Source organism: Mesoplodon bidens (assembly GCF_964165515.1).
Source record: "Mesoplodon bidens genome assembly, chromosome: 6".
NCBI lineage: Eukaryota > Metazoa > Chordata > Mammalia > Artiodactyla > Ziphiidae > Mesoplodon > Mesoplodon bidens.
The window spans coordinates 91,206,985-91,279,073 of record NC_138162.1 but is presented as its reverse complement, the minus strand read 5'-3'; the positions used below and the strand labels follow the sequence as shown (position 1 = coordinate 91,279,073).

General features: G+C 41.3%; 1 long non-coding RNA gene across 1 annotated transcript; it reads left to right on the top strand.

Moving 5' to 3' along the window:
* Positions 1-26,977: 26,977 nt before the first annotated feature.
* Positions 26,978-50,726, top strand: LOC308619426. The gene is made up of 3 exons (XR_014016179.1): positions 26,978-27,088; positions 42,117-45,106; positions 49,031-50,726. It is a non-coding gene; the product is annotated as an uncharacterized lncRNA (long non-coding RNA).
* The last annotated feature ends 21,363 nt before the right edge of the window (positions 50,727-72,089 follow it).

The window sequence follows — 72,089 nt, the reverse complement described above, 5'->3', positions numbered from 1 at the left end:
CATTAAGCAGCCAGTATTAAGGAAACAACAGCACTGTTGAAATTAAGATCAAAGGGTAACATACATCTGCACATATAATTTCCATAAGATTTGTTTAAAAGCTACCTCAGTCCTTGTTTAAATATTGCTGCCTGTCAAGGATTTTGGTTATTAATTTTCTCAGGTTTTGGAGAAAAGAACTGTGAAAAATTATTTGGATTTGAGGATCTGGAAGATCTATGTGATTCCTAATGTGCATTAACTAGTTGGATCTTAATGTTGGACGGACATGCATTAAAGAAAGCCAGTAAAATCAGAGAATGGGGGTCTTCTGGTAAATCTTGTATATACAGAAGTTTACCAATTTTCCGGAATCGGAAAAGAATAAAATACACATAACGTTAACCAATTTGGAATCCTACCCCTACTTTCCTTTCCCCTTTCTGTCCAGTTAGTTAGCTCCCTACGCTCCTGCCAGCTCTTGATTGACCCGAGTAAACACTGTTTACGCCGAAGAGCCTACTGCCTCACTCCCAGCTCCGGCCGGGCCCCCCAACTCCAAGAGCACCAAACCCAGGCTCCAGAGCTCTGCACGGGAAGCACAGCCGGGATCCCGGAGGCGTGGGAACCGGAACTGGGCGCTCCTTCTCCCAGGCTGGGCAGAGCCAGGCCCCGCCGGGAAGGCGCGTGCGGCCGTGCCGGGGTCTCAGTCGCGGGCGGGCATTTTTGCGCGGGGTCAGGGGCGCGCTGGCACCGCTCCAGGGCTGGCAGAACGCGAAGCCGCGTCGGAGCGCGCCATTACGACCCACCCAGGCGCCTCGCCCCGCCCGGAGGTTCCCGCCAGTGGCCAAACCAGCCCGAGTCGCCGAACTTGCCGCGGCTCCCGGGGGCAGCAGGTGGCTCCGGACTCCCCGCTGTCGCCACAGCCGGGGCGGACCGCGTGCCCCGTCGCGCCGCGGAGCCATTTCGGTTGGCCCCACCAGGCGGGACGGAGGCGGACGGGGACCTGGAGGAGCTGACCGGACTGCGCTCCGTCTTCGTCGCCTGCGAACCGCTCAGGGCAGCTGGAGCGCAAGAAGTTCAGCACGCTGTGGGCGGAGCTGCGCGTGCTCTCGGCCGACGCCGAGGCCGGCTCCGGAGGCTGGAAGCCGACCGCGACTGCGCCTCACCTTCCAGGAGTTTGCTCTCGGCTTCCGCTGGGCCGGCCGCGGGGGACGGCGCCTTGGCTGGGGCCGCAAGAACCAGGCGGGGTCCGACCCCGGGGACAGCGAGGAGGACGAGGGCGACAAGGACGCGGCGGCGGCTCTGGCCGCCTCCTGGGACGTGGCGAGCCCTGGCTAGGCTTGGCAGGACTTCCAGGCCCGACTCTGGGACGAGGCCAAGTTCATCCCCAGGTGCGTGTGTAGTTTGGAGGGCGGGAGGTGGTGGTGGTGTTTCCTGTCCTCCCAGGGGCGCTGACATCTCTCCTCCTTACACTGCGGAGTGTGCAGCCCGCCTAGTCTCTCTCCTTTTTCTCCCTTCACCGACTCGCTTTAACTTCCCCAAGACGAGATGCCCTAGCGTTAAGGAAAGGGAATGCGTTCAGAGTCAGAGTTTGGGGAGAAAGTTTTACTTGCTCATATCTGAGCCCTGCAAAGGGCACTTTGTTAGTTATACAGGCCAAAGTGAAATCCGCAGCGTCCGGAGAATCTTCCCAGACACTGATTTAGGAGCGCTCCCACTTCTCAACGACTTGATTACGGCACCTTGTACTCCAGGCCTCCTGGATGCACCTGAGCGGCACCTGAGCCGCGACCCGGGCTGTTAGCCAGTTTGGCTTTCGCTATAGCAGTTTTTGTACTCCCTGTTTTCCTGCTACTACATAGAAAACAAGACATTGTTGTGCATTTATATTGCACACAAATATTCATTGATGCCTACTACTTTACAAGCTCATTTGTTTGATTTTCAGAATTAAACAGGGTCGTAGACTTTCTTATCTCTGGTTGCTGGAGAAATTGATGGAGAAATGTATGCGCAAGCACACGTTGAGCATTTGACTAAGGCAAGGGCATAACAGGAATTCATCTCTCTCCTCTAATCAGAGCTGAAGCTTTTCAGAGTTTTCTCAGTTCCATTTGTAGTGATAGCGAGTGTCATTTGTGGACTGATTCACGTTGATAAATTAACTTAGAACCCCGCATTCTTAGAAACAGAAACACAAGGGTCCAGCTGGCACTGGAACCACAATGGGTTTGTGCATGGGCACTGGTTGTGCCACAATAGCCAGACCAGGGACAGACCCAGGATGGGTGCATCTAGTGTAGCAGGGGTTAGTGTGATTGGTGACCTGCCAGACAGCGGTAGGGTGGGATTCGTTCAGGTGCCAAAATTGGACCCATGCTGTCAGCTGTTTCATGTGATTTGCACCTTTTCTACACACACAATGTTGAAGAGGACTCTTTTGTTGAATAATTTAGAAGCAAGAAATTTAATGGAGAAGGAACCAAAACTACCCATGTGTGACCTGTATATGGGTTGTCAAAATGGTTTACTTCAGCATGTCTGTACAACTATAAAGATGATGGCTAAAATAGAGAGGAAAAGAGCAACAGTTGAACACCAATCCCACTTCACTAGATTTTTTAAAACACATAGCTACAAGTACACAGAGGCATGGTTTCAGCATTGGTCGGCGTTTCCTTTACATTTCCCTTTCTTGGGTTCCACTTTAGGGCTTTTCCCTCTGATCATCTTCTTTTGTAATAGTGCAGTTGCTTCATAAACCCACTTTACCTACATGATGTGGTGCTTTGCAAGATGAGAACGGAAGAGAGGAGAGGTGGACGCAAAGAGAGAAATAAACACAGAGAGTGATCTGGAGACACAGAGGGAGAGGGACAGGGTGAGAGGGGGCAGAAGACGAGCAGACGGATGGAGAGACACTGACTGATTGATTAGATAGTACCTCAGTTTCCCTTCTCTTCCCACTCAATGAGAACGGCCCTGAGGCAGCTTGAGATGCGAGAGTTAAATCAGCTCTTCTCTGGTTGATCTCAGCTCTTGAGTATCTTCCAAATGTGAGCATCTGGGTGCTTTGGACTGTGTTTGTAGTGTTTGAAGATAAATATATTTTTTTCACTTATATGGCCAGTAATATCTTCTGCTCTCCAAGGAGATAAAGATTTGTTTCAGCCTTGAGGCATGATGGTGGGTTGAGCCTCGGTCCTGGAAGAGTGTTTTGTTTTTTTTTTAATACAGTATTTATTTATTTATTTTAAAAATGTATTTATTTTTATCTATTTATTTTTGACTGCATTGCATCTTCGTTGCTGCTCTCGGTCTTTCTCTAGTCGCGGCAAGAGGGAGCTAATCTTCGTTGTGATGCACGGGCTTCTCCTTGTGGTGGCTTCTCATTGTCATGGCTTCTGTTGTTGCGGAGCACAGGCTCTAGAGCACAGGCTCAGTAGCTGTGGCATGCGGGCTCAGTAGTTGTGGCTCGTGGGCTCTAGAGCGCAGGCTCAGTAGTTGTGGTGCTTCGTGGCATGTGGGATCTTCCCGGACCAGGGCTTGAACCCCTGTTCCCTGCATTGGCAGGCGGATTCTTAACCACTGCGCCACCGAGTGTTTTTGACTGAGTGTAATACTTTCCTTTGGCACTGGCTTTGGGGCCTATCAGTGTGCTAGCCACAGCCTTTCCAGAGATTCTCTGCCTTTTATGCATTCAGAACTGGAGATATACAGAGACAGATGCATAAAGATCTATCTATCCATCTATCTATCTATATCTTTATCTGTATCTCTCTATATATGTCTTTATTTTCTAATTGTTGCTGGCTTGTTGCTTTTTGTTTTTTCCCTTCAGTATATCCTCTGTCACAATTATGTGTGTCATTACTGCTGAGTGGGAGAAGCCTACCTGTCTGTGAAAACTACAGCCTACCTTGGACCTTCCAACCTTGTGCCTGGCCCTGGCAGGAATCTGTGTGTGGCTTAGTTTTTCTGAGCTCTGCTTGCTGGTGGTGACCCCTTCTGGTTCTGATATTTGAGTTTTATCTCAAGATAGTAATTTCTTTTTGGCCTCGTGGCCCCAGAAAGGTATTCTGGCTTTCCCATCCTTAGAGGACTACCAGTGTTGGCCACTGGGACAGTGGCCTGCTCTGACCCTCAGATCTCACTGTTTGTTACGAGCTTTGCTGTCAGATTTTGATGAGAGCTTGTTTACTCTGCCTTATGGTGTGGACAAAAAGAGAAAGGCTTAGGGGCTTCCCTGGTGGTGCAGTGGTTGAGAGTCTGCCTGCCGATGCAGGGGACACGGCTTCGTGCCCCTGTCCGGGAAGATCCCACATGCTGCGGAGCGGCTGGGCCCGTGAGCCATGGCCACTGAGCCTGCGGATCCGGAGCCTGTGCTCCGCAATGGGAGAGGCCTCAACGGTGAGAGGCCCGCATACCGAAAAAAAAAAAAAAAACCTAGGAGTTTCTAACACCTGAAGGACCTGGGATGCAGTATAATAAATGGAAAAATACCTCTGGTCACATCCTCGGACTATGGACATTTCATGTCAAGAATGTTTCTCCAATCAGGGGCCCTTTGGGTCTTGTATGCTTGCGAGTCTTAGAAGACTAAACATTTTTGTTTTCATTTTATGTTATCATTATATGATAATATAAAACAAATTATTTGGAGCACATTTGCAATCACCTGGATGACCCTTGCATGACAGATTTGGCTACAGCATTTCAAAACCTGCCTCTGTTTCAGACTGGTTATGTGGCACCCACAGCACCACTTGTCATGGGCTGATGAGGAAGGCACAGCAGTGGGCTTAGTGTAAGTGATGTGTCTGTGTAAAATGAAACTGATTGACAACATAGAGTGTTGGAGTCTCTGTGTTCTCAGTGGAAAAGTGATGGGGAATGGGATTTTGATCTTGTAAATGTAACTCAAAAGTGAAGCACACAAGCTGCCAGTGCCTACTGACATTAGCTGTGGGGATGTAGTTTCAGTGGAAGTGCATCCCTTGTTGGATTAAATGAATGTTGTTAATTATCATTCCATTGATTTTCAAACGTGTGTTGGACACATTAATGTTTTGGAAATATAAGTATAATTAGTTTATATCTGTTTATGTTTGTTCATAGTTCGTAACATGATATAGACAATATTTACGTCAACTCTGCAATCCATAGGAGATATTTTCTTTAATAAGGTCTACATGTTAGTCAAGTGTGAGAAATACTGTTCTAAAGGGACTTGAACTCCTCAAGAACTCTAAAAGATTGAAAACATTAGTTTCTCCATTTTTCATTACTTATTGATCTTGTCCATCATTTAAATTGAAGGCAAAAATATTGTGGAAGAAGTTCATCTTAAATTGGTCCCAGTCTTAAGGATCATGTTTGCCATTTGCCCACAGAAGAAACTCTTCTTGCTTTTTTCCTATGTCATTCATTTTAATTACTTCATTTAAAAAAGATTTTTTTTGTATCCACATGTGCCTGGGACTGTGCTAAGAACTGGGTGCTTAAAAATCATATCCAGTCAAAAATCCAAGTTTCTTGGCCAGCTGCTCTCTCTCCAGAGGCACCAGTGAGTGTAATGAATGGGAAAAATCATGAGGTGGATGGTCTGGGTCCAGGTCTCACTGGGGGTCGGAAATCAAGCACACCTACTAAATTCAGGCAGTTTTTTCCTCTCTTCAGTAGAGACTTTATCTCCACTTATCTTGTGTGGTGATGATACACTTTCAACAAGAGAGATTCTAGGTCCTGGTCAGATTATCTTCAGGTTCCCATCCTCACCATCCCGTGGGCTGTGACTGATGTCACAGAGAGGGGCTCACAAACTCAGAGGCCTCCGCAGCCAGGCAGGTAACACTGACCTGATAGAATGGAGTTGGGGTCCAGTAGCAGCCTCTGCTTTATCTGCTGGGGGGATGGACAGATGCTGACAGGCAGGATGTAGGCCCAGTGTTGCCAGCGATGCCAGCTTATAAAGGATGGTGAAACATCGGCTTTTAAGTAGAAATTTCTAATTTTGCATACTCCATGAGGTGGGAAAGATACCATTTCCAGTTTGCAACCCCTGTTTCCTACCTGTGAATATGCCCTGGTAAATTCAAGTGTCAGTTGTGATCCTGCTTTGAAGATCCGTGAACATGTGGTTCCATGGTGCCCTTAGACCTTTAATCATGTTACTTCTTCCCCTTTCAAGTTTGTGGGATCATATTTTGACCCAAAGCTAGTCTATCTTTACTCTCTTTTTTGCTCTTGGATATTCTTGTCATTTCAGAGTTACCTTGTTCAGGCTCAACAGGTAGTGCTGTACAATATTTTCTACCTCCAGGTTATGCTGCCCTGATAGGTGTGTCCTTGGGGGAGGAAGGCTGAGCTCTGAAAACACTGAGATATCCAGAACACCTTTTCCCCTGATGTCTTTCCTTCTCTTCATTTGAAGCTGGAAGTACCTGTCTGTCACAGTTTTAAGACAGGTAAAAAATCAATTGGAATGGAATGATTTCTGATCAAAAATAAGGGAATTTAGTGATGAGAGGTCATATTTTCTGGTACCACAATGGTGTTTCCTTTCATTGCTGGAATATTTTGTCCTTCAGGCAAAAAATTTTTGAGGAGATACAAAGATGCTCAACATCACTAATCATCAGAGGAATGTAGATCAAAACCACAGTGAAATATTGCCTCATACCTGTTATGATGGCTGTTATTAAAAACAGAGAAGGTAATAAGTGCTAGTTAGAATGTGGAGAAATTGGGAACCTGTACACTGTTGGTGGGAATGTAAAGTGGTGCAGCCACTAGGGAAAACAGTGTGCAGTTTCCTCCAACAAATTGAAGATAGAACTACCATATGATCCAGCCATCCCACTTCTGCATGTATATCCAAAAGGATTGAAATCAGGATCTTGAAGAGATATCTGCACTCCCATGATCATTGCAACACTATTCACAATAGCTAAGAGTTGGAAACAGCTGAAGTGTCCATTGACAGATGAATGAATAAAGAAAATGGGGTGTATACATACAGTGGAATATCACTCAGCTTTAAAAAAAAGAAGGAACTTCTGCAGTATGTGACAACATGGGTGAACCTTGAGGACATTATGCTAAGTGAAATAAACCAGTCACAGAAGGACCAATAATGTATAATTCCACTTCCATGAGGTATCAGAAATAGCCAACCCTTAGAAAGTAGAATGGTGGTTGGCAGGGGTTGGGGGATTGGGAAATGAAGAGTCGCTGTTCCGTGGGTTAGAGAGTTTCAGTCGTTCAACGTGAACAAGCTCTAGAGATCTGCTCTGCCACAGTGTGCATGTAGGTGACAGTACTGCACACTTATAAGTTTGTCAAGAAGGTAGATTTCACGTTATATGTTTCTTAACCACAAGAAAAGAAAAACTATGGAAATATGAAATTTGTTTTTTATAGAGATAAGAAATTTGGATAGCTACAAAAGCTCTGTGTCTTGTAATTTTTGTCAGTCCCAAATACAGGCTCCATCAAGAGTTTCCCCTTAAATGTACTCATACCTGTTCTTTTCAGGTGACCAGGCAGAAACACTCCAGATAAAGAGATTCTGAGAGCTCCATCCGCACCCCCTGCCACCACCCCACACTGATGGCAACCACTCTCTTCAATTTCTTTTTTTATTTCAATTTTTAAAAATTTTTGGGGGACATTCTGGGGAATGTTCAGCCATGATACCCACTTGCGATCATTTACAACTACACAGTTATGGAGCATGCTCAAGTGGCCATGTTGTCATAATGGTATCTCTGACCTAGAGTGTTTTTGTTTGTTTGTTTGTTTTAATGTCTGGCTAGAAAACAAAAAAGTGCAAGTGAGTTATTCATTTTGAAACCTGAATGCAGTGGTGGAAGTCTCCCCTGCTGTGAGCCACCTGTGGCTGCCTGGTCCCGAGGTGGAGGGTCAGGGGTGTTGAGGCAGCATGTGCTGGCTTGTTGCCCATCTCCTTAGACGTGGAGGCCGCACAGTTCATCCCCTGGTGTGACACAGTCACGCTGTAATTCTTGCTCCTATAGAGCAGAGTTACAGTCTGCTCTGGCTGAGGCAGAAGAATTTCTGAGGAGTCAACTGACATTTGCTTAGAAAATCCGTGTTTTAGGACATTTGTATGTCGTTTTCTGACAGACGTGCCGTAAACTAGTGTTAGTGTTGGTGATGCAAATACTTTTTCTTTTCCTCCTTGGGGATCTGTCGGCATAGCCTATACTTCAGTCTGGCAGATATGAGTAGCTTGGGGATGTTAATGAATGAATTATAGCGCATGCATTTCTGCTCTAATATAGTATGTGCATTCCAGAAAAACCTAATATTCTGCAAACACACACAAGACATATTAAAAAAAAAGTAGGAATGGGGCTGACCTCTCCATATCTGTACAGCTTTGCAGCCAGAATACTCAAAAACAGTAACAATCCTAATAAGATATTAGCCCCCCCCAAAAAAACCCACGTTACGTTCTTAATAGAGACATGCAGCAGTCCAGAATATCAGTCCAGGATAAACTGTAGATGTTTTAAACAGTGAAAATATAGGATTTTGCAGTTTATTTATTTATTTTTTTATGGTGAAGGTAACTTGATGGATGGAGGTATATGGGTTGTGGCTACCAAGTTACGGGAGCAAGGACAAAATGAACAAACACAAAGCATGTGGAATGTCTGTGCCAGCAGGAAGTCCCCGGGGAGTGGGCACTGTGCCTAGTACTGGGTTCACTTGCAGCTGGCTGCCTTCAGTGGCGGTAATAGGCTTGCGTTTGGTGGCTGTTACTTGGGCACAGAGCACTGACATGCTGGGAAATGCAGCTTCCACTTCTGCATCTCTCACCTATTGACCGAGGGGACGAGCTAATTGAGGCTCTAGGAACATGCACTCTGTCTGAGCAGTCCTAGTCTTGAGTACAAATTCATGGGAGGCTAAAGGAAGGCACTGAGCCAGAAATGAGCGTTAGATTGATTCCATGTGTATAGATCTGGAGGTTTTATATTGGTCTAAAAAGATAATGTATTGCCTCTCTCCTAAAAGATTACAGTGAATAAGCTGTCTTTGGACTAATAAAATCTGTCCACAGGAGTCCTCTGATCTATTAGACAGGCTGTTACAATCCTAATGAGCCCTGTGAGATTTAAAATGTTATATTATGTGAGCATCTGGGCCCTTAAAAAGTGACCTATTCTGCTGAATGATATTCAAAATTAAAGTTCTCATTCAGCAGCTGAATAAGAATTCAGTTCTTGAGTTCAACTTATTCAACCAAGTAAGCTGAATAATCTTACTCAACTCTTTTAAGCAGTGCTAACATTTATTCACTGTGAAGCTGGTGTATTTGTTTATGTGATTAACTCCAATGAAAGTACAATGACATAACCCATTATGTTAGTTGGGATTCTCCAGAGAAACAGAACCAGTAAGATGTGAGTGTGTGTGTGTGTGTGTGTGTGTGTGTGTGTGTGTGTGTGTGTGTGAGTGAGTGTATAGAGGCTGGGGGTGGATTTATTTTAAGGAATTAGCTCACACAATTGTGGAGGCTAGCAAGTCTGAAATCTGCAGGCTGGGCGGGTAGGCTGGAGACTCAGGGAAGGCAGTGGGCTGGCAAAATTCCCTCTTTCTTGGGGATGATAAGTTTTCATTTAAAGGTCTTCAACTCACTGGAAGAGGCCTGCCCACATTATGGAGGGTAATCTGCTTTATTAATCTCATGTACAAAAGACCTTCACAGCACCGTCCAGACACGTACAACCAAATACGTAAGCACTGCAGCCTAGCCAAGTTGACACATAAAATTAACCATTGCAGCTACTAAATAAAATGTTTTTCAGATACTCTGTTTTCGAGATTCCCTATGTTACGAGAATGTTTTGGAGAGATCAGAGAGCATTTCTTTCTTTCTTTTTTTTTTATTGCTTCCATCTTATAAAATACACACCAGAAAATTTTCAAATATTTATTTGAATCTGGGAAAAATCCCTATACATATGTTATATTCCCCTTGTACCCCTTCCAAATGCCGAAACACTTCAAAACCACATACCAAGTTTCTGGGGAGGCTTTAAAGTTATTAACATTTTTCTATCTGCCAGGAAAAGGCTTTCCCTATCTGTGTTCATGGCTCTGAGATGCCCTGGGAGAAGAGGGCTTACTCACCCTGGTGTCTACCCCTCCATTCTCACCCTACAACCTCACTCTTCATGAAAATATTCGTAACTGCAAACTGAGCCCCTCATGGAAGAGACATCTTGGATTTAAGCAGCCTCTCAGCCATCTGGCAAGTCACACCAGCACTTTACATTGCTGCACTTTCCCAGGCAAACTAACTGCTTGCTTGCTCACTTCCTTTCTTTCTTTCCCTTCTTCTCCCTCCCTCCCTCCTTCCCTCCCTCCCTCCCTCCCTCCTGTAAGTGCTATGGGAAAGGCACTATGCTAACAAGTCCAAAGGTGAAGTTTTAATGAGAAACAGAGCAAAACTACCTAGAGTAGGAGCAGGTTTTTACTTTACTGTCCCCAACTACTAGTTTTTGTCCCTGAGTTGGTAGAGCTAATAGGGATGCAATTTGAGAGGCATTGGGAAGCCAAGAATGTTCCACCAGATATGGGTCCTAAAACTTCCATGCTCATATTCCCGGGATGAGGCATTCCTCAGCTTGGCAGGCACTGGTTTTAAATCACGTCTTTTTTCAGGCTCTGCAGCTCAAGGCCTCAGTCAAGCAGCATTGGCCACACCTGGGAGTTTTTCTAGAAATGCAGGCTCTAGGTCCCACCACAGACCTACTGAGGCATCTGCATTTTAACGGGATCCCTGGGAGATTTGTGTGTGTATTAAACTCTGCTGAGGAAATGAGAAACGGGGAGGGTGTGGTGTGTGACCACGCTTGGTCGGGGGGAGTTGCTTTTCAAAAGATAGAAAAGCCCCAGAAAGAGAATGTGGAACTGAGGGAGGAAAGATAAACATCACGTGCTTCAAATTTTGCCTGGAGTTGCCTCTGGTTACTTGAAATCTGAATTGTGAAGTGTTGATGATTGGATTTACCACGAAGATAAGAAATTCATACTTCATCAAGTATATTGTGTAATATTTTGTGAATGTGTTCTTCAGAGACAAATACACATACAGAAAAGGGCACAGAGCTTGGTGTACAGCTTGCTGAATCTTTCCAGATGGAATGCTCGCATATTCAGCATCCAGATCAGGAAACAGCATGTTCCTTAGAAGCTCCCGTGCTCCCTTCCAACCAATTCCTACAGCCCCTCCCTGACCCCCAGGCATGATCTCTTGCCTGTTCTTTTCCTTACTATACACGGGTTTGGCTTCTTGCACTCACCATTATGCTTGTGAGCTTGTTGTTGTAGATCTGTCATTTCCACTGCTGTAGAGTATTCACTGTGTGAAGATATCACAATTCATTTATCTGTTTTACTGTTAATGGCCATTTGGGTACTTTCTACTTTGTGGCTGTCGCGTAGAGTGCCGCCATGGGCAGTCTGTCACATGTCTTTTGGTAAGCATATGGAGTCACCCAATGCCTTGCTTTTAATAACTGTTTGCAAAATACCTTCAGCTTTCCTTGCTAACTCAGGGTCATCATTATGAAGCCGAGTTTCATCCTGGACTGTAGTATAGTGATATCCTCAGGATTTGGGGGATGGTAGTTCAGCCTGGCTTTTTGAGTTCCTGTGTGCATTTTCTGTTTTTGCTGTCTGGCTGCCAGGTTACAATTTACTATTGTTGGTTCTTCCTTCCTTCCTTCCTGAGTACCTTCGTTTGCTGAAGACTCAGAAAGCAAAATGATCAGATATACTAGAATTGAGTTTTAAACCCCCTTGAATGTAGTCCTGTGCCAAGGAGGGGTGTCTCACAAGGTGCTGTTCATCCTTTCCTGACTTTCCATCTTCTTTTGGATTCTTCATGGTGCCAGATATGTGAGTTTCAGATGACTGGAGTGCTGCCATCATTTTGAAATTGGTATTTTTTGCAGTTTTATTCCTTTTCTGTTTTTATGTATATTTTAACCCCTTTCCCCCTTTTGTTCATTTTGAACATTCCCCAAAGCAGACACTGTAGTTCTAAATTATCTTTGTAGAAATTATGTCATTTAGAAAGGTAAACATAAAACATGGATTTATAATATTATGAATACATGTGAGAAGTAGGCGTCTAGCCAAAAGTGGGCATAGTCTTATGCTGATATGAAGCCATAAGCAATATATGGGCTTGCACCTGTGTCTTGGGCCCCCAGCCCAATCATTGGTCATTGAGATTATCTTTAATGCTCTTTTTTTTTGTCTTGGAAAAATGCTACAAAAACTGTATATGGAGGTAAACAGATACTACTGCTTTGTGGGTTCTCCTTGTCCACTCAAGCAGATTATTGTAATAACTTTATTATGGCTCCTTCTTTAGTACCACTTGCATTTAAAGAAACCATTCAGCATTTATTTCGTTTTGTTTAGTAGCTTTTAAGCCAGTTGTACTGCCCAAAAGGGATGTTATCCACACAGGTGAGAGAGGGTAGCTCATACCTCAGGGAACCAGAACTGGAAACCAGCGAAGTTTGGGGATGAAAAATGTAAATTGAGATAACTGTAAATACACAGCTGACTGAAATTGCTTTTTCCTTATCTGATGAACCAGTGAGTTAAGTGGTGACTCAATTAAGAGAAGACTGACTTTTTTTGTTATTAATTAATTAATTTATGTATTTGGTTGCACAGGGTCTTGGTTGTGGCATGCAAACTCTTAGTTGCGGCATGCATATGGGATCTAGTTCCCTGACCAGGGATCAAACCTGGGCCCTCTGTGTTGGAAGCGTGGAGTCTTAACCACTGCGCAACCAGGGAAGTCCCAAAGACTGACTTTTCTTTTCTTGGATCTCCTGAGGGGTTGAGGTCAGATTCCTTCAGGAGATAGTGTTTGCAGATCTGAAGGTTGTTTGCTGTTTTAGCGGCTGTAGCTCTGGGAGCACAAAAGTGGACTAGCTTTCAGGGCAAATGATCCTAGTATAGTGTGAAAAAGATTTTAATAGGATTTTTGGCTACCTTCTTTTTTTTTTTTTTTTTTTTTGCGGTACGCGGACCCCTCACTGCTGCAGCCTCTCCCGTTGCGGAGCACAGGCTCTGGACGCGCAGGCCCAGCGGCCATGGCTCACGGGCCCAGCCGCTCCGCGGCATGTGGGATCTTCCTGGACCGGGGCATGAACCCGTGTCCCCTGCATCGGCAGGTGGACTCTCAACCACTGTGCCACCAGGGAAGCCCTGGCTACCTTCTTTTTAAAATCACATTCCAGAAAATCACCCTTCAGTTCTTTAGAAAATCAAATGAAAAAGTAATTAAAATTTCCTGCAGGTTTCTGGGGAAGCAATGAAGTGGAGAGTATCTCAGGAAACTTCTACCTTGTGGAAAATACACCCCAGGCATCACTGAATGAGATGATGTCTCAAAGGGTTTTAACTGTTGAAATGTTGAAATTGAAGATGTCAACAACATTTTGTTTTAAAGGGGAAATGTGTTGAAGAAAATCTCTATAATTTTGCTTTAGTTTGATATTTTTTGGTCTATCTGCATAAAACAGAGAGACTGGAAAATGATGATTGGTTTATCTTTGTGTTTGAAGGTTAGGTAGCAGGGTAGGTAGGTAAAAATCAATGATTTTTAAATTAAAAGTAGATTAAAGACTTCTTTTTGTGATATGTTTTTTGTATAGTAACTAAACAAACTCTACATGTGTACAGATAGTTTTAAGATAGTTCAAAGACATCATAGAAAAGAAATTCTCATTTAATTACATGATTTTTCAGAGCAAACTCTTGTAACCTTTGAGAAAGACTTTTAAGGAGGCCAGAGCGGGTTGTACACAATCTCCAACAGATTTTCTTGCCAGTACCATATATACTCAAGTGTAAGGTCAAGATTTAACTGTTGAAGAAAATTCGGCTATAGCTTATGCACCCAACAGTTATTCTTCCACAATATCAATAATAATATAGCTAAATGCCAATCATTCAATAGTTAGTAGTAGGTGTTCAATATATATTAAATATGAATTCAGGAAATCCATTTGCTGCTGAGTGAACAGATAGAATGCACTTATATCCCAGAATATGCTAATTTTAGGAAAGGAAATGAGCTCTTTACTGGTACTCATGGTTCTATAGTACATTAAGAAGTCATTGGGAGATGTAGAAAGACAAGCAAGTCCTCACCTTCTGTAGAAGCTGGTGGTGGGTAATCTATGTTACGCAGGATTTTAAGTGCGTTTTCATCTACATAATCATGTGACTTGATTTGTGGGGACTTACATACATATAATAATGCTTATAAACTTAAACATAAATATCCTTTTATTAAAAATGCATCCTAGTTTGTTATTGAAATATATTTAGGATTCACAACATTGTTTTAGCCATTCAGCCAGAGTTCCGATTTCAGTAACCTCGATCCATAAAAACACAAATCTGAGGTGGAAGAAAATGAAGGGATCTCTGCATATCAGAAATATTAGTTACAGATCCCTGCAGGACAGACAGTTTCTCCAGCTGATAATTTTTGAGTCTTTTCGGCGTTCTTAGCGTAGGTTATATAGGAAATATTGGGCACCTCCCCCATTCGAAACAATGTAAAAGGAGAAGAAGGAAAAATAAAGGAAGGAGAAGGCAACCAGCAGGTGGAAATGGAGCGTATGCTCTTGCCTGTAGATTTCAGATGCAATCTGTTGTGCTTTCTAGAATCTCTCCTTTCTCACTGTGTTCAGAAGGGGATTGACCCTTTTCAGCTTGTCAATCAGATTTCCCATCGTTTGTCTCCTTCCTGACCCTGTGCCTGGCAAGGGTCCCCTGCTCCTTCCTCACCACTGTGTTCTTTACCCTCCCTGCAGCAGAGTCCTTCACCTGCCTCAGATCCAGTACAAAACGCCGCCTTCTTCACTTCACCTCCCACTGTGTCCTTCTTCCCTGGGCTCCAACCTCATTTATTCATTAATGCAGGATCTGTTGCCAGTCAGATCTCTGGGTGCTGCAGGGGGTATGGAGACTGATAGGGTAACTGGGAAGATAAACATCCACAGAAAACTCAGTACACAGAGCTTCAGATAAAATGTAGCAGGGGAAGGGATTTCTTGTGGTTGAATCAGTCAGGGCAGGCAGGCAGGCCTCATGGAACAAGTGACTTTGGGGAGAGCCTTGATTGATGTGCAGTGTTTGATTTCTAGATAGGAAATGCAAAGAGTTTTGGTTTTGATCAGAGACTGATATTAAAATATACTTTGACTAGGGAGGGATAAAGCTATTTCCCAACTCTTCAGTCTCAAAAATTGAAAAAAAAAATAGTTAAGGGATGGGATGATGTGAAGTCAACCAAGATAACATATTTGTCTCCTCTGTTGAAAATTTATGTATTATGTGTTGGGTGCTATGCAAAATATTTGAGGACAGTGAGCACCTAAGAGTGTTTAGAAGATGGGAAGTTTGAAGGAAATGAGATAGGAGAGTAGAGTGGCCATAGAAATGGTTCTCCAAACCAAAATTTTCTTGTGAATAAAATGAGCGGAACTAATTTGACAGTGTCTTTGAAGAGTAGAAATGTTTTATTTTAATGAAGTCCAGTTTGTCAATTTTTTCTTTCACAGATCATGCTTTTGGTGTTTAAGAAATCTTTGCCTACCCCAAGTTTGCAAAGATTTTCTCCTATGTTTCTTCTATAAGTTTTTTTGTTTTAGGTTTCACATTTAGGATCCATTTTGCAAGGTATGGATCAAAGTTCATTTTTTTGCACATGCATGTCTAATTGTTTCAGCCCATTTGTTGAAAAGACTATCTCTGCTGGATTGCTTTTGCACTTTGTCCAAAATCAGTTTTCTGTGTTCGTGTTGGGTTTATTTCTGAGCTCTCTGCTCTGTTACATTGATTGAGTTGTCTATCTTTATGCCAGTGTTACATTGTCTTGATGACCATTGCTTTATGATAAGTCTTAAAATCAGATGGTATTAGTTCTTCAACTTTTTTATTTCTCAAAGTTGTCCTGGCTATTTTAAGTCCTCTAATTTCCATAGAATAACATTGTCAGTTTCTTAAAAAAAACCCAAAAACAACAACTAAAAAACTAAAAAACAAAACCTGCTGTTTTTTAAAATATTTATTTATTTATTATTTACTTATTTAGGCTGTGCCAGGTCTTAGTTGCAGCATGCATGTGGAATCTAGTTCCCTGGCCAGGGATCGAACCTGGGCCCCCTGCATTGGGAGCTTGGAGTCCTACCCACTGGACCACCAGGGAAGTCCCCTGCTGGGGGGTTTGCTTGGACTTCAGTTGCATCTAAAGATCAATTGGGGAAGAATTGGCATCTTAATAATAATAAATAATGAACAAACCTGGTATATTCTCCATTTATTTAGGCCTTGTTACACTCAAATTCCAGTAGTTATAAACTTAAAGCTTTATTTGAATACTGAACATAGGATATAAATTTCCATAATGTGTTAAGAGAAAAACATTCCAAGGTATCTGGACTCATGAGAGCTTCAGCCCCTGACCTCCTGGGGTGCCCTTCTGCCATTCTCTGCACCAGGGGTGACACATATGAGAAATACCAGCCTAAGGGGCAGCACTTGCATAGAAATTTGCATGTGATGTGATTTGAATTTAGATAAGGTGTAAGCTCTTGGAAAAACAGTAAACCCACCAGGACTTCCTGAGTCCTGATGACATGATAGGATTCAGGCAAGCACTGGGGCCCTTGGCTGTGCCAGTAGCTTTTAATTAAACACAGCAGCAATTAATTAGCTAGTTAATTGATGTGTTACAGCCCTCTATCACAATTGAGTAGTGGTCATAGAGGTGTCACCCCAGGTGATGTGTATAAGTAGGTTGTGAGATTCCTCAATTCTTTCACTCTTGTAGGTTTCCATTATGGAAGTGCTGGGCATCTAAAGTTTGGTTACTTCCCTTATCCCTTCTCACCATCTCTGTAGGAGACTTGGGATCAGCCTTTTTGACACAGAATGTTTCTCACCCACAGGGTTTTGAAGAACCTATTTAAGTGAACAAAATCTTTCTTTTTTTTTTTTTTCTTTCAGGAAAAATGCAAAGCTGAGGAAGCCCTCAGTGACCTCAGACTTCAGCGTGAAACAGAAGTGGGAGATCTACAGTGACAGTAAAGAAACTCAGAAAGGTAGGTATGTGGCAGCTGGACTTTGAGGGATACCTTCAGTATCTCAGTGTGTCTGAATTATTAGCAACTAAAAATATATGGAATCATATTGAAGCAGCAAATGGATCAGATTTCAGAATCAAATTGGACTCCTTGACAAAAAAAAATTCTTTAAGGCCCCTAATTTCTTCTTCTGTTTCTAAGGGCAACTTATCTTTTGCATAGATGTAATAAATATTTCTGATGCCCTGAACACTTGTCCATCAAACCTCAGTTTTCTTTCCTTGGTCTTTACCAACCAAGGGCCCTCAAGTCCCGGGTCTGCTTATGACAGTAGGGAAATGGTCTTTCCTTGTCGTGCAGCCCTACACCCAGCTTACTACAAGGAACATGTATTCAGTGAATGTTTATTAAGTGAAATGCATATTTCTCTTCTCTGTGGAAAGTTCCAGATCTAGAGGATCCCTGATGAGCAAGAAGTAGGAGAGAACGGTTGAAGTGAAAGCAAAGGTGTAATTGGTTTTGGCCTTTGCTCTATTTGGTTTCTAATGAGTAGGGTCTGTTTCACTCTGCTGTGCTGGTAGATGTTTAATAACAACAGGCTCTGGAGAGGGGAGGAAGGGAAGACGGGATTTGTAGCATTTGACGATTTCCATGGTATAAATACTCCTGCCGTTACCGATTTCAAGCTCCCAAGTCAACATCAATGAATACAGAGTTTGGGAAGAGATGCTTAAAATAAATAGCCTCTCACCTGCTGGTACACATTGTCTCCAGCACAGTACTGGATTCACTTCCTGCATGTGGATGATCTCCATAACTAATGGAATTATCTTAGCTAAAATGAAAATGGGTGCTTAAAAAATAATCATCCATGAAAGTGGCATTGTGCAATTTGGGCACGTCACTTTGCTTTTCTGATTGTTCATATGATAATCTTTAATGCTCCTTCCAGTATTTATACTGAATGAGATTGACAATTAACTGCATTTTGTGGGTTATTGCTATTGAAACCTCTGGAATTATTAAGAATTCTCCCCATATCCTTCTTGGAAAATTATTATCAATGTCAACCTTATATCTGATTTCCACAGGTCATTAGACCATACATACTAAGCTTTTATTACAGAATTTGAATGGACCAATCCTTTGCTTTATGCTAGAGTCACAGATTCTCCTAGCCACTGTCTTTACTTATTTCCATGTCATCCCAAATCTTTAGACTAAGAGGATGTTTGCAAAAGGAGACAGAGTTTCTTGCCCTGATAACAGCATATGATGAAGACCAAACAGGCCCTGAACAGTGAGAGTCAGTAGTGACGAGGCCTGAGTCCTTATCAAGACCTGCCAATTTCTGCCTGTAATACATGGGACAATTGACTTCCTCATTTTGATCATTAGCTTCTCATCTGTAAATGGGGATTAATAATAAACTGTCCTGTCTAACCCTAATAACTAACATTTTATTGACTTTGTAGTTTATGAAGCTCTTTTTCATAATTAAAAAAATTCAATTCTCAAACTTTCTCTGAGGAAAGTACAAATTCCCCACTTTTATGGATGGGAACAATGAGTTCCAGGTTTAATAACTTGTTCAAAGTCACTCAGCTAATAAGCAATGGGTTGTCTTTCTGTCTTTACACAGGTGGTGCTTTCTGGTATAAACATACCAGACTTCCTGCCTGCCTCTTAGGGTTGTCCTGTAAGAGAGTAGGAGATGATTTATGGGAGAGCATGTTAAAGGCTGTAAAGAACTATACAGAAGTTTACCAATTTAGTATAATTGTCAACACCTTATGCCACTGGTTCTGAGAAACTCATTTCTTTCTCTCCAGTCATTATTCCTATGCCACTCAAAAGAGAAGGTTCCTAGCTTTGTGGTCAGATGAATCCCCTTTATGTACTGCGAGTTCCAAGTTTTGCTACCTCTTAATTGGTTTTGTGTTTGGTTCATGACTTTCTTGTAAAGTTGCTTATTTCTCTTGGATTCTCTGGTTGAGTTTTTGGTTTCTTGTAAAAAGAAACTCTGCCATCTTCATGATATCACTGATACCTTGCAACTTACTTATTCTTTGCAGTGCATGGAATTTGTTTTTTTCTCCTTGAAAGTACTAATTTTGGAGTCCAGGAAATTTCTATTCTTATTGGACTGATTGCTTTTTAAACTTGCTACCCAGATGTCATCTTGGAATTTCAGATCATTTTAGGTAGCTGATGTAGCGAGTAGATCTGTTTACCTCAAGGCATCTCCTCTGAAAGATGGTCTTCCTTGGAGTTCTGTGTGTGAAGCTGGCTGTCAGACAGGGGACCCCGATTACTAGGTGCACGGGGTATGGATGTTTAGAGAGAAGTCTTAGCTTTCCTTTTGGGAATCATTCAGTTATTTTTAAAAAGACAGACCCTGTCTTGTTGCATTTGGAATGAGCTGTGGCTTATCTGCTCTTCTTTCCTAGAGTAAGAGCAGCTATGGGCTTGAGAGGCAGTGTGCCTTAGTATACAATTTTAATCTCTATTTTCAGCTCCCCCTTCTCACTCTCTGGGGTTCTGCATGACCAGTTGTCTCTTCTTTGTGTACAGTAGGACCTTCAACACACATCTTCTGGACCTCCTTTTCCCAAACTCTCTTCCCTTTGTCAGTACATTACCATCCAGTTTCCTTTTTCCAGCAATGTGTTTAAATCACTTTACTGCTGATGGGCCCCTCTTCCATTCTTTTAATTTTTTTAATAGATCTTTATTGGAGTATAATTGCTACACAATACTGTGTTAGTTTCTGTTGTACACCAAAATGAATCAGCCATATGCGTACATATGTCCCCATATCCCCTCCCTTTTGAGCCTCCATCCCATCCTCCCTAACCCACCCCTCTAGGTGGTCACAAAGCACCGAGCTGATCTCCCTGTGCTATGTGGCTGCTTCCCACTAGCTATCTATTTTACATTTGGTAGTGTATATATGTCCATGCCACTCTCTCTCGTCATCCCAGCTTACCCTTCCCACTCCCCATGTCCTCAAGTCCATTCTCTACGTCTGCGTCTTTATTCCTGTCCTGCCCCTAGGTTCTTCAGAACATTTTTTTTTTTTTAGATTCCATATATATGTGTTAGCATACGGTATTTGTTTTTCCTCTTTCTGCCTTACTTCACTCTGTATGACAGACCCTGGGTCAATCCACCTCACTACAAATAACTCAATTTCGTTTCTTTTTATGGCTGAGTAATATTCCATCCTATATATGTGCCACATCTTCTTTATCCATTCATCTGTTGATGACACTTAGGTTACTTCCATATCCTGGCTATTGTAAATAGAGCTGCAATGAACATTGTGGTACATGACTCTTTTTGAATTATGGATTTCTCATGGTGTATGCCCAGTAGTGGAATTGTTGGGTCGTATGGTAGTTCTACTTTTAGTTTTTTAAGGAACCTCCATACAGTTCTCCATAGTGGCTGTATCAATTTACATTCCCACCAACAGTGCAAGAGGGTTCCCTTTTCTCTACACCCTCTCCAGCATTTATTGTTTCTAGATTTTTTGATGATGGCCATTCTGACCGGTGTGAGGTGATACCTCATTGTAGTTTTGATCTGCATTTCTCTAATGATTAGTGATGTTGAGCATCCTTTCATGTGTTTATTGGCAATCTGTATATCTTCTTTGGAGAAATGTCTAGGTCTTCTGCCCATTTTTGGATTGGGTTGTCTGTTTTTTTCATATTGATCTGCATGAGCTGCTTGTAAATTTTGGAGATGAATCCTTTGTCAGTTGCTTTATTTGCAAATCTTTTCTCCCATTCTGAGGGTTGTCTTTTTGTCTTGTTTGTGGTTTCCTTTGCTGTGCAAAAGCTTTTAAGTTTCGTTAGGTCCCATTTGTTTATTTTTGTTTTTATTTCCATTTCTCTAGGAGGTGGGTCAAAAAGGATCTTGCTGTGATTTATGTCATTGAGTGTTCTGCCTTGTTTTCTTCTAAGAGTTTTATAGTGTCTGGCCTTACATTTAGGTCTTTAATCCATTTTGAGGTTTTTTTTGTGTATGGTGTTAGGGAGTGTTCTAGTTTCATTCTTTTACATGTAGCTGTCCAGTTTTCCCAGCACCACTTATTGAAGAGGCTGCCTTTTCTCCATTGTATATTCTTGCCTCCTTTATAAAATTAAGGCGACCATATGTGTGTGGGTTTATCTCTGGGCTTTCTATCCTGCTCCATTGATCTATATTTCTGTTTTTGTGCCAGTACCATACTGTCTTGATTACTGTAGCTTTATATTATAGTCTGAAGTCCAGGAGCCTGATTCCTCCGGCTCTGTTTTTCTTTCTCAAGATTGCTTTGGCTATTTGGGGTCTTTTGTGTTTCCATACAGATTGTAAAATTTTTTCTAGTTCTGTGAAATATGCCATTGGTAGTTTGATAGAGATTGCATTGCATCTGTAGGTTGCTTTGGGTGGTATAGTCATTTTCACAATGTTGATTCTTCCAATCCAAGAGTATGGTATATCTCTCCATCTGTTGGTATCATCTTTAATTTCTTTCATCAGTGTCTTACAGTTTTCTGCATACAGGTCTTTTGTCTCCTTACGTAGGTTTATTCCTAGGTATTTTATTCTTTTTGTTGCAGTGGTAAATGGGAGTGTTCCTTAATTTCTCTTTCAGATTTTTCATCATTAGTGTATAGGAATGCAAGAGATTTCTGTGCATTAATTTTGTATCCTGCTACTTTACCAAATTCATTGATTAGCTCTAGTAGTTTTCTGGTATAACATCTTTAGGATTCTCTATGTGTTGTATCATGTCATCTGCAAACAATGGCAGCTTTACTCTTCTTTTCCAATTTGGATTCGTTTTATTTGTTTTTCTTCTCTGATTGCTGTGGCTAAAACCTCCAAAACTATGTTGAATAATAGTGGTGAGAGTGGGCAACCTTGTCTTGTTCCTGATCTTAGAGGAAATGGTTTCAGTTTTTCACCATTGAGAACGATGTTGGCTGTGGGTTTGTCATATATGGCCTTTATTATGTTGAGGTAGGTTCCCTCTATGCCTACTTTCTGGAGAGTTTTTATCATAAATGGGTGTTGAATTTTGTCGAAAGCTTTTTCTGCATCTATTGAGATGATCATATGGTTTTTCTCCTTCAATTTGTTAATATGGTGTATCACATTGATTGATTTGCATGTATTGAAGAATCCTTGCGTTCCTGGGATAAACCCCACTTGATCATGGTGTATGATCCTTTTATTGTGCTGTTGGATTCTGTTTGCTAGTATTTTGTTGAGGATTTTTGCATCTATGTTCATCAGTGATATTGGCCTGTAGTTTTCTTTCTTTGTGACATCTTTGTCTGGTTTTGGTATCAGGGCGACGGTGGCCTCATAGAATGAGTTTGGAGTGTTCCTCCCTCTACTATATTTTGGGAGAGTTTGAGAAGGATAGGTGTTAGCTCTTCTCTAAATTTTTGATAGACTTCACCTGTGAAGCCATCTGGTCCTGGGCTTTTGTTTGTTGGAAGATTTTAAATCTCAGTTTCCATTTCAGTGCTTGTGATTGGTCTGTTCTTATTCTCTATTTCCTCCTGGTTCAGTCTCAGAAGGTTGTGCTTTTCTAAGGATTTTTCCATTTCTTCCAGGTTGTCCATTTTATTGGCATAAAGTTGCTTGTAGTAATCTCTCATGATCCTTTGTATTTCTGCAGTGTGACTTGTTACTTCTCCTTTTTCATTTCTAATTTTTTTTGAATTTTATTTTATTTATTTTTTTATATAGCAGGTTCTTATTAGTTATCCATTTTTTACATATTAGTGTATATATGTCAATCCCAATCTCCCAGTTCACCATTTATGATTTCTTTCCTTCTGATAACTTTGGGGATTTTTTGTTCTTCTTTCTCTAATTGCTTTAGATGTAAGGTTAGGTTGTTTATTTGAGTTGTTTCTTGTTTCTTGCGGTAAGATTTTATCACTGTAAACTTCCCTTTAGAACTGCTTTTGCTGCATTCCATAGTTTTTGGGTCGTTGTGTTACATTGTCATTTGTTTCTAGGTATTTTTTGATTTCCTCTTGATTTCTTCAGTGATCTCTTGGTTATTTAGTAATGTATTGTTTAGCCTCCATGTGTTTGTATTTTTTACAGATTTTTGCCTGTAATTGATATCTAGTCTCATAGTGTTGTGGTTGAAAGAGATACTTGATAAAATTTCAATTTTCTTAAATTTACCAGGGCTTGATTTGTGACCCAAGATATGATCTGTCCTGGAGCGTGTTCTATGAGCGCTTGAGAAGAAAGTGTATTCTGTTGTTTTTGGATGGAATGTCCTATAAATATCAATTAAGTCCATCTTGTTTAATGTATCATTTAAAGCTTGTGTTTCCTTATTTATTTTCATTTTGGATGATCTGTCCATTGGTGAAAGTGGGATGTTAAAGTCCCCTACTATGAATGTGTTACTGTTGATTTCCCCTTTTATGGCTGTTAGCATTTGCCTTATGTATTGAGGTGCTCCTATGTTGGGTGCATAAATATTTACAATTGTTATATCTTCTTCTTGTACTGATCCCTTGATCATTATGTAGTGTCCTTCTCTGTCTCTTGTAACAGTCTTTATTTTAAAGTCTCTTTTGTCTGATATGAGAATTGCTACTCCAGCTTTCTTTTGATTTCCATTTGCATGGACTATCTTTTCCATCCCCTCACTTTCAGTGTGTATGTGTCTGTAGGTCTGAAGTGGGTCTCTTGTAGACAGCATATATATGGGTCTTGTTTTTGTATCCATTCAGCCAGTCTATATCTTTTGGTTGGAGCATTTAATCCATTTACATTTAAGGTAGTTATCGATATGTAGTTCCTATTACCGTTTTCTTAATTGTTTTCAGTTTCTTATTGTAAGTCTTTTCCTTCTCTTGTGTTTTCTGCCTAGAAAAGTTCCTTTAGCATTTGTTGTAAAGCTGGTTTGGTGGTGCTGAATTCTCTTTGCTTGTCTGTAAAGTTTTTAATTTCTCCGTCAAATCTGAATGAGATCCGTGCCAGGTAGAGTAATCTTCGTTGTAGGTTTTCCCCTTTCATCACTTTAAATATGTCCTGCCAGTCCCTTCTGGCTTGCAGAGTTTCTGCTGAAAGATCAGCTGTTAACCTTATGGGAATTCCCTTGTATGTTACTTGTTGCTTTTCCCTTGATGCTTTTAGTATTTTTTTTTTCCTTAAATTTTGATAGTTTGATTGATATGTGTCTTGGAGTGTTTCTCCTTGGATTTATCCTGTATGGAACTTTCTGTGCTTCCTGGACTTGATTGACTATTTCCTTTCCTGTATTAGGGAAGTTTTCAACTATAATCTCTTCAAATATTTTCTCATTCCCTTTCTTTTTCTCTTCTTCTTCTGGGACCCCTATAATTCGAATGTTGGTGCATTTAATGTTGTCCCAGATGTCTCTGAGACTATCCTGAATTCTTTTCATTCTTTTTTCTTCTTTCTGCTCTCTGGTAGTTATTTCCACTATCTTCCAGGTCACTTATCCATTCTTCTGCCTCAGTTATTCTGCTATTGATTCCTTCTAGAGAGTTTTTAATTTATTTATTGTGTTGTTCATCATTGTTTGTTTGCTCTTTAGTTCTTCTAGGTCTTTGTTCGATGTTTCTTGTCTTTTTTCCATGCTATTTCCAAGATTTTGGATCATCTTTACTATCAGTGCTCTGAATTCTTTTTCAGGTAGACAGCCTATTTCCTCTTCATTTGTTTGGTCTGGTGGGTGTTTACCTTGCTCCTTCATCTGGTGTGTGTTTCTCTGTCTTCTCAGTTTGCTTAACTTACTGTGTTTGGGGTCCCCTTTTCGCAGACTGCAGGTTTGCAGTTCCCATTGTTTTTGGTGTCTGCCCCCAGTGGCTAAGGTTGTTTCAATGGGTTGTGTAGGCCTTCTTGTGGAGGAGACTAGTGTCTGTGTTCTGGTGGATGAGGCTGGATCTTGTCTTTCCAGTGGGCAGGACTGCATCCGGTGTTGTGTTTTGGGGTGTCTGTGACCTTATTATGATTTTATGGAGCCTCTCTGCTAATCGGTGGGGTTGTGTTTCTGTCTTGCTAGTTGTTTGGCATAGGGTGTCCAGCACTGTAGCTTGCTGGTCTTTGAGTGGACCTGGGTCTTAGCTTTGAGATGGACATCTCTGGGAGAGCTTTTGCCATTTGATATTATGCGGAGCCAGGAGGTCCCTGGTGGACCAGTGTCCTGAACTCGGCTGTCCCACCTCAGAGGCACAGCCCTGACACCCGGCCGGAACACCAAGATCCTGTCAGCCACACGGCTCGGTCAGCCATCCTGTCACGGAGTTGCCTGAAGCCCAGGCATCCTGTCGGGGGATCCTCTCCTCAGGTTCTGGAGATACCTGAGGGGCGGCCTCCTGTCAGGGGCTTCCAGATTAGTTGCAGTTGCCTGAGGTCCAGGCTCGGGTGTGAGTCATGTGGGGCATTGGGCGCTCGCCTTCTCTGCTCCTGCGTGCAGCATTGGGGGGTTCGGCTGACGTCTGAGCAGGTTATGGCTTCCACCCAGGTTTACATCTGGGCCCCATGTTTATGACTGGGGGGGTTTACATCTGAGGGTTTACTTCTGGAACCCAGTTTTACATCTGGGCCCGCTTGGGGGGTTTACACAGTGGGTGTCTTTGTAAATTTGTGGTCCTCTGTTATACCCTTCAAGATAACAAATTTGAAATTTCACTTCAGTTTGATTCATAAAAATACCACAGTATTTGGTTCGGTTGCTAGAGAGCGTACCATATGTACATATACAGAGTATACCTGCATATATACATATATACATAGGCATATTTATGTGCATGCACACACACAGATATAACTGAGTCCATCTAATTACATGGGCAAATAGAACATAGATTTTCCTTTTGTCCATAGATCAAATCCTTCCCCAGTCAGCCAACCTGCGGATGTGCATCTGTGCACATGTCTGTGGTCTGACTTAGTTTGTGAAGGTTACTCTTCTTGAAGGCCAGGTTCATTTCTCTCTACCTCGCTGAACTTTGGCTTACTGGCCCTTGTCTCATCCAGATAGGGCTTGAAAGTAAAAACCATTGGAATTATTTACATTGTGTTCTCCATGTCCTCTTATTTTTTTTTCAGAAGTTGATTTTCAAATGAAAACTCTCATCGTAGATGGAGAGCTAACAGCCCTGCAGCACTGGGATACGGCTGGGCAGGAGAGGCAAGTGCTTTCCATAATGCTTTGAATTCTGCTGAGGTTTGCACAGACAAGCCATTTAAAAAATATGTGTGGTTGACATGGCCCAATTTAAGGTCCTGTAAAGTGCTGCACCTGCTTTAGAGTTAGGACATGTGGGTGGAGGTGTGCTCTTCCTCTGGTGAGCACCCCGTACCCTGTGTGTGTGCCCTGTGGTGTTGCACATGGGTAGTTCTCCCACCCACCCACAGTATTCCCTACCCACCACCCCCAAAATAATTTTTCTCTGATGTGCCTCTTCTTCCATCCTTCTCTGTACGTCCACACGGGATCTGGTAGCTTGCTGCTGAGGCTGGAATTTTTAGAACTTATGCTCTCAAGCTATGCTCTGAGGCTTGTAGACATTCTTGGGATTGTTTGGTGGAGAAAATGATCTGCTTTTCTAAATCAGCAGCCCAGATTCTTATGCTGTTACTGTTCACCAAGTCATTCTAGGCCTCGGGGATGGCTATTTCACAGTAATAGGCTGCTATTAGATTCTTCTCAATTGGGGGTTATTTTAGAAGATGAGAAGAAAGTGAGCATCAAAGAGATGAAGAATGAGGCAGCCCCAAACTGACTGACTGATTAGAACCGTCACTTACCTGCTTTTCTCTCTTCCAGATTCAGAAGTATTGCTAAGTCTTACTTCAGAAGAGCAGATGGTGTTTTGCTGCTGTATGATGTTACATGTCAGAAAAGCTTTCTCAATGTATGAGAATGGGAAGATACGGTTGAGGTAAGAAGTGAAAACAGAGAAACAAAGAAGTTACACAGGAGAGTCACAGGCTGTCTTGGAAAATGCACTTCCTCCTCTTTGTCAAAACGAACTTGATTAGAAGCCACTGATCCAGGCCATCAGGAAGAACTAGATGTGAGATGTGGGGTTCCCAGTGGCATCTGGCAATACTGGTCTCTTCCTTAGTAGCTGGGCAAGTTCCCACAGAGCCAAGGACACTACTAAAGTGAGCTTCTGGGGAAAAAAGATAACTTCTGTGTTTTCTTATAGATAAAATCAGAACCCCATGGGCAGCGAATGAAAATTCAGGCAGCCCAAGAAGGGGCAGCAACTCTCACAAACAAGGGGGTGATGGGGCTGGGTGTGTAGTGTGATTGGAGGTATAATAGGGCCGCCATGTGTGCTAGAGGCATAGGTGAGATACCACCTGGGTGTGAGCTTGTGCCAGGTCCAAATTCTATAGCATAGAGAACTGTGTTCTTGACCTTATTCTTTCTGGTAGTGATTTGGGTGATTTACACATCTCAAAGTACCACTGAGATAACCAGTTGGTATTTTAAACATGTGTGGTAACTATCTGTGCTTTGTTTTGCTCCAGTAAGATGGTGTCTTTCATCTGAGGAGCTTTCATATCCTTTGGGTTCATGGTAAATACTTTTTTTTTTTTAAAGAAGATGTTGGGGATAGGAGTTTATTTATTTATTTATTTATTTATTTTTGCTGTGTTGGGTCTTCATTTCTGTGCGAGGGCTTTCTCTAGTTGTGGCAAGTGGGGGCCACTCTTCATTGCAGTGCGTGGGCCTCTCACTATCACGGCCTCTCTTGTTGCGGAGCACAGGCTCCAGACGCGCAGGCTCAGTAATTGTGGCTCACGAGCCTAGTTGCTCCGTGGCATGTGGGATCCTCCCAGCCCAGGGCTTGAACCCATGTCCGCTGCATTAGCAGGCAGATTCTCAACCACTGTGCCACCAGGGAAGCCCCATGGTAAATACTTTTTAAAGTAGGAAATGATTTTGACCACAGTTAGTGTGCTACCAACAGTCATTAATAAGCATTTCACTCCAGTTCAAGCCATGGTTTAGCACTCTCTCCTGGAGAAAAACAAAACAAAACTGGTGGCTAATACAATTTTTCAAGTAAGTCTATTATCTATCATTTTTAACAGGCTTTAAGTGCAGTGGTTGCTGAACAGAGAACTGATTGCTGTCTGATCTCAAGTTAGCCTCTAGATTCTTCAGTTGGGCCTATTTCATACCCTGTAAATCACCAGAATGAGTGTTTTCTTTCTAACTAGAGAAGTGATTTAAGAAATGACTGGTTGAAATTGCAGTAAGACTTAGACAATGATAAATATACATGCCTTTTGTTCACCTGAAATATCACAACTTAAAATTATTATGAACACAATGAAAGCGTGTTGACATTTATATAGTATTTTATTTCACAAAATTTCCCACATGTTATATTCACCTCTGTAACATATCTGAGAAAGGAGGTAAGAAATGTAATGTTATTCTCACTTTTTATGAGAAACCTAAGGCATAGAAAGTGTATGACACTGGTTTTTGGTTATTTAGGGGTTAGGAGTAGAAGGGGAAATGGGACCTCCTGATTCAACACTGGTTGCTCCTTTGATTAAGCACCAGAGTGTGCAGCAAATTAAGAAAAAAAAAATCTTTTGATGTCAAAAAAGGATCTCCAAGGTAGTTAGTGCATAGAGGAGAGGCATCTACTCAAGGGAACAGATGACCTCCCTGGGATAGACCAGTGAGTTCGGAGAATCTGGTGAGAATGGATAACCCCAGCTCACTCATACCTACAGATATTTAAGATCTATAGCAAAACATTGTTGGAACTGTTGGATTTGGTCTTCATTTTAAGACTTCGGATTATATTCAAGAAAAGGAGGCACAAAAGGCAGTGTTGAAATAGCCCTTAGTGACCAGCTGTGGCCTGTGCCAGGGGCCCCATGGCCATAATTTGCTAAATAAGCACCTACATATGATAAGTGACCTTTTTAGCTATTCGTATTACCTTTCATGTGGTCTAAAAAGGAAGAAAACTGTATTCAAGACGAATTCTTGAATTTGTTATGTAGAAGAAATTAGATGCCACTTGGCATTTGACTTTTCACTTATCACAGTGAATCTTTGCCATGGCTTACCTTTTCTAATTTGAGGAAATTGTATTGGGATGATTTATATGGCCACTATAAATATGGGTAGAAACTAATGGTGAGATTGTTGGGGTAAGCCAGAGGGTTGAGAAGCAGTAGAATGTCAGTGGTGAATGGACCCTCTGAATGAATAATTAATACACTTCGATTAAAAACCACTGGGTTACAAAATCTTCTAATAAAATGAAGACCATTTACTTACCTGTCTTAAATCATTTATTGTTTGAATATTTACAATATTCAAACAATATTGATCTCTTTTACACATTCAAAAATATTTTTGAAATACCTGCTTTGTGTGTGTACTGGGCTAGTGCTTGTGATATATCCATTAATAAAACACAGAGCCCTACCCTTATGGAGCTTGTGCTCCAGTGGGAGAGGCATAACACACAACAAACTTAAATAAAATAAGTAGAATGATAGGAAGTGATAAATGTTATGAAAACAAAAAGAGGGCTGGGTAACGGGCCTTACGGTGAGGCAGGGGGCTGCAGGTAGTGTGGTCAGGGTAGCCACACCAGAAGGTGATATTTGAGTCAGGACTTGAAGGAGGTGCCAGTATGTTCCTGTATGACTTTGGGACGTCATTTAGATGGTCAGACCCTTGGCTAACTTAGCGAATATATATATATATTTTTTTAAGTACTTTTTTTTAATTTTAAAAATGTATTTATGTATTTATTTATGGCTGCGTTGGGTCTTCGTTTCTGTGCGAGGGTTTCTCTAGTTGTGGCAAGCAGGGGCCACTCCCCATTGCGGCACGCGGGCCTCTCACTATCGCGGCCTCTCTTGTTGTGGTGCACAGGCTCCAGACACGCAGGCTCAGTAGTCGTGGCTCACGGGCCTAGTTGCTCCGCGGCATGTGGGATCCTCCCAGACCAGGGCTCGAACCCGTGTCCCCTGCACTAGCAGGCAGATTCTCAACCACTGTGCCACCAGGGAAACACTTAAGCGAATATTTTATTCATGGCTTCCACGTGATGCCCCCTTGGATCCTTAGCAATTCCCCACTGAACTCAAATACTTAGCACCTTAATGGGTGGGGTGTCCAGTTTTAGGGAAGGCCTTTCATTTCCTTCTCCCCTTCTCCCCTTCGCTTTTACTTCACTCTGGTACGTTCAGTTGGAGGAAAATGGTCTGAAGAGAAAGGAAGTCGAATACAGTTTCCTTGTTGCTGAGGCTCATTTCTTGATTCTGTATCAGGTGTGGCACCGAAGCGGATGAGCACCTGGATGTCTTTAGGCACCGCAAAGGGTCATTCCCCACATCTCAGTCAGGGCTGCTGTCTCTCTTGTTCAGGATCCAGAGCAAGGGGTGTCTGCTTGTCCTCCCTTCTCATCCCGCCTGCTGAAGGGGGATGTGCCCTTGCTGATCCCTTCATTTTACAGGTAGGGAAGGTGAGGCAGAACCAGGAACAGACTTGCCTGACTTCATGCAGCCAGCGAGCAGCCACGTGGTGGGCTTTGTGGGGTCTCAAGCTTAATCCTGCCTCTCACCGCTTCCGCTGCACTCGCCAGCTCCCCTGTGAGTGTCGGGGCTGTGTGACAGCGTGCTGTGCTGATTTGGGGGCATTAATCCTAAGAGTCTGTTACTTTGAGTGATCACTCAGTGACTCCTTGCAAGAAAACTGTTGACCTTTAGGGCCCTTGTATTTTGCTTTTGTTATAAACCATAGAGCAGTGAGTGTGGAACTTTCAGACTCCATTTTTGTCCCATTGTAGCTGAGGGAATTCTTGTGTGTTTTATACCTGGGGTAATGAAGTTGATTTGTAATCACCACTGTTTGGAGTGAAAGTGGTGGAAAATTATGTGGGCACCACAGCCGAGTAGAGTTTTGTGGTCACACCTCTTGAGTTTTATTGGTTTGTAGAGTGGCGAGGGTGATGGAATCAGTTTGGACCACCCTGGCCCTGGTCCTTACAAGGTCTTATTTAACTTCTCTGAATTTCAATTTTCTCACCTGACAATGGGAGAAAGTTTGGCTCCTTTTAGAGATAGTTTGAGGTTTGAAGATATTGTGTACACATCCCGTGGCACATAAGGGGCGTTTGGAAATGGTAGCTGTTGTCATCATCATCCTCATAACTTGTCCAATGTGTGATGTGTGCACAGTTTTTTCCTTTTCTTCATGGTAGGCTGCAGCCCATGAGAGCATTCCTATCGTGTTGGTAGGAAACAAGGCTGATCTTCATGACGCTGCCGAAGCAGAGGGACAAAAACATGTCCCAGGGTACCTTGGAGAAAAACTGGCCATGGTAAGAGTGAGAGTGGGTCCAAGCTGGAAGGGGTCTTCCAGTTTTGTCAACCTTAGCTGAAGAGGTTGTTTGACGGACCTCCACTCAGTTTGATGGGTCTTCTGTCCTTATACAGGCAGAACTCCCAGGGCCCCCCATGTCTGTCTGCCCCATAACTGTTAGTAATTGCACCAATAATTAAATCCCTTAGAGAGGTAAAAGCATCACGTGATCGTTTCCCCCCACTGAGTGTCAGGGACAAAGAGGAGGCAAAATCACCCAGTCTTCCTCCTCACTCTTCCCCAGCTCCTGGAACCCTTCTCTAGTCCCGGAATTTGGGTAAAGGGAAAAGAATGGGTGTCCTATTTTGAAAACATGGGTTTGGTTCCAGAGGGTCCCTGTGCCAAGGGGCAGCAGGTGGTGCTGTGTGTCACCTGGGTGAAGGGAATTGGAAGACTTGTTCTTTTCTGTAAGGTTTGTATTCAGTTGGAATAGTGTAAAATTCTTTTTGGTTATGCATTTGTATAGTGGTTGGACCCTATTTCTGTCCGGATTGTTATTGTGGGTAATGTTTTTTCTCTCGTTATTATCATTGTATCAGAAGGCTGCATGGCCCTCTTGTGACTTGTTTTACCCAAACAAGGAACCAGATGCTCCTTGGGTTAAATAAGAGGTTCTTACCCTAACAGTCTGACCTGATGTTGCTATCGTTGCTGTCTGTCCTCAGCACCATGAAAGGACTGCTCTGTAGCATATACATGTTAACTTTAAAAAGAAGTTTCAAGCTCACTATTTTTAAAAAATATTATTTATTTATTTATTTGGCTGCATCAGGTCTTCGTTGTGGCACACGGGATCTTTAGTTGCGGCATGCAGGATCTTTTAGTTGTGACATGCGGGGTCTTTAGTTGCGACTTGCAAACTCTTAGTTGTGGCATGTGGGATCTAGTTCCCTGACCAGGGATCGAACCTGGACCCCCTGCATTGGAAGCTTGGAGTCTTCGCCACTGGACCACCAGGGAAGTCCCAACCTCACTGTTTTAAGTTGGAATTATTACTTGTTTTAAATTTTAGAACTTTGAACCAAATATGATAAACATCAAAACTAGGCAATGAAATACAGAAGAGATTGATTCAACACATATTTAATTGTATCCACCATGTGAAAAGCACTTATTGTGAGCTGAGCAAAGGGTAGAGAACAAAGCAGACTGTCCTTGCCCTCACGTAGTTTACTGTCTGGGGCAGATAGATATTAAACTCATGTAATCCACGTGTCCCTCTAGAGGTTTCAGAATTCCTGGCTGCAGAACAGTTTCATTCCCTCTTCACGATTTCTCAGATTTCCCGAGGTTTGCTTCCTTATTATGCATCTCTTGACCTCCACCCTCCTGCATCCTCAAAGGCAGTCTCTATTTCACCCCATAACATCCTGGCTGTGCCAGGTAGCAGCACTACCCATTTCTACTAGAAATACATTCATGTTTGTTTTTTTTAAAGCTTTTCTGTGGATTTGGGGGCTCATGGGTAAAGGTTTCACGGTAGTTTTTGCCTGTTGTTAGGTTCTTCCCTTTCTCTCTGCTCCGGAGCACCCATCACATCCTGCCCGTATCCCACACAGGGCTATGTCGCCCACACCCAGCCCCACAGCACACACAGTTCTCCTTTCCTAAGGGAAATTGTCTCCAGCTTGTTAGACAAAACACACAAAAATAACTTGGTCAATTACAGCTGTGGCAAGTGCTATACTGGGAAGATATATATGTCAAGAGGTTTTATAATAGGAAAGCCTAATATCGACTTTTCAGAGTTAGAAAACACTTAACTTCAAGGGAGGATTACCTAAAAATCTAGAAGGGAGGTAAAAGTCAGCCTGGTGAAGGGGGTTAGTGGGGTAGGGGATGACTTATTAGTATGAACAGTAGGTGCACAGGTCCTGAGGTGGGAGGGAATTTGGAGCATTGGGGAAATAGAGGGACGGCCAGGGTAACTTGAGTGTTGTGAGTGAGGAAGAGTGGTGACAGCTAAAACTGGGAGGTTGGCTGGGGCTACATACAAGCTAAGCCTTGTTGGCCAGGTAAGCATTTCAGTATTACTTGAGAGGGATGGGGGAAAGCATTAAAGGGTTTGAAGAAGGAGAGTGGTATGATCGATGTTTGTATGCATAACCACTGGGGGGTTGAAAAATAGAGGACTAGAAAATGTCCATTGGTTTTAGTGACAGAGAGGCTGTTGAATCTTGATAGGAAAAGATGATAGGGTGAAGGGGAATGTGTGTTAGCTTCTGGCCAAAAGAAGACATACTTTACTTTCTTTCTTACTTATTTATTTATTTATTTATTTTTTATACAGCAGGTTCTTATTAGTTATCTATTTTATACATATTAGTGTCTATATGTCAATCCAAACCTCCCAATTCATCACATACTTTAGATGGACATTTAATTCCTGAGTGGTTACCTTAAGCTATCATTTTTCTCTCTCTCAAATTATTTGATAGAGAGCACTTGGTAGCATGTTTGATTCTTGGAAATAAGAACCTTAAAACATGAAATTTTGTATTATGGGGGTTTTTTTGGATGCAAAATAAAAATCCTCTGACTAGGAGTTGTTCCTGGAATAACTAGGCTCAAACCTGTTTTTTTTTAAAGTATTGAAACTTTGACTTCAATTTCTTAGCTATTAGTTTTAGCACACTCAAAAGGGGAGCATTTTTATTTTATTTTATTGGTTTTAAAAGCTAACATTCCAGGAAACCTAATTAAAGCCTTCATTTAATGGTGTATTTATATTTTTTACAGACCTATGGGGCATTATTTTATAAAACAAATGCCAAAGATGGTTCGAATATAGTGGAAGCTGTTCTCCATCTCTCTCGGTAAAGTTTGGCCTTACATTTCGAAAACTGGATGCAGGATTGAATTTTCACTTAGCTGCTGTGTGTGCCAGATTTCTTGACCATAACATGAATCTACATTGGAAAACACTGTCTTGTCTTTCAGTAGTGGCTGGAGAAACAAACATGGTTTTTATAAAAACTGGTAACGCTGCTTGTTCACTGTGAACTTTGACAAAATACCTTTACTGCCAAACAAAGGAGGTGCATCCGAGGTGTCGTTAATGTTTCTGCAAAATGTCACCACAAAGCTAATAGTTGACATGTATGAATCACTTCCAGGAACCAGATTTTAAACACAGGAGACTATTATGAATATAGCTATCTATTATGACATTTTCCAAGGTAAAGGGAAAAAAAAAACTCAACAAAGCAAATTGTATATCATGCCAGTTGGAAGCACTTTGTTTAAATTATTACCCAGGTAATTATTAAGCTAAGTCAATGGTGTTAACAATAAATAATATTTTGGGATGTGGATTAGAATGAAAATCGCATCATTGAAGACCTTGGATTTAACTGTACTTTAATCCTTGCAGCATTCTTAGGAAATAAGAATATTTTCTATTAGATGTATTTCTTCTGCCTAGTTTTCTGCCACAAATGAAAAGATGATTCTTTGCTGGTCTAAAGGGATTAAATATCTATAAAAAAAAAAAGAGAGAGAGAAAAGAAACATGCATTAACAAAATCCAGGCCAATGATACTTTAATTGCTGACAAAGCAAAAACATAACTTTAGGCGTGTAGTTCTTTTCCTGATCATTTGTAAGTTTCTGGTTTTATAAGAATCTTAACTTTAGTACAATAAGGGGCTCTGTGCTACCTTAGCTTCAGGCAGGGGGTGCTGCATTGCTGTCCTGGATGAGCAGGAAAGGATGCTGCAGGTCAGGCCCTCCGCATGGCTGCTGGCTTCTGCCCAGCACGTTGGAGGAGTGTAGTGTCAGGAGGCTCAAAGTCTGCTCTTAAATCTACCCTGAACAGCTGAAGAGTCTTGACTAAGTCCCTGTCTTCCTTTAGGCATTTCTAATCTGTACAACGAGGGTGCCAAAGAAAATGATCCCTAAGGCCCTTTCTAGTCCTGACAGTCTATGATTCTATATATAACAGCCTGGACTTCACTGAATAACATAATCACTATTTAACACTGAATTGCCTTGTGGGGTCATATTACAGTTAAATGACTCCAGAGTGCCACTGTCACACCCAGATTGCAGAATTGATTCTCTTTTTATAATCGATTCTCTATGTTACAAGGATAGGAGAGCTGGAGGCCGCTTGTGCCCTTCCCCCGTGTGCTCCTGCCAGAGAGTTGGCTCAGCCCGGCACCACCCTGTTTACAGTGTAGCTTCCACTCAGGTTTGTGTTTCTTTGGGAACACAAAACACCGGTGTGCAGAAGCGTTTGATAACAAGGTCACTTCTTGTGAACCACTTATCAAGGAGTTTTTTAAATGGTTGTTACTGTATTGTGGCCTGGCTTGAGTCCTCTGAGTTCTGTTAACAATGTGTTAAATCTGAAAATTAGAAATAAACAAACATGTAAAGACTTTAATTTGCTTTATACTGTGCCATCAGATTTGCTTGTCAAAGTACCCAAGTCTTAAGTGAAAACGGCATAGTTTCCACAGGTAAAACTACCATTTAAAAAAGTATTACACACCATACACAAAAATAAACTCTAAATAGATTAAAGACCTAAATGTAAGGCCAGACACTATCAAACTCTTAGAGGAAAACATAGGCAGAACACTCTATGACATAAATCAGAGCAAGATCCTTTTTGACCCACCTCCTAGAGAAATGGAAATAAAAACAAAAATAAACACATGGGACCTAATGAAACTTAAAAGCTTTTGCACAGCAAAGGAAACCATAAACAAGACAAAAAGACAACCCTCAGAATGGGTGAAAGTATTTGCAAATGAAGCAACTGACAAAGGATTAATCTCAAAAATATACAGGCAGCTCATGCAGCTCAGTATGAAAAAAACAAATAACCCAATCCAAAAATGGGCAGAAGACCTAAATAGACATTTCTCCAAAGAAGTTACACAGATTGCCAACAAACACATGAAAGGATGCTCAACATCACTAATCATTAGAGAAATGCAAATCAAAACCACAATGAAGTATCACCTCACACCAGTCAGAATGGCCATCATCAAAAAAATCTACAAACAATAAATGCTGGAGGGGGCGTGGAGAAAAGGGAACCCTCTCGTGCTGTTGTGGGAATGTAAATTGATACAGCTACTATGGAGAACTTTATGGAGGTTCCTTAAAAAACTAAAAATAGAATTACCATACGACCCAGCAATCCCATTACTGGGCATATACCCTGAGAAAACCATAATTCAAAAAGAGACATGTACAACAGTATTCACTGCAGCAGTATTTACAATAGCCAGGACATGGAAGCAACCTAAATGTCCATCGACAGATGAATGGATAAAGTAGATGTGGCACATATATACAATGGAATATTACTCAGCCATTAAAAAAGAAAGAAATTGAGTTATTTGTAGTGAGGTGGATGGACCTAGGGTCTGTCATACAGAGTGAAGTAAGAAAGAGAAAAACAAATACTGTATGCTAACACATATATATGGAATCTAAAAAAATGGTACTGCTGAACCTAGTGGCAGGGCAGGAATAAAGTTGCAGACATAGAGAATGGACTTGAGGACACGGGGAGAGGGAAGGGTAAGCTGGGACAAAGTGAGAGAATGGCATGGACGTATATACACTACCAAATGTAAAATGGATAGCTAGTGGGAAGCTGGTGCATAGCACAAGGAGATCAGCTCAGTGCTTTGTGATGACCTAGAGGGGTGGGATAAGGAGGGTGGGAGGGAGGCTCAAGAGGGAGGACATATGGGGATATATGTATACATATAGCTGATTCACTTTGTCATACAGCAGAAACTAACACAACGTGGTAAAGCAATTATACTCCAATAAAGATGTGGAAAAAAAGTGTTACAGCATTTAGAATGTTATATATAATGCAAAACATGTAAGTTCTTGATTTAGATTTCATAAGATATTTCCCGGCATGGTCCCTTTCATTCCATGTCATGTCATAAAACTTGAACTAGAAGAGTTTATGGATTTGCACTGTCTGAAACAAAATTTGTTTTCAAAGGGAGGCCATAAATGTTTGCTTAACAACCTGAACTCCTCTGCTTTTTCTTGGAAAACCTCTCAATCCCAGGAAAAGTTTCTCCTAGAAATGCACTTTCCCTGTAGGGCTGATAGGAAATTCATCCCAACCATTGTCCATTGGTAAATACATTTGCCGTCACTAGAGCCACAGGCTTTAAACATTCAAGTTCAACAGGCATTAAATCGATCAATGGCCTGAAATTTGAGAAAAACACAAAAAGTTCAGGCTGATGTATCAGCGCCACTGCTGAGCCCACTGGGTGTAAACCTGTCCATAAGATTGAGTCATTCAAAATGCAGTTGTGAAGCACATGGTAGTTTTTGGTGAGGTAATTTAATTTTCCCAGCCTTAAACCTGTTTGAGTTGTATGAAATTGTATCTTCCTGATTTCCTTAAAGTGGGATGTGCCTGCATTTTTGGCAGATTAAAGAAACTGAAGTCCAGGTGAACAACATGGGAACCTATTTTTTTTCCCTTAGTATTTGCTTTCAGGTTCAATAATATCTGCATAATTATGAGTGCTCAGCATCAAAGCCGTGTAGGGATATCAGGGTATGTAAGATAGGCCATACAATTTAATATTAGAGAAAAAAAAGAAAACAAAATATATGACCAGGCAGCCATATGATATGTAGCTAATAGAGGCTGTTGGACCTCCCAGAAGGGAGCGATGTGAGTTGTCTTGTGAGGACGCCGTGAGTACTATACCCATTGTACAGATCAGAAAATTGGGAATTAGAATGCTTAATCAGCTTGCTCAAAGTGACACAGCTGCTAAGAGCAAAATTGGGACTTTTCACTACTCTGAATCTCTGGCTTGCCTTTTGAATGTTGGTAATCTCAGGATTCTATTCTGCACTCTCTTCCTCTTTCCTTTCTCTCTCTGCCTAATGTCTTCCACCCCCATGGTTTCTAGAACTATGTCTAGCTGATGACTTCCAATTTCTGTATTTTTTTTTTTTTTGTGGTACACGAGCCTCTCACTGTTGTGGCCTCTCCCGTTGCGGAGCACAGGCTCCGGACGCGCAGGCTCAGCGGCCATGGCTCACGGGCCCAGCCGCTCCCCGGCATGTGGGATCTTCCCGGACTGGGGCACGAACCCGTGTCCCCTGCATCGGCAGGCGGACTCTCAACAACTGTGCCACCAGGGAAGCCCCAATTTCTGTATTTTTAATTCCCATCTTTTAAAAAATTTCCATGACCATATTCCCATCCACTAACAAATGGGAATTCCATAGGCATGACTGCCCCAACATGTCCAAATTCTAATGTGTTAATTTTTCCTTAAAATTGTTCCTCCTTCTACATTTCCTGTCTCAGGAAACTACCAACCAGAATCAGTCTTGACTCCTTCCTGTCTTTCTCTATCACCTACCTCTAGTGGGTTCTGGGGCCCTATTGATTAGGTGACCTCTCTGTAATCTTTCTTGGATCTGTCCGTATTCTCTCTCTCTCTCTTTCTGTTTTGCTTCAGGCCTCAGAATTTCCTACTCCAGGTAGTGCAGGAGGCACCTCAGTTTCTGCCTCAGAGTTTCTCCAGCATCAGTTCATCCCCCACCCTGTAAAAAGGGTAATCTTTGTAAATAAAAATCCAATTAAGGCTTTCTTTCTTGCTGTAGGTAGTTGTCCTACCTACAGCATAGAGTCCAAGCTCCTTAACAAGTGTCTAATTGTCCCTCAGAGCCCAACCTCACCTACCCTTGTTTGCATCTCTTATCTTGCTTCCAAATGAAAGGTAATCTATCCACACAGCAAACTTTGCTTCCAGTTGTGGCCAAGTTCTTTTATGCCTCTTCGCCTCATGCATGCTGTTTTCTGCACCTGGGATCTCCCTTCCTCATTACATGAAGGTGAATTCCTATCCCATGAAGAGGTCGCTCCACTGTCAAAGTCTCCCTGAAGCTCAGTCTCTGCAAAGCTGCCTTCCCCTCGCCCCAGCACAACTGTGGTGCACCTTTTGTGTTGCTGCAAACGCTGTGCTTGTGTGTTAGCAGCTCTCTTGGGACCTGGTAACAACTTATTTAGAAGACATCTGTCTCTCTCTCAGAGCTCACTAGTTGAGGATCCCAGAGCTTGGCATAAATCAGACATTTATTGAATGGCCAAGTGGTCGAGATTTGGCATTTGGAAGTTGTACTAGTTTTCTATCGTCACCGTAACAAGTTCCCACTAGCCTTGTGGTTTAAGCAATAAAAATGTATTATCTTACAGTTCTGGAGGTTAGAAGTCTGAACTGAGTCTTATAGGGTTTATGGATTGAACTGTGTATCTTCCTTCTTTTCCTGAGTCTTGGTTCCTTATCTGTGAAGTGAGGACAGTGATGCTCACCTGTCACCTGTGAGGATTTTGTGCGAGCGGGTGTGAGTGTTATTTGTATTAAATAAGGAATATGTGAAGACATGTAACATAGCATTTATTAACTGGCCTTCAGCAAGAACTAGTTTCCCTTTTGTTTCCTACTCACAGTGCAGTGGTTTTCAAAGGTTAGCAGGTATCAGCTCCTTCTGGGGCTGTGCTGACCGGTTTGGTGGCCACTAGCTGCCTGAAGTATGGCCGATCCAAGCTGAGATGTGCCGGATATATTAAATAAATACTGGGTTTTGAAGACAGTATAAACATTGTAAAATACCTCATTAATATTTTTATTGGTTACATGCTGAAATGATAGTATTTTTGCAATACTGAGTTAAATAAAATATATTAATAAAATTAATTTCACTTGTCTCTTTACATTTTTTAATGTGGCTGCTAAAAATTTTAAATTACATATATGTGGATTATATTACATTCTATTCCTGTTGAACAGCGTCGCTGTGCTGGGAATATGCCAGTTCCCAGGACCTATCGCTCTGTAACAAACCACCCAAAATGTAATTGCCTAGAACAGCACCACTTTTTATTTTCTGAAATTGCCAGAACTGACTGGATCTCACTTGGAGAGTCCTCAGCTCCTCTCCCTTGGGTGTCTCATGTGTTCTCAGTCAGATGGACACGGGCTGTGGCGCGTCTGCACGTCTGCGGCCAGGATGCTCCTCCCTGTGGATCTCAGCCCCCGGGACCTCTCTGACCTCTCTCCAGCGAAGAACCCTGGGCTGCTTAAATTGCAGCTTAGAGCAGCCAGGCCTGATTAATGCCTGGCTTGGAAATCTCAGCACACCATTTCCTTGCCATTCTACTGGTCTGAGCAGTCACAGAGCCGGTGCTGACCAGGGGGCAGCCACACAAGCTTCACCACCACAGGGAGGCAGAATTCTTTGGGACCATCTTGGGGACGAGCTGTCACACTCTCCTCACCCACAGAGACTGCCATTCAGCTTGTCTAAGGGTGTATTTCCCAAGCATCCCCAGGGATAGGAGACTTCCTAGGGGGCTTTCTCCATAAAATCATGGAGATCTTTGGTCCAGTGCTGCCTCTAGAAGTTAATTCTAAAAGAAATTTAGGAAGAGGCAAAAGGAAGACTTTTTTTCCTGGATTTTAACCATCTGTTGTTATCTCCATGATCGTGTATAATTACAGAATGGTTATAAAGTCATCATTGCTTTTTTATAGCTCTTTTTTTTTTTTTTTTTTTTTTGGCTGTATGTGGGCCTCTCACTGTTGTGGCCTCTCCCGTTGCGGAGCACAGGCTCCGGACGCGCAGGCCCAGTGGCCATGGCTCACGGGCCCAGCTGCTCCGAGGCATGTGGGATCTTCCCGGACCGGGGCACGAACCCGTATCCCTTGCATCGGCAGGCGGCCTCTCAACCACTGCGCCACCAGGGAAGCCCCATCATTGCTTTTGTGCATTAGCTGGGGACGGGAGCCAGGTTCCAGAATCCTAAGGCATGAGCTGTGCGTGTGGCAGACTATAAACCATGTGAAACCACAGGAGAGAGCAAGAGTAGTCTGTGCACGTGAGTGTGTGCACACGTGTATGCACCTGGGCATGTGTGTCTGTGCACATGTGTGTATGCACCTGGGCATGTGTGTGTGTTCATGCATGAGTGTGTGGCCTGGTGCTTAGAATGCAGGCGCTGGAGCCCAACTGCTGTGCCACTTCTCCAGCTGTGTGACCGAAGGGAAATTTCTTAACTTTTTTTTTTTGCCTTCGTTTCCTCACATATAAAATGGGGCACAGGGCTTCCCTGTGGGCGCAGTAGTTAAGAATCCGCCTGCCAATGCAGGGGACATGGGTTCGAGCCCTGGTCCAGGAAGATCCCACATGCCGCGGAGCAACTAAGCCTGTGCTCCGCAACAAGAGAAGCCACGACAATGAGAAGCCTGCGCACCGCAAACGAAGAGTAGCCCCCGCTCGCCGCAACGAAGACCCAACACAACCAAAAATCATTTAAAAAAAATTAAAAAAAATAAAATGGGGCACAATAAAATCACATAGTTGTTGTGAGAATTAAATAAGTCAACGGCTACAAAGCATTTAGAACACTGGATGGTGCATAGCAAGTGCTCAGTAGTGCTGTTTTATTTCTATAGAGCTGTTTACGGTTCATTTTTATACCTCAGTAATCTCCTTTCTCTCTCTGTCTATATGTCTCTCTCTCTTTCTCTCTCCAGGGAAGTGAAGAAAGGAACCGGTGAGAATGACAGCAAATCCATTACTAGTCTGAGTGGAACCAGTTCCAAAAAGTCAGCCCAGATGAATTGTTGCAATGGTTAAATCCCAAACATTCTTGGCCCATGAGGCCTTCATTTCCAGAGTACTAAATGTATGTGACTTGTTCACTTCTTACATAGCATAGTGGTGCATCCTACGGACACTGTCGTGTGGAGAGTTACAGTGTGTGGAATCTGAGAGATGCTCTGGGGTCCCTCCAGACCTCAGCTCTTTTTTGCTATGTTTCAACGAATGATGTGGGCCCCCTGGTTAAATGTACCTGTCTTGTCCTTACAAAGTCTTACCAGATAACATGTAGATTTTTAAAGTGGTAAAAAAAAAAATCACATGCTCAGATCAAAGCTACAGAAGAAATTCACTGACAGATTCATATGGTAGCTGATTTTGTAGATAACCTATAACATTTACTTCCAATATTCAATGCTAGAAAACTAGGAAAAGGGGGTTACCATCCTAGCTGTGCTGTAAACTAGCCTTGTGGTCTTGGACGTGTCACCAGCCCACATTAGATCCGTTTCCTTGTCTGTAAACAAGCAGCTTTGCCTTTCAGGCCTTGGCCGTCTCAGCTCTATAGGTCTTTAAGCAGTGGGAAGGAGAGCGTGATGGCCCACAGTTAATAAGGACTCGGGTCATTCATGCTTTTTAAATATTGGAGTATTGATTCTTCTCACTTCATATACAAGAACAGAATTTAATTGAGGAAAAAAATGGTAATGTTTTAAGCTCCAGTGGAGATAGAAAGATCTATTTTTTTATGTATAAAAAAAGAAAACTTTTGCAACAGAAATAGTTTGTATATAGAAGAGGGTATTTTATAATCTCAGAATACTTATAAAGTCCATGGTTTGAATTAAGTGTTAAAAGTTCTAATGAAGGGCTTCCCTGGTGGCATAGTGGTTAAGAATCTGCCTGCCAATGCAGGGGACACGGGTTCGAGCCCTGGTCCGGGAAGATCCCACATGCCGAGGAGCAGCTAATCCAGTGTGCCACAACTACTGAGCTTGCCCTCTAGAGCCTGCGAGCCACAACTACTGAAGCCCATGCATGCGCCTAGAGCCCATGCTCCGCAACAAAGGAAGCCACCGCAATGAGAAGCCTGCGCACCGCAACGAAGAGTAGCCCCCGCTCGCTGCAACTAGAGAAAGCCCACGTGCAGCAACGAAGACCCAACACAGCCAAAGATAAATAAATAAATAAATAAATAAATAAATAAATAAATAAATAAAAAGTCTAGTGAAAACGTATAAAGCCATGTGCTACTGAAAATACAAAGTACAGGAAAGTTGTCACATTTCACTTAAAAAAAAAAAAAACAACAGCAAGTGACTGCCAGGGGCTGGTGAAGGGAGGAACAGGGAGTGAGTTCTAATGGGTGTGTGGTTTCTTTGGGAGATGATGAGAATGTGGAATTGTATTGTGATAATGTTGCACAACTTTGTGAATATACTAAAACCCACTAAATTGTGTATTTTAAATGGTGAAATTTTGGTATGTGAATTATATCTCATTAAAAAAGCACACTAGTACTTAGAACGATTTACCATTTTGCCAAATGAAAATACCCATGCTTGAACCTCCCTGTGATTTAAAAGCATAATCTCCAGTATAACTCAAATCCCCTAACTCCCTGGTTGCCAGCATTCAGTTTCTTAAATAACGAACGGTGAAAGAAATGTTCGTGTGGTTTTGGAAAATCATCTCTTTTGAAGCGGATTGTGGTTAGGGGACAGGTAAGTCAGAGTCCTTTGTCTGAGGAGACTAGTGAGTTACTCTCACCGGCAGCCTGGTGGGTCTTGCCCTCCTAGAAGCTGTGCTGCCACCCAGATTCCCCAGTGAAATGTCTCCAACAGCTAAATGAGTCAACACTTGACCCCAGGGTGGGTCAGTGAGGCCTGGTTTTTAGGTTTGGCTTTTGAGTTTCAGTGGCCTTCGCCAAGTTATTCCCAACCAGAGACTTGAACTTACCTTGTGATAGGGCTAGGCCCCAAGTAGCTTGCTGAAAAAACTGAAATAATAGCTCTTATTTATTGTACTGCATCATCTAAAAACATCCCTTTTTGTTGAATTAAAACAATTCCATGTAGCAGTTTTTCTCCTGTTTATGATGTTTATGATCAGACCTTAAATTCCCCAAGCTTTATTGTTATTATTTTTAATGCATATTGACCAGATATGTTACACACATAGATTATAAATAGCCACAATGTTGTTTAGCTTTTCAAAGTGTGCCTTCTCTCTACCAACTAGATCTTTTTTTTTTGTAAACTGGAAAGTTGGTTGTGTCTTCAGCAACTCTACCATGGATTCCTGTTTCCTGTTTTTTGGTCCTAGAAAAAATTTACATTTTTGACCAAAAGGAATGTCTTGCTGGTGGGGAATGTCAAACTGAACCAGGGAGGGAGTAGTGGTTATTTTTGTGCCATGGTCAGACGAAAGTTCTGCCACTGCTGTTTGCCTAGGTGGCATCTACAGAGCCCAGGTTAGAATGGACCCGACACCTATGTGTTGACTTATGGTACTCATGTTTAGGTGTTTGGTGCAATTGCACAAAACTGTGTTAGTATACATGTTATTGTGTTGTCTTTATTTTCCCCAAAAGTGTCTATATTTGTCTTACAATCTGTATATAAGAATGTAACTTTGATATAGAAGTATCATCTTGATCTTTGCTTCTGGGTTGTACGGCTAGTACACCCAAATTGATTAGATTACATAGGTGCCTCTGGTACACAAAGCCATCATCTGTAGCTCTTTGAACCTGGATAAATATTTTTGCAACAAAATCCAAATTAGAAACTTAAAGTTCCAGTTAGCAATCTTGTTTAAAGAAAATCTACTTACATCTCTTTCCATTGCCTTGCTAGGAAATCAAGATTATTATCAACGTTTGGTTTCGTGAAGGTGTTCTCAAATTTAAAGAACATTTTTGGTAAGAAAAAGTATCTAATTTTTTTAACAGATTTAATTTGATACATTTGCATAGTTCTGTGCAAGTAACTCATCTTGGCTCAGTATTTCCTTTGAGAGCTTTTAAAATGAGTTACACTACACTCTTTTATGTATCCTGACACACTGGATAATACTTTAGTTTCATCATGGAAAAGAAAGTTGGATATGGAGACATCTTTCACTGCTAACTTTAGCCTCATGCATTTTCATAATTTATTTTTTCTACTTGCTGCTTTATATGACATAGGTGACATTTGATTATTTAATACGAAATGTGATTTGCATAAAGCCAAACTGCATAATCCTCTTGCTGAAGATAAAATCGAGGTTAAAGATAAAGATTTATTTTCATATTTGTGCGGTGAATGGCTTCAGAGTGATGGCCTTTGTGGGCTTTTATAGTATATGTGTGTAAGAAATTTCATATGTATATATTAAGTAGGCCTCTGAGTATTGAATAATTATTTTACGATTTTGATTTACATGGTTTACATTTTCATAGTATCAGCTCTATTTCGCTTATACTGTTTATTTCTCTTCAAACCATTAATAATTATCCCATAAAGTATAATTTTTATGGCAATACAAATGTCTAAGGAACTACAAATATTTTCTGCATTGTAAATTCAATAAAGCATGCTTTCTTTGGCCTTCTGGATGTTCCCTTCAGCTTTGCTGCAGGCATCCCTGAAGTAGTTTTAGTTCTAAGATGTGTCTACATGAGACTGTGCAGTTGGCAGCTGGCTGGGGGAGAAAAGAATGAACACATGTTGTGCATGTGGCACAGCCTTGTCATCTCGGCCAGTTGACCAGCTTGGGGTGTCATGGCCAGGAATAGTGAGGCTTTCATAGGATGCGCTCTGGCCAGCCTTATGACCTCAGGGATTGGTTCCTTTCTCTGACCGGCCCCCCCCCCATACACATCTAGCTAACTCCTGCTCATCCTTCTGCCTTAGCTTAAGCATCACTTCCTTCAGGAAGTTTCCCCTCTCGACCTCAAACCAGGATGAGGCTATCTGCTCTCACTTATGTAGCATCCTTTCTAACTGGTCAGCATTCTTATTGCCCTCATACTTGTTCAACTAGACATATGCCCTGAGCTTTATCCCTGTTGTCTGCTGCTGCTTCAAAGAATTAACTAAGGCAGGATTTGTGGAATATCTGCAGGCACACATTGACAGAGATACACACATACACAATGATCAAGGACAGTATAAATAAGAGGCAGCATGTATTAGTGGCCACTGGTCTGAGCTCTGTAGCCAGCCTGCCTGGTTTGAACCTGGCCTCATGTATCTACTTGTAGGTAACTGTGAGCAATGGGTGTAACCCAGCTTCTTCATTGGTAAAATAGGGGTGATAACAGCACCTTCCTCGTGGAGTTGTTATGAGGACTAAATGAGTTACTATATGGAAAGGGCTTGGAATAGTACCTGGCACTTTGATCACTCAATTAAAAATGAAAAAGTTTTGAGGCACAATTGATTGCATTGGTCTTGTTCAGGACCCTGGATACTATCATCAGTGTGTGATAAGATGCCCAAAATTTACCAGATTACCTGGGGGATGGGGCACTGTAGAGGATTCACTTTGACATAAGTTCACTGACCTCCCACATTTCTTGGTATTTTGATGGATACATAGTTGGGGTATCATATAGGATAGAATATTGTATAGAGTGGATTAAAAGACAAGGAAATCATTGAGAAAAAAAATGAGGGCCTGGAAGTTAGAATGGAAAGTTGTGAATGGAGTCCTTATAAGTGTAGGATCTCCATTTATTAAGGGCTGATTAGATGAAGTAGTTGAAGGGGTTAAGAAAATACCAGAGCTCTGTCTGTGATTTTTGAATCTAAATGGCAGTAAAAGTGGTGGTGGCTATTTCTAACTGAATTGAAACTAACCTTTATAGTAGGACAAGTAGCCTGTTGACAAGGATCTCCAGTGAATATATGCAAAAATCCTCAAGATGGGAATGAATCCCCAGCAAAGCATATTGTTTTGCAAGCCTTAAAATAAAAATAACATCTCTTCTTGCCAGATCTAGACATTAAGATATATCTTCATAGATGAAAATGGAAAATAGGCACAAATGCTTCAACTTGAAATTACAGGGTAAGATAAATTTTCAAGTGCAAATTCTAGGAATAATTACCCAGTTTAAAATTTTCTTTTCTGCATCTGTGTATCAGATTTATTTGTGAATTTATATCTCTTAAATTTCCACAGAGTGGGAATTTAGTTGTAAGGCCCTTTAACTTGTGACCTTGCAGGCTGGCAGAGCACAAACCACGTTTCATGGCATTTGACGTACATTTTTGTAGAGTCCCACACTGTTCTTAGGATTTTGGACTTATGAACATTTTTCAATCCCAGTTTTCTGGCACATCTCCTACTTGCTGTGCAGCAGGGTAGAGCTTAGGAGCTGGATTAAGATCTCTTCATGGGGAGTCATGAGTAGCTCCAGTGTGGTTTTAGGGGTGAAGTTAATGTTCTTTAATTTACCACAAATATCGTCTCTTCCTGATGAGTCATTCTAGAAATAGATACTTTATCTCTTAGATAAAACCCCAAAACTTCTTACCATGATCTCTCAGCCCCTTGGTGATCTCCCTCCTAACTGTTCCCTCACTAATTCAGTTGCATTTATTGAACCTGATCATGTCCTGGGTATGATTCTAGACACTGGGGATGTGGAGTGGGTAAGACAGACTCTCAAACATATTACATTATAGTAGGGGTTGACCACAAAGACGTAATTTTTTTCCCATCCAAGATAGAAATATGGATTTTTATCCATAGACCCAATGAGTCCATGGCCCCAAATAAGAACCCCTACCCTGGGTGAGAAGTTGCAAACATAGTATATTCAGATGAGAATTCCAATGTAGTAATCAAAACTCCAAGCTTGATTTAGAGATGTTAGTCCTTTCCGTGCTCCAATTCAGACTGGAAGCCTACTGTGGGAAGGAGAGCTTGGTCCCCCTGCTCTGTCCTGCACCCCTGATCTACACTTAACTGCTAATACATGCCCCTTGAGGCTCCAAGCAAGGGGAGCCTGGTGCTAAAACCATAGATGCTATTTTATATGCTGGCAAGCTAAATCTCACAGAAGAAAAAGATGTACATGGCCAATAGTTCAAGCCCATCAAGTGTGCTGAAGTTTAAGAATAAAATGTGGCCTTTGCAGGAATGTGTTGTAATCCATCTCCTGTCTTATAACTGCAGCTCTGAAACCAGCCTGATTTAATCATCCCTCTTATAGCCATGAACATGGGCTGAGGAAGTAAGGAAGGTACAAAGATTGAGGAAAATTGGGTTAAGAATCAGAAATATTGAATGTTTTCTGGGATGAGACAATATATCATTTTTCTTCTATCTAAAACTCCATTGAAACTAGAGTCAAATGGATATTTCTTTTAAAGGTACAAACCCACAAAGAGAGAAGACAATAGCAACAAAATTATGAAACTGGAGAGCAGATGGAAAATTTGGAAATGAGTTAACAACCTAAGAAAGCTGAATCCTAAGCCAGTAGTGGGGGAAAGCTGAGAGGAATCTAGATTTACACTGAAGATTTTCCAAAAGGCTCAGGAATTGGTGGAAGCAAGTACCTCTGGAACTGGGGGTATAAGGGAAGGTGGGGGGAAAGCATTTTGAGAAGCAGCTCTATCCTTAAGTATTGTTCTCCCATGCTGTGCCACTATTACTCTGACCAAAGTCTGGAGATGTATTTTCTGGAGTGAAAGAGAGGGATGCTAGATTGGGGGCTATGCTGGGCACAGTTGAGTATACTGGTACTATTCAAAAAGCAGGGGAGTTAAGTGACAACATCTGAGTGCTCAGTGCTAAAAGCTAATAATACCCACTCGGCTTTCAGGATACTGTTGCCTTTATCTTCCAGAGATTGAAAGACTTTTCTCTGGAGTACTGACCAGCTAAGAGGTAAGACCTCTTCCCAAGAAATGCACCCTGCCCACATCAACCTACAGTAATGTTGGCAAGTTGCTCCCATCACTCAGAGCTTTCAATCAGAATTTTAGCTCCCCTGAACAAGCGAAGGATCACTGGCTTTTTGTGGAAGGCTCTAACATGGAAAATGGAGACCAAATAAACAGAAAAATATCAACTTGGGGGGAATAGAGCTTATGGAGGAAAAAAAAGCTATCATTAATATATTTAGAGAGCTAGACAAAACTATCGCAGCCATGAAACAAGAACAAGGTACTATCAATAAGGAACATTCACAGAGCAAAAATAAGCTCTTAGAAATTAAAAACAGGGGGCAGAGTCAAGATGTTGGTGTGGAAAGACACCGAGTTAATGTCTCCCTACAACAAGGGCGCCTGCCGGCCACTGGTGAGGGACCCTGAGGCCCAAGGAGACGGGAGGAAACCCCAAGTGAACCACCGGGGGATGGGCTGAAGCTCCTGCAGTGGGGGCTCTCTGTCGGAACCACTGGACTTAACAGAACCTCAGACCCCAGGGAATATTCTTTGGAGTAAGGTCTCACGGAGGTCCTCATCTCAACCTCAAGACCCAGCTCTACCAAACAGCCTAAAAATTCCAGTGTTGGAAGCCTCAGGCCAAACCACCAGTAAGACAGGAAGACAATACCACTCATTAGAAAAAAAAAAAAAAAAAGGCAAGAAAATATGTCGCAGATGAAGGAGCAGGGTAAAAACCTAAAATACCAAATAAATGAAGAGGAAATAGGCAATCTACCTGAAAAACAATTCAGCGTAATGATAGTAAAGATGCTCTAGAGTCTCAGAAATAGAATGGAGGCACGGATTGAGAAAATACAAGAAATGTTTAAAAAAGATCTAGAAGAACTAAAGAACAAACAAACAGAGATGAACAACACAATAACTGAAATGAAAAATACACAAGAAGGAATCAATAACAGAATAACTGAGGCAGAAGAACGAATAAATGAGCTGGAAGACAAAATGATGGAAATAACTGCTGAGGAGCAGAATAAAGAAAAAAGAATGAAAAGAATTGAAGACAATCTCAGAGACCTCTGGGATAACACTAAACACAGCAACATTTGAATTATAGGGGTCCCAGAAGAAGAAGAGAAAAAGGATCTGAGAAAATATTTGAAGAGATTATATTGGAAAACCTCCCTAACATGGGAAAGGAAATAGTCACCCAAGTCCAGGAAGCATAGAAAGTCCCATACAGGATAAACCCTAGGAAAAACACACCAAGACACATATTAATCAAACTAACAAAAATTAAATTCAAAGAAAAAAAGCAGCAAGGGAAAAACAAAAAATAACATATAAAGGAATCCCCATAAGGTTATCAGCTGATTTTTCAGCAGAAACTGCAGGCCAGAAGGGAGTGGCAGGATATACTTGAAGTGATGAAAGAGAAAAACCTACAACCAAGATTCCCCAGCAAGGATCTCATTCACATTTGACGGAAAACTCAAAAGCTTTTCAGACAAGCAAAAGCTAAGAGAATTCAGTACCACCAAACCAGCTTTACAACAAATGCTAAAGAAACTTCTCTAGGTAGGAAACACAAGAGAAGAAAAAGATCCACAAAAACAAACCCAAAACAATTAAGAAAATGGTAATAGGAACATACATATCAATAATAACCTTGAATGTATAAATGGATTAAATGTCCCAACCAAAAGACACAGACTGGCTGAATGGATACAAAAACAAGACCCATATATATGCTGTCTACAAGAGACCCACTTAAGACCTAGGGACACATACAGACTGAAGGTGAAGGGATAGAAAGAGATATTCCATGCAAATGGAAATCAAAAGAAAGCTGAAGTAGCAATACTCTTATCTGATAAAATAGACTTTAAAATAAAGACTATTACAAGAGACAAGGAAGGACACTACATAATGATCAAGGCATCAATCCAAGAAGAAGATATAACAATTGTAAATATTTATGCACCCAACATAGGAGCATCTCAATATATAAGGCAAATGCTAACAGCCATAAAAGGGGAAATCAACAGTAACACAATCATAGTAGGGGAGATTAACATGCCACTTACACCAATGGACAGATCATCCAAACAGAAAATAAATAAGGAAACACAAGCTTTAAATGACACAATAGACCAGATAGATTTAATTGATATTTATAGAACATTCCACCCAAAAGTGGCAGAGTACACTTTCTTCTAAAGTGCACACAGAACATTCTCCAGGATAGATCACATCTTGGGTCACAAATCAAGCCTCAGAAAATTTAAGAAAACTGAAATCATATCAAGCATCTTTTCTGACAACAGCACTATGAGACTGGAAATCAATTACAAGAAAAAAACTGTAAAAAACACAAGTACATGGAGGCTAAACAGTGGGCTACTAAATAACCAAGAGATCACTGAAGAAATCAAAGAAGAAATTAAAAAAAATACATAGAAAGAAATGACAATGAAAACAGGATGACCCAAAACCTATGGGATGCAGCAAAAGCAGTTCTAAGAGGGAAGTTTATAGCAATTCAATCTCACCTCAAGAAACAAGAAAAATTTCAAACAAACAATCTAACTCTACACTTAAAACAACTAGAGAAATAAGAACAAAGAAAACCCAAAGTCAGTAGAAGGAAAGAAATCAAAAATCAGAGCAGAAATAAATGAAATAGAAACGAAGAAAACAATAGTAAAGATCAATAAAACTAAAAGCTGGTTCTTTGAGAAGATAAACAAAATTGATAAACCCTTAGCCAGACTCATCAAGAAAAAAAGGGAGAGGACGCAAATCAGTAAAATTAGAAATGAAAAAGGAGAAATCACAACTGACACAGAAATACAAAGGATAATAAGAGACTACTACAGACAACTATACGCCAATAAAATGGACAACCACGAAGAAATGGGCAAATTCTCGGAAAGGTACAATTTTCCAAGACTGAACCAGGAAGAATTAGAAAATATAAACAGACCTATCACAAGTAATGAAACTGTGATTTAAAAATCTTCAAAGAAACAAAAGTCTAGGACTAGATGGCTTCACAGGTGAATTCTGTCAAACAGAGAGGCGCTAACACCCATCCTTCTCAAACTCTTCCAAAAAGTTGCAGAGGGAGAAACACTCCCAACTTCATTCTATGAAGCCACCATAACCCTGATACCAAAATCAGAAAAAGATATCACAAAAAAAGAAAATTATAGACCAATATCACTGATGAACATAGATGCAAAAATCCTGAACAAAATACTAGCAAACAGAATCCAACAAACATTAAAAGGATCATACACCATGATCAAGTGGGATTTATCCCAAGGATGCAAGGATTCTTCAATATATGCAAATCCATCAATGTGATGCACCACATTAACAAATTAAGGAATAAAAACCATATGATCATCTCAATAGATGCAGGAAAAGCTTTTGACAAAATTCAACACCCATTTATGATAAAAACTCTGCAGAAAGTGGACATAGAGGGAACCTACTTCAACATAATAAAGGCCATATATGACAAACCCACAGCAAGCATCATACTCAATGGTGAAAAACTGATAACATTTCCACTAAGATCAGGAACAAGACAAGGATGTTCACTCTCGCCACTCTTATTCAACATAGTTTTGGAAGTCCTAGCCATGGCAATCAGAGAAGAAAAAGGAATACAAATTGGAAAAGAAGAAGTAAAACTGTGACTCTTTGCGGATGACATGATACTATACATAGAAAACCCTATAGATGCCACCAGAAAACTACTAGAACTAATCAGTGAACTTGGTAAGGTTGCAGTATACAAAATTAATGCAGAGAACTCTCTTGCATTCCTATACACCAACAATGAAAAATCAGAAAGAGAAATTAAGGAAACAATCCCATTTACCATCGCAACAAAAAGAATAAAATACCTAGGAATAAACCTGCCTAAGGAGGCGAAAGACTTGTACTCAGAAAACTATAAAATACTGATGAAAGAAATCAAAGATGACATAAACAGATGGAGAAATATACCATGTTCTTGGATTGGAACAATCAATATTGTGAAAATGACTATACTACCCAAAGCAATCTACAGATTCAATGCAATCCCTATCAAACTACCAATGGCATTCTTCACAGAATTAGAACAAAAAAGTTTACAATTTGTATGGAAACACAAAAACCCCAAATAACCAAAGTGATCTTAAGGAAGAAAAACGGAGTTGGAGGATCAGGCTCCCTGACTTCAAACGATACCACAAAGCTACAGTTATCAAGACAGTATGGTACTGGCACAAAAACAGAAATATAGATCCACAGTACAGGATAGAATGCGCAGAGATAAACCCACGCACATATGGTCACCTAATTTACGACAAGGGAGGCAAGAACATACAATGGAGAAAGGACAACCTCTTCAATAAGTGGTGCTGGGAAAACTGGACAGCTACATGTAAAAGAATGAAATTAGAACACTCCCTAACACCATACACAAAAATAAATTCTGAATGGATTAAACACCTAAATGTAAGACCAGACACTATAAAACTCTTAGAGGAAAACATAGGAAAAACACTCTTTGACGTAAACCACAGCAAGATCTTTTTTGACCCACCTCCTGGAGTAATGGAAATAAAAACAAAAACAAATGGGACTTAAAAGCTTTTGCACAGCAAAGGAAACCATAAATAAGACAAAAAGACAACCCTTAGAATGGGAGAAAATATTTGCAAATGAAACAACCGACAAAGGATTAATCTCCAAAATATACAAACAGCTCATGGAACTCAATATCAAAAAAACAAATAACCCAGTCCAAAAATGGGTGGAACACCTAAATAGACATTTCACCAAGGAAGACATACAGATGGCCAAGAGGCACATGAAAAGATGCTCAACATCACTAATTATTAGAGAAATGCAAATCAGAACTACAATGAGGTATCACCTCATGCTGGTCAGAATGGCTATTATCAAAAAATCTAGAAAATAAATGCTGGAAAGGGTGTGGTGAAAAGGGAATCCTCCTGCACTGTTGGTGGGAATGTAAATTGATACAACCACTATGGAGAACAGTATGGAGTTTCCTTAAAACACTTAAGAATAGAACTACCATATGACCCAGAAATCCCACTACTGGGCATATACCCTGAGAAAACCATAATTCAAAAAGAGTCATGTACCAAAATGTTCACTGCAGCACTGTTTACAATAGCCAGGACATGGAAGCAACCTAAGTGTCCATTGACAGGTGAATGGATAAAGAAGATGTGGCACATATATACAATGCAATATTACTCAACCATAAAAAGGAAAGAAATTGAGTTATTTGTAGTGAGCTGGATGGACCTAGAGTCTGTCATACAGAGTGAAGTAAGAAAGAGAAAAACAAATACCATATGCTAACACATATATATGGAATCTAAAAAAATGGTACTGCTGAACCTAGTGGCAGGGCAGGAATAAAGTTGCAGACATAGAGAATGGACTTGAGGACACGGGGAGAGGGAAGGGTAAGCTGGGACAAAGTGAGAGAGTGGCATGGACGTATATATACTACCAAATGTAAAATGGATAGCTAGTGGGAAGCTGCTTCATAGCACAGGAAGATCAGCTCAGTGCTTTGTGATGACCTAGAGGGGTAGGATAGGCAGGGTGGGAGGGAGGCTCAAGAGAGTGGGGATATGGGGATATGTGTATGCATATGGCTGATTAACTTTGGTGTACAACAGAAACTAACAGTATTGTGAAGCAATTATACTCCAATAAAGATCTATTAAAAAAAGAGATTAAAAACATGACAGCAAAGTTAAAAAAGTAAACAATACAGAGTTTGGAAGACAGATTTGAGGAGTCTTCCAGAAAGAAAAGCACAAAGAAAGAAACCAGGAGAGGAAGGAAGGCCAACATCCAAGAATAGCTGTTCTGGAAGGCAGCAACAGAGAAAGCAGGATGACAAAATAAGACAGATTTCCAGAGCTGAAAGACCTGAGTTGCTAGATTGAAAGAGCCTATCTAGAACCCAGAAGAATGGATGAAAATAGAGTATACCATCATTAGGACCCTATGCCTAGTGAAAAAATTTTCCCAGTTTCCAGAGAGAAGAAGCAAGAAAATCAGGAAACAAGAATTAGAATGGCTGTGCACATTTCAGCAGAAACACTAGAAACAAAAGGCAATGAAGCAATGCTTTCAAACTTCTGAAAGAAAATTCTTTCTAAACTTTAATTCTGTACCTAGCCAAACGATCAAGAAAATGTCAATAATAATGACATTTTCAAGATATTCAAGGTCTCCAAAAACCTTCTCTTTCATATACTCTATGCACTTTTAAAAGAAGTTCTTGGAGAACTTGTTCCAACAAAGGAAGAGTAAGTGACATGGAATATAGGAAATAAGAGATTCAGCACAGGAATGGTATGAAGTTCAAGTCCCAGAGATACACTGAAGGGAGAGCCCAGGATGAGAGACTTTGCAGTTGCAGAAGGATAATGGTCCTGATTGGAACAGTGTGACTTAAGAAAGCTGTCATCTAAATATAGCGAACACTGCTGAATGTTATACATGAAAATTGTTAAGAGAGTAAACCCTAAAATTTCTCATCACAAGAAAAAATTTTTTTCTGTTTCTTTAATTTTGTATCTAAATGAGATGATAGATGTTCACTAAACTTACTGTGATAATCCTTTCATGATGCATGTAAGTCAAATCATTATGCTGTACACCTTAAAACTATACAGTGATGTATGTCAGTTGTATCTCAGTAATACTGAAAGGAAAAAAAAGAATTAAAAAGAAGAATAAAAAAGTCCATTAAAAAAAATCCCCAAGTGCCATTATAGCATCTTTTTATCTGAGGACAGAATGCTGCAGTGAGCCTGACCCTAGTTCTCATCTGTGCTCTCCTGTCCTTGCCTCCACGTGCTGATGAAGTTCCTGCTTCCTTCCCTTCATGCTGTTTGGATTAGCTGTTCATTCTGCCTCATTGGAATATTCTGTTCCTACCTCTTGGTGGGAGGTTGTGTCAAACTATAAAACAAGAGAGGGAGGGAGGAAAGGGGAGAAAGAGAGAGAGAGAGAGAGAGAGGAGTTCACTCTTATATTGCCACAGATGTCCTGTACCCAGCTCACACTAGATCCTCCCAGTTTGCCCATCTCTGGTAAGCCTTGTTTCCGGAGAGTTACTCATTGGATTTTCAACTGATGTGCCCAGAAGGAAGGAGAGAGGGAGGGATGGAAGGAAGGAAGGAAGGAAATAAAGAAGAGGAAGGGAGGGAAGAGGAAGATTAGTGTTACATGGAACACAATTTTCAAACATTCTCTAATTTAAATATTTGAATTTCATTCAAAAAAATTTTAATCACTTGCCTATGTTTTTCATAACTGTAGACAAATGGGTCTTCACAATAGTATTTTAAATTTCTTGATTAAATACTACGCTGGATAATTCAGGTTATCAGACCCTCTGATAGCCATTTGTCACTTTCTTTTCTACCAGCATCTGAGTACCCTCCTTCTTTAGAGGGAATCCCACACCATGAATGTTAGTGGAAAGGAGAATGCCACAGATCCTGAGAGAAACTTAAAGGAACAAATATTTTCTCTCCCCATCCCCTAAAACCCCAGGTTATGTGTATAACCTAGACTTAGCACCTATCTCTAAAGGAGTGATACAGACTTAAAAGTAGTTATTAAATCACTCACACCACAGTGATGGTAGAGGGGGTGCTACAGTGGCAATATCTTGGTTGTATCCCAGACCTTCTGGGGCATTGATGTGGTTGAACTCCCCAGAGATGAGCTTCCCTTGCTTGGTTTCTGCTTATAATCTGTAACCTGCACTGGGTTCTTAAGCCTTCTCACTGATTCTGTGAGTTACCCAAAGCCTGTAGATAAGATTATTTTCTGCTAAGACTCAAAAAAGTCTGTAAATCCATTAATATTTCTAGTTTGTTTACATGTAACATCTCTTAATTTTGACATCAAACCCCCAAATCATTAGTTTATGTATTCTGTCTTGTTTTTCTTCTTGATCTAACAAATTACCACAAACTCTATGACTTAAAGCAACATAAACTTAATATTTTACAGTTTTGGAGGCCACAAATACAAAATAGGTCTCATGGACTAAAATCAAGGTTTCAGCAGTATGGAATTTCTTCTAGAGACTGTAGGGAGAATCCATTCCTTGTCTTTTCCAGCTCCTTAGAGGCTGCCTGCACTCTTTGGCTCATGACATGACATCATTCCCCCATGCGCTCAAGCAGTGACATCATTCCAAGTTCCTTTTCTGCATTCATATCTCTTTCTCTGGTTCTGACTCTCCTCCCTTGCTCTTTCCCTTGTAAGGACCCTTGTGATTTTGTTGAGATGACCTGAATAATCCAGGACACCCTCTGCATCTCAAGATTGTTAATCACATCTGCAGAGATGTGATCCTTTTGCCAATAAGGTAACATGTTACACTTTCTGTGGATTAGTACTTTGGTGGGCTATTAGTCTCTATACTGCAACATCACAATAATTTTGTACCTTTATTTTTTTTCTTTTTACAATTTCAGAATCATTAGGTGATTTAAATTTTAAAAAGGAAGAATGCTTTATATTCTCTCATAGTTTGCCTTTTAATCTTCTAATTTTGAGAACCTAAATGAGCACACACCAAACATTTTGAGACCTTTTTAATATTTGTATGTGAGGTGATTTTTAAAAATTCATAAGTGTTTTCTTAAAAAAGTTTATTTTATTTTATGTATATTTTATTTTTGGCTGTGTTGGGTCTTTGTTGCTGTACGCGGGCTTTTCTCTGGTTGTGGTGAGCTGGGACTACTCTTCATTGCAGTGCGCAGGCTTCTCATTGCGGTGGCTTCTCTTGTTGCTGAGCACGGGCTCTATCGCACGAGCTTCAGTAGTTGTGGCACACGGGCTCAGTAGTTGTGGCTCGCGGGCTCTAGAGTGCAGGCTCAGTAGTTGTGGCGCACAGGCTTAGTTGCTCTGCGGCATGTGGGATCTTCCCAGACCAGGGCTCAAACCCATGTCCCCTGCATTAGCAGGCAGATTCTTAACCACTGTGCCACCAGGGAAGCCCATATGTGCTTTTTGAAAATAGGAAATGAGCATTTATTATTTCAAACATTAAGTTTATCTAAATGACCACAACCTGACATAAAGCTGGCCAAATAAACACTTACACAGCATCGGTTAGAGGAAATACTCTCTGAAAGGTTGGGCAGAAAGAAAAACAAAAAAAAAAGATATGCTTCCTATTCCTAAAGAACATATCATTTAGTTGACAAGATCACAAAAGAGGCCATCTCCTCTGCTGCTGGAGAGAATGGAGCCATTGATAAATTCCAGCTGTGTAGTGACTGGGAGAATGTGTGTTCCCGTAGACTTCTCCGCTATCCATTGGGTTAATGTGTACTCTGTGCCTCTTATCATTTTAGAGGCTGTTCAAATGGCTGTAAATGGATATGGTCCTTTGAGGAGTTTATAACTCCTAAAGATTGTAGACTCGATGGGATTTCAGTGGGAGCACTGGGCAAGTACCCAGATGAACGACTAAAAATACACATCACGGCATGTACAACTGACCTTGTGCAGGTGCTCTATCATAAAGGGAGCTAGATATCTACCAGACAGTACCATAGAGCATCAACGAGACTTGTGGCTAGCTTAGATTTGGGCAAGATATGGAGAGGACATACTTTTCTTATTTTAGTCAGAAAAACAAGTATTTCCTAAGTGTTTACTGTGTCCTACAAGCTTTCTACGTATCTTCTCACTGTATCCTTGCAATAACTCCTGTTTTAATAGAAGAGGAAACAGGCTTAACCAAGATGAGTGACTGAGCTCAATTGATTAAGGGCCTAAATAACAGAGGTAGGATTCCACCTCGGTCTGTTTGAGTCTTTCCACTATAGCACCCTGCCTGAGACAAAGTATGTCTTAAAGATCACCCAGATTTACTGAGTCTAAATGATCTTGGAGAAGAAAATATTTCATGACGATGATTATTATATATACTTTAAAAAATTATAGGAAACTTCTTTCTATTGTCTTGACTCCTCTGAAGGAGAGATAAGATTGTAATGTAGCCAATGCTCAGATTCAAATTCAAGACAGTCATCTCAATGGCCTTTGCCCTGTGGCAGGCCAGGTCTCTTTCAGTTTTTGTTTTGGAACGACTATGGTTTCTATAGGGTTTTTCTCCCTCTGTCTTGAGTATTGGAAGCTCTCAAACTCTCCTAAGGACCAGTTCATGGTTTCCCAACTGGATGGTGAGCAGAAGAAACACTCTCCTCTCCATGGACCTAACGCAGTGAGTGGACACCCAGGATAGAATGAATGCCCGTGCTAAGAGGGATTTTAGAGATTATCCATTCTAAGCACCTTGTATTTAACTGGTGAGGTAACTGGTATTTGGGGAGAGCCTATGACTGTCTGGTGTTGTTTCAGAGCTGGACCCAGAGTCCAGGGCTCCTGTCTTCAAGCCAACACTCTTCCTTCTGCTTTGCAGGACTAGGAGCTGAGAGTGTGGGCCAGCTTTTTCCCCTCCCTTCCTTCCATTTCTCTCGAGTGCAAAGGTAAAGGCACAAAGGGTATGGGGTTTTTGTTTCAAGGCACAGAAGGAAAGGACAACTAGAGGCGTATGGCCCAGTCACTAGTGACTCCCCTGTTAAGCACAGAAGTAAAATTTTTCCCCAAACTAGACCATAACCTAAAATACTTGGGGTATTTAATGCAAAGCACTCACTGTCAGGTAATTAAAAAAAAAAAAAGCAACCTAGTAGGCAAAAGACTTAGGAAATTAACCAAAAGTCTTAGGGGAAAGGAGCTGTTCATGTGTGTCAGTTACATAAAGGAATACAAATTGCATAATGACTCATCAGAACATAAATTCAGAAAACCTAGTTGAGATGGCTTTTTTTCCTTTTGATATGATACTTATGAAAGTATCATATGTATCTTATGAAAAACCCAGTTTTTTCCTTTCTTTTCATTTCTTCTTCCTTTCTTTTTTCTTCTTTCCTTCCTTCCTTTCTTCTTTCTGTGAAGTATGCACTTACTCACTTACTTGCTTTTTCCATTAAATCACCATTGTGGGTCAAATTGTATCCCCTCCAGAAGATATATGGAAATCCTAAACTTTGGTAATGGTGAATAGAAATAGGAAATAGGGTCTTTACAGATACTCAAATTAAGATGAGGCCCTACCTGACTAGGGTGATCCCTAATCCAATGTGACTGGTGTCCTCATCAGAAGAGGAGAAGGCAGACAAGCAGGTAGGGAGAATAGTGTGTGATGATGGAGTCTGAGGTTAGAGTGATGCAGCTACAAAATAAAGGGACCCCAGGGATCACCAGCAACACCAGAAACTAAGAGGAGGGCATGGAACAGATTCACCCTTAGAGCCTTTAGAGAGAGCCTGGACCTGCCAACTCCTTGATTTTGGACTTCTGGCCTCCACAACTGAGAATACATTTGTGTTGTTTTAAGCCACCTAGCTTGTGGTAATTTGTTATAGTTGCCCTAGGAAACAAATACAGTCCTCAAACATTTCCAGAATTCCTGCTACAGCCAGAAGCTTTGAGTAGCGAGGGTGGTGGGGAAGAGAGGACCAAACAGGCACATAGAACAATGTTTTACCTTCTAGGAGATCACAGTCCGGCAGTTCCATTAGGAACCTTAGTGATTCCCCCATCCTATTCACACAGGTTTATCCACTTTTCAGAACAATCGAGGACAGGTGACATCCATGGTGACATCTGTGGTTGCCCTTTCAATGCATGCAGTGATGTCAGGAAACAGTGTGGGGAGAGGAAATGATAATAAGTCTTTGGAATCAGGCAGCCATTGAGATCAGCCTCAGAGAACTGAGAATTATTGAAAATCTCAGTAATTTTCAATTACTGAAAGAACAACGGTAATATTTAGGGTTCTGTTTGGAGTTATTTTGGGGTTCTTAGCAAAGATGAAGAGGACTGAAGAAATCATATAGTAGAGGGTAAGAAAGTTCTGTCTGAAAAGCTGGGATTCAAGGGGAAAATGTGGGGCAGAGATCAACAGCTCCCTGAGGACCCACATCACTCTAGCATCACCCCTTCCCAGTAAACAGTAAATTCCTACTGGGTTGGCTTGAATTAAGTTGTGATCATTTCCCCAGCTCTGATTTCATGTAAAGAGTTGAGCTGGTAATGAGAGAGGAGGGGACCCACAGTGGCTCTGCTTTTTGTGCTAATGAACTTACCCAGGCTGGTCTTGTCCTCTGAAGTCCAGTTCAGACTATTTCCTGTGTGGACTTTGGAGACCATGAAGAGAGAGGAAGGTGGAGGAAAGACAGTGGAAAGTCTGGGGTAGGAGAGAGCAGCAAGGAGAGGTAAGACCGGAATGAGAAAATGGTTTGAACCCAAATGTTGGTGCTCGCACCTTGATCGAGCCTGACTTGAATGCTTCCCAACCTAAATTTCGTAAGGTAACTATGTGAGCTGCTTCGATTTTAAAAGCTGCTCACTAATTGATAATTAAAGTTTAGCAGCACTTAATTGGAAGAGGTTTATATGTCTAATGGAAACAGCCTAATAGGCCGAATAGGAGGCAGCATGATACAGTAGAAGGCACAGAAGACCTGCATCAGGCGTATGCCTAGAGCAGTGTTTCTCAACTTTTTTTTCATTATCATCTCACTGAAGAGTCATTTAGACGTGTTTTCCTAGTTGCCTCCCACATGAAATTTTATACCATCAATATCTTAGAAATTTGTTTATATACTACATGCACATCTGTGTTTATATACGGTTTAAGTTTGTTTATATACTGTTACAAGAAGCATTTTGTCCCATCTGGGGCCAGTATTGCCCGTTGATAATTTCTGCTTTAGATGAGAACTGACTTCAGGACCTAGGACTCCTCAGGAGTTGGGACAGAAGTCCCTGGGTACAAGCTGACAGACCTGGCCTTGACGTCTGCTTCTGCCACTTCCAACTGTGCCCGCGAGCAAGTTACATAACTCATGTTGAGTTTTAGTTTCTTCATCTCTCTTATCTATATTGAGAGCAATTTAGGTGAAAAGGTAAAGAAAGTTTAAGTACTTTGCACATTGCTAGACACCTAGTCTGTGATCAAAGCAGACGTCTTTTCTGGCTCTTTGCTAGGCTGTTGTCCAGCCCCCTGCATCTACCATCAATGAATGGGGTATATGACAGTGACGTCAGGGAGTTAGACAAACGTGAGCTGTTCATTTGCAGAGAGTTTTCCTCCTTGAGGCACTTTTCCATAATGAGCATGATGACCTTCTTCTCTAGAAGGGTTTGCTGGGCCTGGGCAGCCTGGATCTTTGGGGAGCTCTGCTTTTGCTTCCTCTCACCTGCCTGTTCATACCATGCAGAAGAGCACTGCAGGCTACTGCTGGCTTCCCAATTCTCCGGACAGATGGAGCCAGAATGTAAGGGCCGCTCCAGGGAATTCAAAAAGCCAAATGAGAGAAATATATTAAGAAACAATAACCAAAAAGAAAAGTCATAAGCCTTCAAAGTGTTTAAAATGAAGGAGCAACACAGAGATGAACTGTTGTGTAGAAGAAAATTTGTCTTCAGTTGTGGTTTCTAACCGTAAGATGGCTCCCTATTTAGGTAGCGGGAGAAGAAAAATGAAAAGGAAAAAAAATTATAGAGGAACTCTTCTAAGGAGATGAACGAAAGAGGAAAAATGCTTCCTTCACGCGTGCTGGTGGCACTCAGGACAAAGTTTAGAATAGGGTGGTCTGTTTCTAAATGAGGTTTTTGAAGATAATCAGCTATGAAATTTTAGGAGATAATGATGATGCATTTGCATAGGCCAGGGCTTTTGCTTTTCTTTTCCCTGCAGGACATCTGAATTCTTGCCATATTACAAGGTACTACAGACTGAGGCCTGGAAGGACTTGAAGGTAACAACTCCAGCTTTTTGACAAATTCTTTGAGAAATCTGAGGACCTCCCCCGCCCCTAAAGAGGTTATCATTTACCCAAGGTCGCACAGCTAGTGAGTAGCAGATGGACATACCTGGGTTTTCTGATTTCAGATCTGGCCTTGTTGCTCCAAGTTAGCAGTTAGTAATGCCAGGACACAGAAAGAGCACAGAGTGTGGTTACAACTGACTTGGTTTGCAATCCTAGCTCTTCCCTTTATCAGCCACGTAGCTTTAGAAAAGCCATTTAATCAGCTTTTCTCAAATAACAGCACTGTGGAAGAGCAAGTTTCTGCTTGTTGTGAGGGGCAAGTGTGTCTGCACATAGTAAGTGCTGCATCAACGGGACCTCATCTCAAACTCCAAACCTAGGTGTCTTGGATCCCAGAGTATGGGCCCCTTTGCCTACACCCTTGTGAAATAGGTCTAATCCTCTGTAACACATGAGATGCCAAGAAATCCTAAAGTCTCCATTGATTTTTATCATATGAAGTTTATACAGCATCATTCATTATAAGAAAAATACATATTAAAACAATAATACTATCTCACTCTTCCTATTTGTTGACAAATGTTTGGGAAAACAGGCACACTCATGGTTTGGAATATTAATTTGTGTCACCTCTTTGGAGAATAATTTGACAATACAGATCACAATTTAAAATGCACCTACTCTTTATTAACCTACCTGTTTCACTTTTACAGATACATTCATACACATCCAAAATGCGTATCATTGCAGCATTCTCTGCTACAGCAAAGTTTGCACAGGAACTAACTATACCTTTTAAAAAACATGATAAATTGTGGTGTGTCTGTACAATGAAATATTATGCAGCCATCAGGATGAACCAGCTCTACATATACTGTTACAGAACCATTTCTAAGATGTCCTGGTAAATGTAAAAGAAAGATACAGACTGATAAGTACAATATGATATGGCTTGTGATATATAGGATGTAGATACATTTATGCTTATATATGGAAAGGCTACCTGTGGAAGTATCCAGAAGAAATTCAGGGGAGGAAAATTGGGGAACTGATGGCCAAGGGTGAGAATGAGATTACCATTTGGTATACCTTTTGGAAACTTTTGAGATTTGCTCCATGTGCATGTATTACCTATTTTAAAAAATAAACACAAAGCAAAAAGAAAGCCCAGCCAAACAAATAAAATACTCGTGGTCTTGGTGCTGGCACAAATAGCCCTCCTGCGCATCTAATCTAATGTGCTTGGCCCAATCTTCTTTGGCTCGCTGGCCTCTCAGATCCTCACCTTGGCTCTCTCTTGACTCCCAATACCCACCACCAGCCTCCTTTGTCCTGAAAACCTGTTTCAGACAGGCTCCTCTGGCTTCCATCTCTGGTGCTCTCTATTGGGTGTAATGCCACGCATGTTCTCTGGCTCTGTGGAACTCAGCTTGCTGGAGCCCACCGACTCCTGGCCAGGCCAGCCAGGTCACGAGACAACATGCATCTCTTGGCAGCAGCCGCTGCCTAGGCGCAAAGAGGGAATGGTCTATGTGGTTGTCCACTGTGTAGATGTAGTAACTGGGGCTGCCTGTGGTGACCTTTTACCTTTGAATGGCCCAGGGCATCTTGGTTTCTTCATTCAGTTGTTTCTTCATTGGTTGATTTGTTGGTTCTTTTGTTCATTCATTTATTCAATACTTCTGAACCAGAGAAACAGAAGCTATGGTCCAAGGGGATTCATTTTAGGGATGTGCCTGGGAATTTCATTTCCCTCTACTTTCCTTTTCCCCAACCCTATGGATAATTCAGATTTTATCATATCCTGATAGCATAAGACTTAACAATTAAACCAACTGAACATGTTGCATTATCAGGGGCAGTTTCTGGGGGTTACAGTTAAATAACCTCCCTTTCACCCTCACTGGAAAGGATCTACAGCAAAGAGGCGTTTAGTTTAATGACATTCGCAGATGAGTCTTATTTCTCATGGCTGATTTTTTAAAATTTATTTACTTATTTATTTTTGGCTTTGTTGGGTCTTCATTGCTGCACACAGGCTTTCTCTAGTTGCGGTGAGTGGGGGCTGCTCATTGCGGTGGCTTCTCTTGTTGTGGAGCATGGGTTCTAGGCACGCGGGCTTCAGTAGTTGTGGCTCGTGGGCTGTAGAGTACAGGCTCAGTAGTTGTGGTGCAGGGGCTTAGTTGCTCCGTGGCATGTGGGAATCTTCCCAGACCAGGGATCGAACCCATGTCCCCTGCATTGGCAGGCGGATTCTCAACCACTGAACCACCAGGGAATCCCTGATTTTTTTTTTGAACGAGTAAAATCCTTATTTTGAGACTTTTCAGTGTTTCAGTTTTTTCAGAGGGCATCTTGGGGAAAACAATGAATGCCTGTAGGCCATTAACCACTTTCTATCTTCAGCCATCAGGGATCTTTGGTGAGGTTAGAAGAGCTGTCTCTGGCTTGATTAAGCTTTGGAAATACCTCCATTGATACCATTCAAATGTTTATTGAGTACCTACCTCAGACATGATACTGAATTGACTTCAGAAAATCACCTTTGCCCAAGGCCTGGGAGGGGAAGGCACATGTGGACTCTGGTGGGAAAAGGAAATTCCTTGTGGGGTGACTGAAGAATGGGCTGGCTTAGCTCCAACCAGAGAAGGATCCACGAGAGAAAGCCATTAGGTCCTGAACGCTGATAGGGTTTATGGCCTCTGCTCTTAGTGAGGTGATCTGACCTGAATGGGCATCTGAGCAGGAAAGGAAGCCTACAGAAGTGGCAGCAGGAGTGGTCCCTAGGAAGGCAATGACTTATATCAATTGGAGGCATCATCTTGAACAACTGCACTGGGAAAAGCTGTAGTTTCTTGTGTTGTCCTATAGAAAATGTTCTTTAATGAGATAGCTTAGCATGGTATTTACGAGTACAGATTCTGGAGACAGACTAACTACCTGGTGATCTAGGCTCTATCTTTAAGTTCGTTTAACCTCTCTGGACCTCACTGTCCTCATCTGTAAAATGGGGATGTGATAGTCTCCACCGCACTCCGTTGCTTGAGGACCAAATGAGTAAAGCCCGAAGATAGCACCAGGACCGTTGCAAGTACTCAAAAATGTAAACAGTCACTTTAACCGTGCTGTTTTGCCCTTCTGAAAATCACCATCTTCCTATGAGTTGAACTATTAATTTGCCTAATATTGAATTTTGTATTTGTAGGGGTAATAGGATTTTTGCACGGCAAAATACATGTTTTTTTCTTTTTTGTGTGTCTTTGCTCTCTTGTTCTTTCAACATCAAAACCCTAGGTTCTTTGATCTCGGAGAAATGATGCAAACGAAGGGAGCCACACAGTCTGTGGTCCTGGGGTGTGCTCCTGAACATACACGTGCTCCTTCAATTCAAAGAGGAGCCTATAGTTCTTGGCTTAAAATGTCACAAAGAGATGGTAGCTGAAAATCCACAAGCTCTTGAATGATTTGTCTCTGGCTTTTGCCCCTCTTTTACTGCAAGTATCATTAGTAATGTTGACTAAATCATTACCTCTCCAAAAGCCTGCCTAAATTATCTTTTTCCTAACTTGTGTGTTCATTGCATTAATCATTTGGAAATAACGTCCTCACGAAATACAAGTTCTTCAGGTTTATTTAAAATGGCTTGCATTTGTGTACAAGCTGACATCGCCTGAGGAGAAAGTCAAAGACCTTGTCAACAACAGACTTTTGAGTTTGCCCTTGAAATAATGACAATTAGGAATACACCCGTCAGATTCTGTCATTTGCAGAACTTCAGTAATCAATAAGATATCACCAGCCTTGTCCTTTTTTCTATGCCCACAATACTCCCTGGCTTCTGATTTGAACCTGAATAACTTTTGAATAAATTTCATTTTTGCAATTGAAGTGTAGTTCTGACCAGATGGACCTATTCAGGCTTTTGTAACAATCCATTTCCAGATGATTTTCCAGCTATTCAGTTCAAGCTGCAAATCTAACTGTTGTAATGAAAATAACTGTTATTTTCCAAGAGCTCCTCAGAACCATTCTTTAAAGGATCTTCCTCTTTAGGGCCACCGTGGGTGTTTTCAGTGAAAAATTATTATATATCTTATGATTGTATATTTTAGAATATATTTTGTTTAAGTGAAGCTGAGGGAATCATTTCAGTTATTTTACCCAGCCCCACGCAGTGGGAGAAAGGTCCCCTTTTAACCAAACAGCCGGCCACTGCTCTTTGAAGAGCAATGTGTCAGTTCTTCAGTGGTACCTCTAGGTGGCAGTGCAGCGCAAGACAACGTTCTTGGTCCTGGCTTCCTCCCCTCCCCCTCTTTCTGGGCTGGCAGCACAGGTCGGATTGGCACGCAGGGAAAATAATCATTAAAAATAAATGCAGTCAAAAGAAATAGGTTATTATAGTGGCACATAGGAACTGCTTTAGTTAGAAGTCTGTCACCCTCCCATTAGAAATGTTTGGGAGGAGTTTGCCACTGGGCTGTGAAAATTTGCTAGAGGTTAAAAGTGACACTCGCTGCGCCTCAACCTTGTAGCCTATTTAATCCTAAGAAGTTTGACTTCAGATGGTCGGGTGGCTTTGAAGTAGCACGCAAAGGTGCACAGATGGATTTGCTTTGCTTAAGGCAATTCATAACTGTTTTTGTAACACTGACATGCACTATGACCCAGTGATGTACGGTGGTTTCATTGGCCATGAGGAAGTGTGCGTCCTTAGGAGGATTTCAAGATGAAATTCTGAAAAAAAAACTGTTGTGTGAGTAGGGAAATATGATTAGAAAGTGTTGTTTAGTAAAACACTTCGGTAGGTTTTGTAAGAATCTTCCCCCCGCCTCTCCCACCTTCTCTGAGGCCAATCCCCTCCCACTCCTCCTTACTTTTTTTTTTAAGATTTTTTTTTGATGTGGACCATTTTTTTAAAAGTCTTTATTGAATTTATTACAATATTGCTTCTGTTTTATGTTTTGGTTTTATTGGCCCTGAGGCATGCGGGGTCTTACCTCCCCAATGAGGGATCGAACCCGCACCCCCTGCATTGGAAGGCAAAGTCTTAAACACTGGACCACCAGGGAAGCACCACGCCCCTCCTTCTGAAGAAGCTATGGTTTTCTTCACTTTAAAATCAGGAGTTACCCTCCATGAACCGTTATCATCCCACGTGAGTCAGGTGTTCTGGGTTATGCTGTGGTAACAAGCAACCCCTAAGTGAGAGCAATTTGTCCCCAGCGAAGTATATTTCTCACCCACACAGCATGACTAACTTGGGCGGCAGGGGACTCTGTCAAGGAGCTCTCACAAAGCTCCACCATCTTGTAACTGCACCACGTGGAATGTGTGTTCTTGGGCCCTCTCTTCCACACTCTGCTCTGGATCGGACACACAACACTCTACCCCTGCTTCATGACACAACTCGTTTCACAGCCCTACTTAACGGCAAGGGCCTGGGGGAGATGTTGGCTGAGGCTCGCAGCCTTCGTCAGCAGTTTATGATCCTATGATGCTGTTGGGGGCGTTATCTTATTTATTTTTTAATGCCCTCAACTGTCAACACCACACACATGTTAATTCCTCAAAAACTAAATTTAATGGAATACCTTGATGAATGCCCAGGCCCCCTCCAGGTGCAGACTATATGATTTTTTTCTGAGGAGCTTGTTCTCCTTTGCTAGGCAAAATTAATTGCTCCTTCTCTGTGGTTTGGTGGCACTTCGTGCATGCTGATGGTTTTGCATTTGTCACAGCCCAGTTTGTTGCTATTCTATCTCGTCTGATAGAATACAGTCTCCACGATGGCAGACACTCATTTTTATCCACCTTTGTATTACTGATGCCTGAGAAGATAGAGATGAAAAGAAGAAATGGGTGGAAAAATTTATTCTATGAAAAGTAATAAAAATAATATTTTTAAGCTCCATGTGCTCAAAATACTGATTAAGTTTTTAATATCTATAATATACATAGATGCCTGTCTTTTTCAATTCCTATAATAATTCTATATTGTAGGTAACTGAGAAATTGCATTTCACAACAAATAACTTTCCCAAATTTCTGAGGTAGAAAATGCTAGAGGTGAGATTAGAATCCAGGCCTCTTTGGCTGCAGAGTTCTACTTCTGAACCATTATGCTATGCTGACTTCTATCCTGATGTGTATGTTTTATTTATTTATTTAAAAATTTATTTTATTTTATTTATTTATTTTCAGCTGTGTTGGGTCTTCGTTGCTGCACGTGGGCTTTCTCTAGTTGCAGTGAGCAGAGGCTACTCTTCATTGTGGTGCAGGGGCTTCTCATTGCGGTGGCTACTTTTGTTGTGGAGCATGGGCTCTAGGCACGTGGGCTTCAGTAGTTGTGGCACACAGGCTCAGTAGTTGTGGCTCGCAGGGTCTAGAGCGCAGGCTCAGTAGTTGTGGCATACAGGCTTAGTTGCTCCGCTGCATGTGGGATCTTCCCGGACCAGGGTTTGAACCTGTGTCCCCTGCATTGGCAGCGGATTCTTAACCACTGTGCTACCAGGGAAGCCCCTGTATGTTTTAAAACAAGCACATAATTAAAAACATAATTGTGATTGGTTGAAAAGTTGACTATGCAAAGTAGTGTCAACTTGGAGTAAAGCCTTCCACGAATGGCAAGAGACCTGGATTCTATTTCCCACTCACTGGCTGTATGACTTCAACCAAGGATCTTCATTTGCCTCATCCCAGGTTCCATATCTGTAAACTTAGAGTTAAGTTTGGATCATTAATTTTCAACTTTACTGTACATACTGGAGACTGTTAAAATGCAGATTCTGATTCAACAGGTCCAGGGAGTCTGAAGTGCTGTAACTCTAACAAGCTTCTTGGTGATGCTGTTGTTGCTGGTCCAGGAAGCATATTTTGAATAGCCAGGAACTACATGATTGCTAAGGCTTCCTACTGTCTGAGTCTGTGAGTCGTTAGAAACTCTTGATTGAACTGCTTCTGAATTTCTATAACTGGCAGAAAAATATGAAGCAATTGGTTATCTTAACATCCAGGTACTTGATCATTCACCCCAACATTCACTCTCTCTTCTTCCAGCAGTAAATCTAGAGACTCCCTGGAGATTCTCTCCAATCTTCAACCTGTGTTTCAGGTGAATTTGGAAGGCATCAGTGTTTATAATTTTCTGGCCACTACAGTTGGTTCAGGGAATGTCACGAGACAGATTGAAAGCCAGTAAAGTACAATCAAATGTGTGCCTGAGAATTCAGGGATGGGGCAGAGACTGTTTTTGCTGGACTTGAACTTGAAGGACTAGAGCGGCCATGGCCATCTCACCTTACTACCGTGCGCACAGTAAGGTTATGCAGAAAGAGAAAACAGATCGAAGATATGGAGGGAGAGAAGCCAAGTCCTGGGAAGTCTTTTGAGCTTTACTTGTAAGAGTAACTGGGAAGGCTCACCCATACGTGGTTAGATACATTTATTAACATGTGTGCATATGTGTGTGTACCCTTGCACACGTGCGCCATGTGTGATTACCAATTAAAGGCATATCAACTGTGTAAGTTCAATCTTCTCCCAGATAAGGGCCTTAGGCCCTGGGATCTGGGCTCAGCATTGGAGAATGGGCCCGAGGGATTAATTCCTGAGAATTCAAGGCTGAAGACACCACTAAAAGCCAAGCAGAAAGTACAGCAGAGGCATGGATGAAGCAGAGGGATAGGAAATGGGAGGTAGGCTACAGGACCACTAGAGAGTCAAGGCCATAGCCCAAGGGATAAGAATGGGGCCTGCAGAGAGGTCCTGAGCTGCTGGTCTCTGGCTGTGATGCTTCCCACAGGGAAACTCTGACCTCTGCAGTAGGTGAGGAAGGTATCATGAGGTGTGCCAGGCCAGGAGGATGTAGAACGAGGTTGTGCTACTCTCTCAGGCCTTAATAAGGCAAAGTCACAGACTATGGATTGAAATTTGTTTGGCTAGGAAACTGCTTCTTGCAGTGCATGTGCATGCATGTGTGTGTGTGTGTGTGTGTGTGTGTGTATAATTATTTATTTTCTGACAGAAGCAGTAACCTCAAATAGTCCCTTGAGACTGGGCAGCTATTATGGATGTAACAGATGAACTCCTTGTAGGATGGCCAACTTCACTTTGACCTGTGGCAAGCTATTTAAATTTTATTAGGGAAGCAGACCAACCACCCTATTAGACCTTTGGGTGATTAAAAGAAAATCATCTTATAAAACGTTCCATTATGGAGGTCTCTTAACTGACTGTGGCTTCTTGATGAATTTAAAATATCTGATAGGCAGATAGCATAACAGTAACAATTTGTCTGAATCAGACTAAGCACACTCAATTTTATGGAATATCGTGACATCGGTATTTTTCCTATTTATGAGCAATCCCCTTTTTTTCCCCATCCCCCCAAACATGGCTGCTTCAGCATATTCCAAAATCCATGTTCCCAAGATTGTTTTTGTCTTGCTTCAGTAACTCGGGAGCATTTATCCATGTAATAGCATGGTCTTCCGCTCCACTGCTTATATAGCCCTCACACCTCAATGAATTTGCTTGATGGGATGCAGACAACATGCTGCTTAGTATATTTTATATATCTAAATGAATACTTATAGCAAACAAAGGAGGCAGATATTTTAATAGAGATATAATCATTTTGAGGCAAATGGCTAATTAAGTTTTTATCATATATAAAACTTACATTCTGTGTACCCCTCACTTGCCTTTCAGGACAGTGTGTTGAGCCATATTTGACTAAATGGTGGATACTGACATGTTGGTTTATTAATAAACCAAAACACAACCTAAAATATGATTGTTAAGTTGCTATCTTGGTTTAATTATTCTACAATAGTCATTTACATGTACAGAGATACTATGTGTTTTCTGAACAGGACATTTGTGACTGGGGAAATTAGATAAAAAAATTTATGAAAAGGATGCCCATATTATGGTACAGACTCATAGAGGAATCTAATGCGGTTGAGAAGAAAGAATGCAATAGGTTTATACTTGCTGACTGGGAAGAATTTTTAAACACAAAGGCAATTTTGTAGTAAGTGTATTTCATGTAAACCTGTTTTTATTCCAATATTAATAGTAAAAATAA